The 72,089-nt window shown below is 39.1% G+C and overlaps 1 protein-coding gene across 2 annotated transcripts; it reads right to left on the reverse strand.

Moving 5' to 3' along the window:
• Window positions 1-286: 286 nt before the first annotated feature.
• On the reverse strand, window positions 287-54,357 carry LOC117435041 (synaptic vesicle membrane protein VAT-1 homolog). 2 transcript variants are annotated; one of them, XM_034057917.3, is made up of 7 exons: window positions 53,799-54,357; window positions 47,496-47,703; window positions 37,571-37,741; window positions 31,140-31,229; window positions 19,457-19,698; window positions 4,500-4,635; window positions 287-3,845 (listed from the first exon to the last, which is right to left on the reverse strand). In XM_034057917.3, exons 1-6 carry the CDS (start codon window positions 54,180-54,182, stop codon window positions 4,537-4,539), a joined length of 1,194 nt encoding a protein of 397 aa, XP_033913808.1. In that variant the 5' UTR covers window positions 54,183-54,357; the 3' UTR covers window positions 287-3,845; window positions 4,500-4,536. The 2 variants fall into 2 exon arrangements, with proteins under 2 accessions (XP_033913808.1, XP_033913807.1); XM_034057916.3 differs by having other exon boundaries at window positions 287-4,635.
• Between the last annotated feature and the right edge of the window lie 17,732 nt (window positions 54,358-72,089).

Consider the following 72,089-nt stretch of genomic DNA (forward strand, 5'->3'; position numbering starts at 1 on the left):
ATGAAAGCAGCAGGTTCGTTAATTCCATGAAGAAAGCTGTTGAAGGGGTGGGGAAATGTCCCCCTCCAGGTAAAATGAAGTGCAGCACTACCTGGCTTGCAAATTATTTCTTTAACGTAGTGTAGTACCAGGTATAGAGATTCAAAATCCAGCCTGCACATCTGTGTGGTGAATGGAAGTGCCAAAAGGGCAAGATGTACTGGAATCAATTTAACTATTAGGATTTGTGCCGACAACTTTAAAAGTCAACTTAACTTGAAGCTGAAGACAAAAATCCACAACATGCTTTTTTTTTATTATGCTCTTTATTAATATTGGAAAACATGTAAGGCATATGGTAACATCAGGCAGAAAAGCATTACAGGTTCTTGTCTATGTAAACAACCTGGATACGAAGCACAGAAGCAGAATTTTTCAAAGGGTTTTAACATAAAGACAATCTTTGAATTACATTGTAGAATTAAATTACAACATGAAAGCCAGCGTTCATCTTAATAGGTAAAAGAAACTACACAAAAAGAACACAATTTGCTTTATGTTTTGTTGAAACAAAACTGTAAATCATTTGTGTTGTCTAGAACCTCATTTAATACTGAAATCAACAGCCATCACCAGGCTTTCCAACTGCAGACCATACTCTTTGCTTTGTAATCAACTGGCGCAACAAGTTGAGTGTAAATGCAGTGTAAACATTTTGTGAGAAACTTCACTTTTTATGGCAGCTCTGAAAAAAAAAAAAAGAAAATATAAAATTGGAGCTAAAAATTGTTTAGGTGAAAGTACATCATTATCAAATGAAAAGCTGTTCTGAAAAATGAGGCTACGATAGGAGACCCTTGGGTAAAATTAGGTCTGATAAACTTTCCAGAGCTTGAAGTTCAAATGGATTGAGACTTCCTATGACTTTGTATCCTGTCGGCTTGCACAGTATGCACTACAGCGACTGACTATGTGTGTGCATGTGGGACTGATAATTCCTAATGGAAAGCACAAGATCCTTAATTTAACCTTGGATCCGTAGAACAGAATAACGCATGTCTACATGGGAACTGACCATGTATAAATGCATCATGACCTTACAGTTGAGGCGTGTTTAATATTTATTTACTGCAGTAGCAAAAAGAAGGCATTACATGATGAAAAGAGCTTGGTGATGGCTTTTAACATAAGTGTACATAATTCAGTTTTACTTGAATCACTGGTTTTACAAATGGTACCACAGATCCACATCCTTTAGGAGCCTGGAAAACCTTTGAATTAGAAATTCTCATGTGACTTATTTTCATTTCTAAGAAAAAAAAATCTGAAATCAGTTGGCACATAGGTCTTAATTTTTTTTTATAATTTTTGTTTTGTTTTGTTTCTGGAATGTTTCTTTGGTCAGTTGATGTATAAAAGTAAGGTCAGGTTGGTATGTTTCGGTATACCTAATTTCAGAAATGCAAATCAAGCGCATACTTTAATATTCCCTTTTTTAATCAATACTCGGTTCATGTGTTGAGTCCTGAGAGTGACAGAGAGATGAGTTTTGAAGCACAAATTATTCAAGGTGTCATGGGTAAAGCACCATAGCCATCTGAGCTCTTGTGTTTAATAGCACAACATACAAGCTACATTATGCAGAAGCTTATTTAACAGAGACAAAGTACAAATGAACAACCCAAACACCAAATTGTGGTAAACTTGGTATAAAATCCAGAAATAAAGTGGGTACACATATAGAAGACAGTAAGCAGATACAAAACAGAGAACCAGTAATAATGTTTTTAGTGTTAATAAGGAGATAAAGTGGATTTCAAATTGTTGTTATGAGTAAGTAGTACAAAGGTTTACAAACTGGCAGCTGTAGTAAGGCTATGTGACTAAGTACAAAAAAACCCAAAAAGGCACAGTAACCTGTTCCCAATATTTTATTAGCAGGCAGCATTTATAAAGGACTTCTTTATAGCAAAGGCTTATCAATACTCCCTTATAAAAAGATCTGCCTCAGATTATTGAGCTATTACTTAGCGGGCCTCCAACGTTTTGTGATTTTCAATTTGGGACAAAAACAGGTGCTCATTATTTTCTTAACAATACACCCGATAAACTATTTGGTGCAACTGGTTTAGTTGTTTAAAAAAATACTGTTGTCTATCTAAATCACATGGACCGTCACACATGTAGGCTTTCAATGAAAGAAAGTTTAGCATTTTTGAAACCATGTAGAATATAATGCTTAGAATTGAATACAACCAAAACCTTGGGATTATTCTGTATAAAACATGGCCAGTTGCAGTGGCAGTTTGAACTTTTTGTATAAAAAACACAATACAAATGGAAGTTACTTAATGACCTTTTTAAAAATAAACTGAAATTACTTAATTCTAAACTGATTCTATCCATTTCTTCTGGGACCATGGTTATTTTATTGGGGGATAAAATTAACAAAGTTTGACTGAGACTTGCAATCTACATTTTTCAACAATGCATCATTTTCTAAAGAACAAATATTACTTCTTTGCAAATCAGTCATAAAATGTGGGCAACATGGTGCTCATTTATGAAAATAGCAAATGGGCCTGATAATTCTTTGGGAATATACCATGAGTTTAGTTATAAGAAATACCTGCGCCATATACTGACCAAACATGACTAATTTCATAAAGAAAATGTAGCTTGTGTATCCTCAGATATACAGGAGCCACACAAATGCAGACATTTCAAGTAAAGCAAGCTCTCCACCCAAGTATTACATTATACAATTTGGCACCCTTAAACTTACTGCAAATGGTCTTGAGAACCCCCCTATCTTCCTTCATTTTAGCTTCGTCATCAAAAAGACGTTCTCTGCAAAACCATCACAGGTACAAAACATAAGGTCTGCGATTGCAAGTGAAGTGCAAATATCAATACAAACTGTCCAAACACAAGCACCAGGGCTCGGACTCTTACAGGCTAATTTGGTTACTATTAAAAAAGGCAGGCAGGCAAAGCATGTTCAATACTGTCCCAATGGCTATATGTATCAACAGGTGGATTCTTAACTTGGAGAGAAGTAGTATGTTTTAAAAAGTCTGCCAGCTTGATATTCAAAATATAACACTTCTGTAAGGCATTTGACCCATTTGTTATACAGATTACTGAATTTATTTTAAGGGGCCATTCTCATCATCATCATCAATAATGGCCACGCATGAAATCACTGAAGTTACTAGCAGAGATTGTAGCTCCAAGCTCTAACCAACAATAGGCAATTCATCAGCTGTAAATTACAGAATAACCAGGGAATAGCTTTACATGGATTTACTTGAATGCATAGTCCGAGCCCTGCACAGTAAAGCACACACACACACACACACACGCACGCACACACCAATGGATACATGGTTAAGTTTCCAAATAGCCTTAGTGGTTCACAAACTGAATTTAATCCATTGCTAAACTTTAAGGACCTGAAAGCAGAGATAACCTTTCTGGGAGCATGACAAACTACTAAGAAAAGGAGATGGGCAATATTCTCAGTGTTAAATATAGATGTACTAATTAATGCCACCTGTTTGTGGTACATTTGTGCTAAAGTATTTTAGTATTTGCGAATAAATTCCTCCTTCTCAGCAAGCCTTTGTATTTGTCAGAAGCATGGCTTTTTTCTGGCTCTTAACTAAATTGGCAACACAGCTAGTGTCTGACTGAGCGAGAGTTCCAAAAGGATCTCAATGTTATGACGGATATTTAGTGCAACACAGTTTCTGTGGTTACAATGAACTGTTGCTATGACAACCCTCTACATTCAGACTTCTAGAAGCAAAATACATTTGCGGAAAACACAGCAGCATTATGTCTGGTATTATTTTTCCAAGGACCTGAAAAGAGATTTAAAATGGTTTTCAGTGATTTATTATAGAAGAAAGGTTTAGCAAACACATACATTAAACAGGCCATTAATAAATCTCAAGAGAGTATAATGTCGATTCGAAATGAGGCTAACATGCACTCCATTACAAATAAAGTTAGTGATCTTTCACTGTGCCTGCTCGTTCTGCATTCCTTCTAGCATTTTAGTTATACTTCTAAAGGTTTTTTTTTGTTTGTTTGTTTAACATAACAGCAAGGCATGCATAAGCCTTCCGAACATTAATGTTTGCATTAGCGATATTAAATTACGTTGTAGGTTTTTGGCTGTGTTATTTATTTTAAAATTCAATGATTATACAGACAGAAAAATCAAGTCTACTATCTAAACAATATTGTGCTGTGGATTTGAGCCCTCCAAGATCTAAATGTATATATCAGAGGAAAATGTTTTTAACTTGATTCAACCTCTCCATGCACAACAATAAAACTGCAACCAAAAGGTATGCAGGGGTAGATTTAATAAATTGTACAAAGTGGATTAAAAAGGGCAACTGGGGAGACTTGCTATGTACTTATGGGGAAGGGGGGGTGTCTTCAGCGGTCAGATCTGTTACCAGGTCCTGAAAAGATCAGCAAATGAACTCGGATCACAACTGAACAACCTTTCGTAGAGGCTGGCTGCGTGGCTCCTGTGCTGCCCTAGTTCTCCTCTTTCTTCTCTTCTTTCTCAGCCTCTGGCACAAGAATGACCTTTCCAATGTTCTTCCTTTCCTGCATCTGCCTCATCGCATCACCCACCTGAAGAGAAACAGAGAGCAAGAGAGAGAGACTGTCAGACAGAAGACAATCTCCAGCGTGTTAGTAAGACAATACAGACTATATCATATCATAATGAAAGGGACAATAAAGCCTCAAACTAAACAATCGGGAATCATTTGAGAAAGTTATTAGTCTAACACAAATCAGAGGTGGTTAAATCTGGCACCAAAATCCTAATCCAGTCCAGGTTTTTATTCCAACCTAACCCTAACTGTTTATTGCACTTATTTTAAGTGTTTATTATTCTATGCACATCAGATGTAACTGTGTAAGGAAGGAATGCAACAGAAAGTGGATTGTAACGGGATTTAGCCATTCTTGATGACTTAATGTATTAAAAGGCTATTCCTCCTTTAAACTATGTCTGAAACAGATTACTCCTCAGGGTCATATTTCATCATAGTTCTGGCCTCCGCCTTTCTGGGTCTGTCAGTCTTTCATTCTCTTAAACAGCTGGAATGGGGTCTATGAAAATGCAGTGTGTAATAAAACCTGCTTTGGCTACAACTGATCTTGGTACATTCATTGCTTTACTCGGGACAGTCAGTCTGGCTACAGAGTGTAAGGCAACAACATATTAAACTGTCACTTCTTCCTCTTAACACTAGGGGTCATTATACAGTTCATTAAATGAAACCGTTAAAGAAGGGCTACAGAAACAGTTTTCAGTCAAAGCAGAAAATCCTTAATGAAATATAAAATAAAATAAAAATGAAAAATAATAAAAGGAATGCCTGAAAAGTGTTCAGTTTGTATACAATGCAACTGTACTTCGAAGGACCAGTAACTCTTTCTTGATTTTATAACAAAATATTTTAACTATCATGGAATGGTGTTAAATGCAATTGTATCCTTACCAGGGGTGTCAAACTCCAGTCCTCGAGGGCCGCAGGGTCTTCTGGTTTTCATTCCAACTTAAGCTCTCAATTAACATAACTGATCTAATTATTTGTTAAATTTGACATATTTAATATTTTTCAAGGTCTTTTACAGTTGATGATTTTAAAAATGCACTTGATTCAAGGTACACTACCTATGACACATTTTGAGGCCTGTTAAATGTGTCCAGTTAATCACATAATTAGACCAAAGTAATTGAGCGCTTGGGTGGAACGAAAGCCAGAAGACACTGCGGCCCTCCAGGAACTGAGTTTGACACCCCTGCATTAGACAGTTTCATCAGAATTAGTTAGATGGTCACACCAATTACTTCCTTACTGATATGATAAAAAAAAGAAATTAGAACACCAGTTTTCCTCTGTAAGGCTTAGATGTCTTTAGTGTTGTGATGAGAGGTACATAGGCTTGCATGTCTTTTACAGCTATGGTTATTATACATTTAGTCATAGTGCAGTGCAGAATGGGAACAAAGGAATAGAAACTGATAAACTTATCTGTTACTAACATTTGAGGTATTCATGGAGTTTATCAGCTCAGTGCAGAGATGCTAGCTTATGAAAGTAGAAAACACTAGCATAAGAGCGGAATTTTTTTTTTATTATTATTTTATTTTATTTTTATTTTTTATTTTTTAAGGCCTTTTAATTTGGAAAATTCTGTCTATTCTGGACTTAAATATTAAGAACATAAGAAAGTTTACAAATGAGAGGAGGCCATACAGCCCATCTTGCTCGTTTGGTTGTTAGTAGCTTATTGATCCCAGAATCTCATCAAGCAGCTTCTTGAAGGATCCCAGGGTGTCAGCTTCAACAACATTACTGGGGAGTTGGTTCCAGACCCTCACAATTCTCTGTGTAAAAAGTGCCTCCTATTTTCTGTTCTTAATGCCCCTTTATCTAATCTCCATTTGTGACCCATGGTCCTTGTTTCTTTTTTCAGGTCAAAAAAGTCCCCTGGGTCGACATTGTCTATAGCTTTTAGGATTTTGAATGCCTGAATCAGATCACCGCGTCGTCTTCTTTGTTCAAGACTGAATAATTCAATTATTTTAGCCTGTCTGCATACAACATACCTTTTAAACCCGGGATAATTCTGGTTGCTCTTCTTTGCACTCTTTCTAGAGCAGCAATATCCTTTTTGTAACGAGGTGACCAGAACTGAACACAATATTTTAGGTGAGGTCTTACTAATGCATTGTAAAGTTTTAACATTACTTCCCTTGATTCAAATTCAACACTTCCCACAATATATCCGAGCATCTTGTTGGCCTTTTTTATAGCTTCCCCACATTGTCTAGATGAAGACATTTCTGAGTCAACATAAACTCCTAGTTAAATTAGTTAATTGTAACACATTCACATGTAATTGAACCATTAATTATTTAGTTTGCACACTTTGCGTGTGAAATAACTTATAATGAAACTATGAAGTAACTATAAGTAATCTACCTCATTGGTGTAAGAAGAATTTCTTTAAAAGTAAACTTGTTATACCCTTAATCTATATACCATTAATAAGCTTAATGTGATATACTCTAAGATTGTATGCATCATTTCAGTTTAAGCTGTGCGTGTATGTGGGTATGTATGTGTGTGAGCAAGTTACTAGCTACATCACAGCCTGCTTAGCTGTTGAAGTTGCTGCTTGGTGTGTGAGCAGACAGGCAGCGTCATATTTCAATTGCCCTGTTAGCCACATTAATGCAGTGAAAGCTTTTGACTTGTGTTTTCTGCTTAGAGACCAAGATTTACTTTCTGACTTTTCTAATTTCTGTTTATTATTTGTGTACTTAATAAAATACTCCTATTGATTAAACATTGCTTGTTTCTCGCGTGTGTATGTGTGTGTTCATAGTAAATCCTTGATCTTTGTAACACGTCAACTAAATATTATTAATACGAGAACTAATCAACCCAGATAAACTCTGAATTCTCAATTATTGAATTGTTCCTACATTACTGTAGACATATTGCATGAATCACTAGTATAGGGAATTGGGGGACATGCTGTAGGAGTGTTGCATCCAAGGCGCATTATAAAAATTATAGGTGAGGGAGCACTTTATATGTGTGTGTATATATATATATATATATATATATATATATATATATATATATATATATATATATATATACATATATACATATATATATATATATATATATACACACACACACACACACACAGTGCCTTTCAAAAGTATTCAGACCCCTGACCAATTCTCTCATATTACTGAATTACAAATGGTACATTGAAATTTCGTTCTGTTTGATATTTTATTTTAAAACACTGAAACTCAAAATCAATTATTGTAAGGTGACATTGGTTTTATGTTGGGAAATAATTAAGAAAAATAAAAAAACTGAAATATCTTGCTTGCATAAGTATTCAACACCTGTGCTGTGGAAGCTCCCAGTTTACACCGATGAAATAAATTGCCCTAACGAGGACACAATTACCTTACCATTGGCCTCCACCTGTGAACCATTAAAAGTTGCTGTCACATTTTCTGGATAAAAACCCCACTGTTGAAGGATCATTGGTCAGGCTGTGAATCTGAAGGAAAATGAAGACCAAAGAGCATTCTACAGAAGTTAGAGATAAAGTAATACAAATGCATAGATTAGGGAAAGGGTACAAAATAATATCCAAGTGTTTGGATATCCCAGTGAGCACAGCTGGATCAATCAGGAAGTGGAAGCTGCATCACACCACCCAGGCACTGCCAAGAAAAGGCCGTCCCTCAAAACTCAGCGCTCAAACAAGGAGACTTGTGAGAGAAGCCACAGAGAGGCCAACAATCACTTTGAAGGAGCTACAGAGTTCAGTGGCTGGGAGTGGAGTAATGGTGCACCAGTCAACCATATCAAAAGCTCTGCATAACACTGGCCTGTGTGGGAGGGTGGCAAGAAAGAAGGCGTTACTCAAAAAGTACCATCTGAAAACACGTCTGGAGTTTGCCAGAAAGCATGAGAGTGACCCAGCTGCGATGTGGGAAAAGGTTTTGTGGTCAGATGAGACCAAGATAGAGCTTTCTGGCCAAAACTCAAAGCGCTATGTGTGGCGCAAACCTAACACTGCCCATGCCTCAAGACACACCATCCCTACAGTGAAGTATGGTGGTGGCAGCATCATGCTGTGGGGATGCTTCTCATCAGCAGGGACTGGGCATCTTGTTAAAATTGAAGGAAGAATGGATGGAGCAAAATACAGGGAAATACTGCAAGAGAACCTGCTTCAGTCTGCTAAAAAACTGAAGCTTGGGAGGAAATTCACCTTTCAGCAGGACAATGATCCCAAGCACAAGGCCAAAGCAACATTGGAGTGGCTCAAGAACAAAAAGGTGAATGTCCTACAGTGGCCCAGTCAAAGTCCTGATCTCAATCCCATTGAGAATCTGTGGCACTATTTGAAAATTGCGGTCCACAAGCGTCGTCCAACCAACCTGAACAACCTGGAGCAAATTGGCCAAGAAGAATGGGCCAAAATCACTCCGACACTGTGTGCAAAGCTGGTACATACTTACCCCAAAAGACTTAAAGCTGTTATTGCAGCGAAAGGTGGCTCTACCAAATATTAATGTGTGGGGGTTGAATACTTATGCAAGCAAGATATTTCAGTTTTTTATTTTTCTTAAAAATATTTCCCAACATAACCAATGTCACCTTACAATAATTGATTTTGAGTTTCAGTGTTTTAAAATAAAATATCAAACAGAACTAAATTTCAGTGTACCATTTATACCATAGAATTGGTCAGGGGTCTGAATACTTTTGCAAAGCACTGTATATATATATAATATATATATATATATATATATATATATATAAAAAATCACACACACACACACACACACACACTGAGTGTACAAAACATTAGGAACACCTGCTCTTTCCATGAAATAGACCGACGAGGTGAATCCAGGTGAAAGCTATGATCCCTTATTGATGTAACCTGTTAAATCCACTTCAATCAGTGTAGATGAAGGGGAGACAGGTCAAAGAAGGATTTTTAAGCCTTGACACAATTGAGACATGGATTGTATACTGTATGTGTGCCATTCAGAGGGTAAATGGGCAAGACAAAAGATTTACAGTAAGTGCCTTTGAACGGGATATGGTAGTAGTTGCCAGACGCGCCGGTTTGAGTGTGTGAAGAACTGCAACGCTGCTGGGTTTTTCATGCTCAAGTTTCCCGTGTGTATCAAGGATGGTCCACCACCCAAAGGACATCCAGCCAACGGCAGGCCAGTGGTCGAAAACGGCTCATTCATGGTTGAGAGGCCAAAGGAGGCTGACACGAATTGTGCAGAGCAACAGACAGACTACAGTTAGTCAACTGACAGTCCAGTACAACATTGGTGCCGAAAGACCCATAAAAGAATGCACAACTCGTCGTACCTTGACACGAATGGGGTATGGCAGCCGATAACCTAACAGAGTTCCACTTCTTTCAGCAAAACACAAGAAACTGTGGTTGCAGTGGGCTAAGGAACGAAAACACTGGAGGATTGGAAAAACATTGCCTGGTCTGATGAATCCCGGTTCCTGCTGTTTCACGCTGATGGGAGGACTAGGGTATGGAGAAAACCACATGAGTACATGCATCCATCATGCCGCGTGTCAACATTGCAGGCTGGTAGTGGTGGTGTGATGGTGTGGGGTGTGTTTTCATGGCACACATTGGGCCCCTTGATAAAAGTGGAGCAACGTTTGAATGCCACAGGATATCTAAACATTATTGCCAATCAGGTGCATCCCTTCCTGGCAGCAGTGTATCCATCTGCTAATGGATTCTCAGCAGGATAATGCCCCATGCCACAATGTTTTGTACACTCAGTGTATATACAGTATATATGTGTGTGTATATATATATATTATATATATATATATATATATATATATATATATATATATATATATATATATATATATATATATATATATATATATATATATATATTTATATATACAAATTTAGCATTTAAATATTTAGGAACATTTCTAGAGAATTATTAATTTTAAATGTGACAATGCTATTTTTTCTGTCTTAATGAATATTATTCATAGTTTTGAATATCTATTTTTAGGCTGTGAAATTAATATATATATATTTTTCCCCAGTGAAAAAAAATCCAGCCCTCATATGACCAGTATGCAGATATCCTGTGTATTTATGCAAATCTTTTGAAAATGACTCATTAGAGATGGTTAAACACATTCCAGAATCTGCAGCAGGTGCTCCTGCAGTCTACAAATCATTATTGAGAGTACAGAGCTACTCTGTTTATTAGATGGGGTCTGCTTTTCCTTCCACCTCAGTCATGGACTACAGACCAGGCACTTTCCACTCAACATTATGTCGCTTAGCAACAATATAAAACTGCTGCCTGTGCCTCTGTAATTGTTTCAGAAGAAAACAAAAAACAAACAATAAAAATCACCACAGTTGCATAATTAGAGAGATGAGAATTCACCCCAGCGACATTCACACGATTCAAGTATGAACCTGCCTAATGCTAGAAGGACATACTTTGATTCAGTCAGAAAACAGTGATATCAACACAATGTATGCACAACGATTTTGACGCATTTTAAAAACCTCCACATACAATACATGTAAGAAATCCAAAGCGATTGATAGCACATACAAAACTATGAAGAAACACTGCCAATGAATGTTAATACAAAGTGCTTATTAAAAACCATTAGTGTGTCGCTCTATGAAAGCAAGAATACACAGAAAGTATCACCATCATGGGCAGTGAAATAAGACAGAAATATGTGTCTTCTAAAACCAGAGCCTCCCATGCAAATCAGGTTGCTCGTCTGTTTATTCACTTTCCAAGACCTACTGTAACAGCATTAGGGAAAATGCAGCAAATCTTCTATGAATTGTGATTTAAAAACAAAACTACAAGATGTGCTATACGATTACATTGCTAGAAGACTTTCCTCATCACAAAAACCATAGTAGCTGATTGATCTCAAAACTTGGTCAAGTTGGGTCTTAAAGTATCCAAGTGATTCTGCGTCAACATGTCTTGGCAACCCATTCCATAGCCTCACCACTCTGTGTGAAGAAGTGTCTCTTACCCTCTTTCCTGCATTTCATTCCATACCATCACCACTCTGTTTGAAGAAGTGTCTCTTACCCTCTTTCCTGCATTTCATTCCATACCCTAAGCAGGCTCTGTGTTCAGCCCACAGCTATCCAGCCTAAAATATTCTGCATCAACAACATGGATAGGTAACTGTGACAGAGATCGAATGATTCTTGGTGATAGATCTCCCTCTCGACCTGTGAGGGCACGGTACGAGAGGAACAGAGTACCCTTAATTAAATGTCACGACAATTTATTCCGTAGGGTAGGTGGAAGTCGGTCATTTAGGAAAGGGGCAGAGCTACGGCACCCAAGCTCAGTGACCCGGACGGTAAGCGGCGTGGCATCCGAGGATTGGAGGAGCGGATGCGCTCGTTAACCTCGGGGTCATGAGCCAGGGTATAAATAGGGGGCATGGCTTGAGTGATCTGTTCCTTTGTGAATGGTTAGAGAGAACCAGAAGGAAACCGTGAACGTGAACTGTGAGTGTTGTTTGTTAGTTTGGTCTTGTAAACTGTGTGTCTTTTGTGTCGTTAAAGATTACTAGCACAATCCGGAGCTGTAGCCGTCGGCCAGCATTAACCCGGACGTCAGCACGCACTTCTTTCACGACAGGACTGTCTTTTCACCACGAGCACCTAAATCACGCACTGTAGAAACTGTGTCTGTGTTTGTGTGGGTGAGGAAAACGGGACGTTTTGGTTGCGGGTCAAACCTGTGGGATTCATATAAATGGAGTGATACACGCCGTTGTACCACTTCCAACAATATTATTATTTACAGGTTGTTGCCATAAGGCTCTGGACATTAAAACATTAATAAACACCCTTGCACCTGTACCATACGTTTTCTGTGTGATTATTCCGCTCTGCACTGCACTCACCTGCACGTAGTTACCACTTTGCCACAGTAACCCATTTAATCTCCTTCCCTGTCCTAAATCTCATCTGGTCCTGGTTCATGTACTGAGAGTACTGGGTAGGGTTAACTTTGTAAGCTCCTTTTGGAGATCCTGTAGAAGTAGAATTGTGGCAGTGCTTATCAGCACACTTGCTTTAAATGACCTTGCTATTGTGTGCTTACCTACCTGGCACACACTGTCTCCAAGTTACTTACTTTTCAGACAAATATTAAAATCAGGAGACAGGGCTGTTTTCAGGCCTATGAAAACTGTGCCAGCTATTTCACTGTCAGCTGATGTGAAAAGTAAACAGGGTGGTCTTGTTTGTGTCAGGTAAGAGGAATAGAGTCGGAGGTGCATGGAGCTACTTCAAATAGTGTGAAAAGTTTTCCAGTGTGTACCAAATGTAACAAAAACCCTGAAGCACTAAGATATCTTTCTTGTTCTATAGACAGGCTGTCAACTGGGTCCTAATGACACGCTAAACTATTACAACGGTTAATATGAAGTTATTAATACTAATTTGTATTTCATTATTGAGACCTTGAAGCAATGCTTAATAAAGTACCAAAAAAGTATTGCTCAAAATAATTTACATCTTTTCAATGACAAGCTATCTGCAAGCCATTGCCGTTAAAACTTTTTATTAGGTCAGAAAAAGTCATAAAATTAAAACAGAGATGACAAGACAGCCTTTCACTTCAACTTTAATCCAGATTCAAGCCAGAGGCAGGAAGTGTTTTGATTAAAATTGCAAAGTAGAAACTCAGGCTTGGCCTGCCATGAGCAGCCATGGATGGAGACTCACTTTCTGAATGCTGAAGATCAGGTAGACTGGATCATGCCTTTCCAACGGTCTAGTGCCTCCAAAATATTACCAGTAATATTTCTACTTAATACACATCATTGTCTGGCTGCCTAATTTTTATTTTGTTTACATTAAGCTAAAGAATTGCAAATTTACTGTCAACCTGCATTAAATATCTTTTGTTATTGCATCCCAATAATTAGATCACAACTTCTAAAGTTTAATGCAAAGGCTGTTACCATACCCTTGTAATGTTTTTGTGCATTTGTCGCTTTAACTAACAGCAGTCGGACTCTGGACTAGCAAGGTATTTGTATTGTATTCAGTTGTTTGAAATGAAATGGAAAATAATTGTGAAGCATGGGGTTTTAGATGGACGGAAGTGAAGTTGTTGTTGCAATCCACTTACATAAAATTACATTTTGAGAACAGTAATACAACAGCCAGCATGGATTCAGAAAAATGACTGGCAAACCTTAAAAACTTCTTTTAAAAAAAAGAAGAAGTCACTGCAAGGCTGGACACACAAAGAGTCTATGAAAATCACTTGGAATTCCAAAAAGCCTTTGACAAAGTGCTGCACGAAAGACTAAATCCAAAAGCTGCAGTCTGTGAAAATACAAGCAAGTACATGCAAGGGGATACAAATGTGGTTAAAACACAGGAAGCAGAGGACTTGTAGGAGGAGAAACCTCCATGTGGGGCCATGTGCTCAGTGGGGAGCTGCGAGGTTATGTGCTCGGACCTCTCTTGTTTCTTATCTAGGCCTACATCAACAATTTAGATCAGAGAGCAACCAGACTAATTCAATGGGTTAAAGGAATAATCTATGAAGATAAGTGGTAAGAACTGAATCTATTTAGCATATGTGAAGTAGCGGGTTATGAGAAACAGCAGGGAGGGGGTTAAAACCTCCCTGCTATAGAAATGCACCGTTTTGATTTGTGTTGCTTTATTGTTTCATTGGATTTTCTAATTGATTTCTTAATTGTCTTATTGTTTTGTTTAATTGTTTAATTGTTTTATTGTTAATTATCATCCGCACCTGGGCGCTATTGGAAATTAGGCCCAGGTGCGGGGTTTAAAAGGAGAGCAGGCAGTCTGCTCGGGGCTGCTAAAGAGAAGGAGGCAGAAAGGAGTGCTCTGCTTCCTGGCAGTCCCGAGGAAAAAGGTACAGTGCAAACCTGTGTGGTTAAGTTTTGTGGAACAGGGAAACGGCTTAGCCGTCCTGTGATAGTTAGGTTCCTGCGTGTGTAGTTAGTGCTCAGAAAGAGCTAGGTGTTTATTTTGTGTGCTTTGTTTTACGTTTGTGTTTATTAAAAAATAGCGCAACCGCGCTGAAAAATCCATTTGAGTGTCCTGGGTCGTATTTTTAAAGGGGCAACGAACCCGAGTGGGTGAGTTTCTTTCACACATAGTACAGAAACCAGAACCAGAGGAGACAGTTTGAATGGAGCTACACTTAGGGCTGAGGGAAGGAGACACTTCATACACAGTGTTGAGGGTATGGAACGGGCTATGTAGTCATGTTGTTGGTGCTGAATCATTGGTATGGTGTCTATTTTAGGACATCCTCAGACATCCTTCCTGTGTCAGTCATCAGTCCTCAAGTTTCTTTTTTCTTTTTTCGGGGAGAGCAAGGGGTTGGGCAGTCAATCACCCAAATCAAACAAAACAAAAAACACTTTTGATGCTTCCATTGGATGACATAGATGTCAATCAAACGGCAGACTAAATACTTCACAAGTAGATGGCATTAAGTGGTGGGTCAGTAATAAGTTCCTAACCCTCTATATACCAGAACCCCAGTATATTACTATAACGCCCGCCAGGGTCCGTGTGTTTTTTGTTCAGGTGCTGCAATAATCATTATCGCTTCAACATACTCAACTCACTCTTCTGCATACACAGAAGGGATTCTTTTATGACCTGGAAGTGGAAATGACATATGTTCACATTTGAAATTTTGAAGCTATCTATGTTTGAAGTATACCAAAAAAAATGCGCCTAAGGAGACGAAAAGTTTTTTTTTCTGTGGACTGTTGCCGAGATAGTTTCAGAAATGCATTCTGATGAAAAAAGGCACTTTACAGAGCGTTTAAAAAGGGACCAAAAACAAAGTACACAGAAAGAGTACTTGGAACTGCAAACACAAATCAAAAAGGAAGTTAGAAAGGCCAAGAGATAGATAGCAATCAATATTGCTAAGGGGGCTAAAACCAATTCCAAAATGTTTTTCCAATATTATAACAGCAAGAGAACATTCAAAGAGGAGGTTAAATGTCTAAGAGACACAAATGGCAAAATCATAGACGAAGAAAAAAAAGTAGCAAATATATTAAATGATTACTTTTCACAGGTTTTTACAAAGGAGGACACAGACAACATGCCCCACATGTCGACCTGTTCCTATCCAGTTTTAAATGACTTTACCATAACAGAGGCAGAAGTGTTAAAGCAGGGGTGTCAAACTCCGGTCCTCGAGGGCTGTCGGGTCTTCATTCCAACTTAAGCTCTCAATTAACATAATTGATTGAATTATTTGTTGAATTTGACATTTAATATTTTTCAAGGTCTTTTTCAGTTGATGGTTTTAAAAACGCACTTGATTCAAGGTACACTACCTGTGAAACCTTTTGAGGCCTGAAGAGATGTGTTAAATGTGTCCAGTTAATCTAATAATTAGACCAATTAAGTAATTGAGAGCTTGGGTGGAACGAAAGCCAGAAGACACTGCGGCCCTCCAGGAACTGAGTTTGACACCCCTGTGTTAAAGGGACTAGGAGCTCTTAAAATAAACAAACCCCCTGGGTCGGATGAGATCCTCCCAATAGTACTCAAAGAAATGAAAGAAGTTATTCACAAACCGCTAACCAAGATCGTGCAAGAGTCTCTTGACACAGGGGTTGTACCGACAGACTGGAGAATTGCAAATGTAATACCGATCCACAAAAAGGGAGACAAAACCGAACCAGGTGACTACAGACCAATAAGCCTCACTTCTATTATATGTAAACTTATGGAAAACTATAATAAGATCCAAAATGGAAAATTACCTATATGGGAACAATATCCTGGGAGACAGTCAGCATGGTTTTAGGAAAGGGAGATCGTGTCTAACTAACTGGCTTGATTTTTTTGAGGATGCAACATTGACAATTGATAATTGCAAAGCATACAACATGGTTTATTTAGATTTCCAGAAAGCTTTTGACAAAGTCCCGCATAAAAGATTAACTCTCAAACTGAACGCAGTAGGGATTCAAGGAAATGCATGCACATGGATTAGGGAGTGGTTAACTTGTAGAAAACAGAAAGTACGGATTAGAGGAGAAACCTCAAAATGGAGCGAGGTAACCAGTGGTGTACCACAGGGATCAGTATTAGGTCCTCTGCTATTCCTAATCTACATTAATGATTTAGATTCTGGTATAGTAAGTAAACTTGTTAAATTTGCAGATGACACAAAAATAGGAGGAGTGGCAAACACTGTTGCAGCAGCAAAGGTCATTCAAAATGATCTAGACAGCATTCAGAACTGGACACATGGCAAATGACATTTAATAGAGAAAAGTGCACGCAGGCAATAAAAATTTGTATTATAAATATCATATGGGATATACTGAAATTGAAGAAGGGAACTATGAAAAAGACCTAGGAGTTTATGTTGACTCAGAAATGTCGTCTTCTAGACAATGTGGGGAAGCTATAAAAAAGGCCAACAAGATGCTCGGATATATTGTGAGAAGTGTTGAATTTAAATCAAGGGAAGTAAATGTTAAAACTTTACAATGCATTAGTAAGACCTCACCTAAAATATTGTGTTCAGTTCTGGTCACCTCGTTACAAAAAGGATATTGCTGCTCTAGAAAAAGAGTGCAAAGAAGAGCAACCAGAATTATCCCGGGTTTAAAAAGGCATGTCGTATGCAGACGGGCTAAAAGAATTGAATCTTTTCAGTCTTGAACAAAGAAGACTACGCGATCTGATTCAAGCATTCAAAATTCTAAAAACGTATGTATAGACAATGTCGACCCAGGGGACTTTTTTGACCTGAAAAAAGAAACAAGGACCAGGGGTCACAAATGGAGATTAGATAAAGGGGCATTCAGAACAGAAAATAGGAGGCACTTTTTTACACAGAGAATTGTGAGGGTCTGGAACCAACTCCCCAGTAATGTTGTTGAAGCTGACACCCTGGGATCCTTCAAGAAGCTGCTTGATGAGATACTGGGATCAATAAGCTACCAACAACCAAACGAGCAAGATGGGCTGAATGGCCTCCTCTCGTTTGTAAACTTTCTTATGGTCAAGCAGCAGCAGTGCCAAGCTCCCGACATTTTACTCTCAGTCTACATTACAAGTTCCAGTAGCGCAAATTATCTTTCTCCCCTTTTATAATATCCAAAGACAACAGGCTTTAATTCAGCTCTCAACGATGCCCTTCACCTGGAATCACTCATTAAATCGGAATTATCAATTATGTTTACTTTCTCGCCATTGCAGATGCCAATACAGCCTTGTCTCTCCACGCCCATACCGGCAGTAGATCTCTCAATCATCACATTGCACTATTTCCATACAATCTCCCAGCTGCAGCGATCCATTGCTACTTTTTCAGTAACTGAGACACAAAATCATAATGGGTAAGACATTAAATTTGATTCAATTCTTTTTCAACTCGGGATCCCCAGCTTGGTTTTGGTGAAAAAAAAAAAAAAAAAAGGTTTTGTGGCGAAATTGTCTTGGTTTCGTGTTTTACAACGTATTATTGTAGTTTACCCTCTTGCTTTCATGAAGTGGACTCATGAATGTTTAACCCTTTGAGTAGTACGAACATACCGGTACGTTCACTGCTGTCTGGTCCCCAGGGAGTACGAACGTACAGGTACACTCTGCAACCTTAAACTTGAATTACTGAGCCTACAAAACTCCTGATAACTAGATATTTTAAACACTAGGTTTCTTTAACGCCTTTTATTGGTCTCTTGCACCCTCTGCCAGATACTGACTGAATTAGATACAATAAACCAGCACAAAAATGTCAGCGATGTCTGTAAACTGGCGAAAATTGCACAGTGAGAAAGAAGTCTTAGAAATACTGAATTTACATTTCGATTTAAATTCAAACACATACAATTCTTCCACTGAATTGGATGTCAGCGAGTGTGTCAGTGAAGACATAAGTGAAGAATATTTACCATCAGCATCATGTGACAGCTCTGTGCGTTGCTCTATGCTTCAAGGAGTATAATACATTGAAGCATTAGACACTCCAACTTTTGGCAGTTTTATATAATGTTTGTATTGCTTTGCAACCTGTTGACATTGTCATCACAGTTGTTTACTATTTCATCATGTGGTTAAGTTGGTTATGCTCAGTATATAAAAACTATAGATTTAATAAATAATGTTAAAAACTGTGAAAAACCTAAAAATCCCTTTACTTTACCACAGGCTACCCGAGGTAAAAATGATATCAAATACATTCTCTTGTTGAAAAACACCTCCAAAAAAAACAAACAAGCTAGAATATTTGTGTTTAAAATGAAAGCATTCGGGGCTCCCGAGTGGTGTTCCGCGTGGAGTGCAGGATGCGCCCTATAGTCTGGACGTCGCCGGTTCGAGTCCAGGCTATTCCTTTGCTGACCGAGGACGGGAGCTCCCAGGGGGCAGCGCTCAACTGGCCGAGCGCCTCCTGGGGGAAGGGAGGGCTAGGTCGGCCAGGGTGTCCTCGGCTCACCGCGCACCAGCCACCCCGGTGGTCTGGCTGGGCGCCAGCAGGCTTGCCTGTAAGATGCCCAGAGCTGCGGTGTCCTCCAACGCTGTAGCTCTGGGTGGCTTCATGGCGAGTCTGCAGTGTGTAAAGAAGCAGACCGCACACGCTTCGCAGGACAGCGTGTGTTCGTCTTCGCCCCTCCCGAGTCAGCGCAGGGGTGGTAGCGGTGGGCTATATAATAATAAAATAATCCGACATTACTAAAAATAGGGGAGAAAAACAAAGTAATTGGCGACCACTAAATTAAATAAATAAATAAATAAATAAATAAATAAATAAAATAAAAAATAAATAGAAAGCATTTGTAACCTGTTGAAATGGCCAGACAGAGTCCACTCTAGGCTTGATCTTGCCCTGCTTGTAGAGGTCCAGTATTTTGGACAGGACACCTCCCACCAGTTCCATCTCCTCGTCCAGGTAGCCCAGGTGATACCCGCACACTGCTTTGTTGGACTGCAGCAGCTGCATGGCATTGATGCTGAACTGGTTCCACCAGGTCTTAGCCAGGGCCATTAAATTCTTCTTCTGCCCAGTCAAAAGGTTTGCAGCACCTGAGAGGAGACAAAACAGAAACCTTCATGTTTACACAAATACTTGCACGCACACACCATGCATTTTAACCTTTCTGTCTAAATGCAATCAAATATAACAGCATTGCTAGGGCCCTGCGTTTTACGCGACCTGCTTTCTTAGGCTGCACTTCATTCCTCCCACCGCAAGGTGGTCATGTAGTCTGCTTAACTGAACCACTTATTGATTAATGAATCTCCCAATTCCTTTAATCATCTCAATTAGTCATTAACGCACAATGGGAGCGTTGATTAGACAGCAACAGCAGCTACAGACATTTATTTAGTCATGCATCCCTTTATTACTAATACGTCTTCTTCAATATTATTTCTTAGAATGTGTAAATAAATAATTTAAATGTTTCAGTTTACAAGTAGGAACACAAATTTGTCAACAAAATACTGAAATCATAACATCAATGCTGTAACATATATTACAAAAACATAATAATAATAATACTAATAATAATAATAATAATAAATGCCAGGTTGTTCACAAGCAGCACATTAAGTTTAGAAAGAGTGCAAAGAGGAACCAGAATTATCCCGGGTTTAAGAGGCATGTCGTATGCAGACGGGCTAAAAGAATTGAATCTATTTAGTCTTAAACAAAGAAGACTACGTGGTGATCTGATTCAAGCATTCAAAATCCTAAAAGGTATAGACAATGTCGACCCAGGGGACTTTTTTGACCTGAAAAAACAAACAAGGACCAGGGGTCACAAATGGAGATTAGATAAAGGGGCATTCAGAAAAGAAAATAGGAGGCACTTTTTTTACACAGAGAATTGTGAGGGTCTGGAACCAACTGCCCAGTAATGTTGTTGAAGCTGACACCCTGGGATCTTTCAAGAAGCTGCTTGATGAGATTCTGGGATCAATAAGCTACTAACAACCAAAACAAGCAAAATGGGCTGAATGGCCTCCTCTAAACCCGGGATAATTCTGGTCGCTTTTCTTTGCACTCTTTCTAGAGCAGCAATATCCTTTGTGTAACTAGGTGAGACAATTGATTGGACATTGGACACTGGATACAGAGTGATTTCAGCTGTTGAATTGCAAGCTTGAATAAAAGCAATAAAAGAATCACAGAACTAAAAACAATATGCCACATCTGTCGAGAGCAGTGCCTTTGTGCAAATCGGCATGTTGGAGGCTGGACTAGTGCAGCGTACTGGCTTGCCGTTTTGGGTGCTCACAGCCAGCAATTTAAAACCTGGAGAGACAGTATAACTAGACACACTCTGTCAATGACACGCCATGAACTGGGGGACCAAGAGTCGCAACACCTGCCCAAGATCAACAGATCATTTTGCAGCATCTCCGGGATGTCAATGGAACCAGCACAATGAATTCACATCATCTGCTCTAAAATAGAGCTTGTCATTTTTCGATCACATCTAGTGAATTTTATCCAAATATAAGTGATACATTTCTTTTGATGCTCAGTATAACACACACCTTTACATATAATATATATATATATATATATATATATATATATATATATATATATATATATATATATATATATATATATTATATATATACACACACACACACACACACAGAGAGACAGAGAGAGAGACAGAGAGAGAGAGAGAGAGAGAGAGAGAGAGAGAGAGAGAGAGAGAGAGAGAGGAGACACACACACACAACCGGTCAAAAGTTTTAGAACACCTAAATTTTTCCAGTTTTTATTGAAATTTACGCAGTTTAATGTCTCAATGTACTCTGAAATTAAAGCATAGAACAAATAAACAATTGGAGATAAAAAAGAAATCATGGAATCGTTTTGTTTAACAAAATTTAATCTAAATTTTTGACTCAAAGTAGCCACCTTTTGCAGATATAACAGCCGAACACACTCGTGGCATTCTTTCTACAATGGAAATCAAATATTGTTCGGAAAGTTCTTCCCAACACTGTTGCAGAAGTTCCCATAAATGTGTTGCACTTGTAGGTTGCTTTGCTTTCACCCTTCTGTCCAGTTCATCCCAAACCAGCTCGATGGGGTTTAAGTCTGGAGACTGTGCTGGCCATTCCATGATTTGAAGCCTACCGTCTTGTTCTTTTCTACTAAGGTAGTTCTGACATAGCCTGGAGGTATGTTTTGGGTCATTATCTTGCTGTAGGATGAACCCCTGACCAACTAGGTGTATACCAGAGGGTATTGCATGGCACTGCAAAATGCTGTGGTAGCAGTTTTGGTTCAGGGTGCCACTCACTCTGTGCAAGTCGCCGACTCTGGATCCAGCAAAAGAGCCCCAGACCATCACGCTTCCTCCTCCATGTTTGACAGTTGGTGTCACACACCGAGGTACCATCCTTTCGCCTACTTGACGGCATACAAAAACCCTGCATGATGAACCGAAGATTTCAAATTTTGATTCATTTTGAGTCTTCAGTAGTCCACTGGCGGTGCTTCATGGCCCAGGCAAGCCTCTTTTTCTTATTTTGCCATCTTAGTAATGGCTTTCTTACTGCCACTCTACCTGTCAAACCTGCAGCTCGAAGTCTTATCTTCACAGTTGAAACTGAGACTTGCTTACTTCGACCAGTGTTAAGCTGTGCTTGAAGCTGTTGTCCTGTGAGCCGCCTATCACGCAAGCTGGTGACTCTCAGAAACTTGTCTTTTGATTCTGTTGTGGCTTTGGGTGCCAGACCTCTTCCTGTCAGAGTTTCCTCCAGTTTCCAAGTGCCTTTTGATGGTGTAGGAAACTGTACTCACTGACACCTTGGCTTTCTTTGCAATTTCTCTAAAGGAAAGACCTACACTTTTAAGGGTTATAATAGTCTGTCTGTCTTCCTTTGTTAATTGCCTTTTTCTCGCCATTATGAGAGCAATATACTACTTCCTGCAGTACAATACTGTCCAAATAATGCTTAAGAGGGTGTAGTAACACAGTCTGTTCCAACACTGCTTTTATACAGACAGAGGGTTTGTAAGTAATCAACACAAGTTGGGACACCTGTAGGAATTGTTAGCATCAACTTTCAAGGCTTAATTTACTTCCATTGCTGCAGAACAGCTGTAAGTTGTTAACCCATTACTTGTTCCCTGAAAAAGGCCTTTTTGTATAACTCTGAAATGTACATTATTTTTCAGTTTTTGATAACCTAAACTTTTTTTTTTTTAACCTCTGGCAGTTTACCGCTTACCTTTGTACCATTTCAGGTTATTCACTGGACTTGAACTGCTTAAATTTCAATAAACACTGGAAAAATGGGGGTGTTCTAAAACTTTTGACCAGTAGTGTGTGTGTGTGTATATATATACACAGACGTGCTCAAATTTGTTGGTACCCTTACAGCTCATTGAAATAATGCTTCATTCCTCCTGAAAAGTGATGAAATTAAAAGCTATTTTATCATGTATACTTGCATGCCTTTGGTATGTCATAGAATAAAGCAAAGAAGCTGTGAAGAGATGAATTATTGCTTATTCTACAAAGATATTCTAAAATGGCCTGGACACATTTGTTGGTATAATCACATTTTCATATATATAAAACTGAAAATGTGATTATGCATTACTCGGCCTTCTACCAAACGAGAAGTACTGTTTAATGCCCTAATGCTAGATAATGGCCTCATTTATAATAACCTTTATTTTGCTTAAAAAGGCTTGCCAATTGTAAACATCGCAGTCCAGTATACTACAAGTAGTTTACATGTAGAATGTGACAGCCTAATGCGTATATGAGGTTGCATACTGTAGCTGAATGTATCCAGTTTTTCCCTGCAACCAGGAGCCAGTTTAAGAACTTTTCAAGCCCAAATATTTTAAGTAAACTATTTGCGGTACAGTAGGGACAGGAAGTGAATTGTTGTAGCTCCTCTAATGATTCTAGGAGGGATATAACAATGAACTTCCTGTTCGTACTGAAGCACAAGCTCTTTATATATACAGACGTGCTCAAATTTGTTGGTAATAACTTGAAACTGACAAAAGTACTTGGCATCCACCATTGTTTATTCCATATTTAATAGAAATCAGGCTTTGCTTTTGATTTTTTATTCAACATAATATTGTAAATAAGAAAACAAATGAAAATGGCATGGACAAAAATGATGGGACCGCTAACCTAATGGTTTTGTTGCACAACCTTTAGAGGCAATCACTGCAATCAAACGTTTTCTGTAGCTCTCAATGAGACTTCTGCACCTGTTAACAGGTAGTTTGGCCCACTCTTCCTGAGCAAACTGCTCCAGCTGTCTCAGGTTTGATGGGTGCCTTCTCCAGACTGCAAGTTTCAGCTCTTTCCATAGATGTTCGATAGGATTCAGATCAGGACTCATAGAAGGCCACTTCAGAATAGTCCAATGTTTTGTTCTTATCCATTCTTGGGTGCTTTTAGCTGTGTGTTTTGGGTCATTATCCTGTTGGAGGACCCATGACCCGCGACTGAGACTGAGCTTTCTGACACTGGGCAGTACGTTTCGCTCCAGAATGCCTTGATAGTCTTGAGATTTCATTGTGCCCTGCACAGATTCAAGGCACCCTGTGCCAGGCGCAGCAAAGCAGCCCCAAAACATAACCGAGCCTCCTCCATGTTTCACTGTAGGTATGGTGTTCTTTTCTTTGAAAGCTTCATTTTTTCGTCTGTGAACATAGAGCTGATGTGACTTGCCAAAAAGCTCCGGTTTTGACTTCTGTCCAAAGGACATTCTCCCAGAAGGATTGTGGCTTGTCAATATGCATTTTAGCAAATTCCAGTCTGGCTTTTTTATGTTTTTCTGTCAAAAGTGGAGTCCTCCTGGGTCTTCTTCCATGGAGCCCACTTTCGCTCAAAAAGCGACGGATGGTGCGATCAGAAACTGATGTACCTTCACCTTGGAGTTCAGCTTGTATCTCTTTGGCAGTTATCCTTGGTTCTTTTTCTACCATTCGCACTATCCTTCTCTTCAATCTGGGGTCGATTTTCCTCTTGCGGCCGCGCCCAGGGAGGTTGGCTGCAGTTCCATGGACCTTAAACTTCTTAATAATATTTGCAACTGTTGTCACAGGAACATCAATCTGCTTGGAGATGGTCTTGTAGCCTTTACCTTTACCATGCTTGTCTATTATTTTCTTTCTGATCTCCTCAGACAACTCTCTCCTTTGCTTTCTCTGGTCCATGTTCAGTGTGGTGCACACAATGATACCAAACAGCACAGTGACTACTTTTCTCCATTTAAATAGGCTGAATGACTGATTACAAGATTGGAGACATGTGTGATACTAATTAAAGAAACTAATTAGTTTGAAATATCACTATAATCCAATTATTTATTATCTTTTCTAAGGGGTACCAACAAATGTGTCCAGGCCATTTTAGAATATCTTTGTAGAATAAGCAATAATTAATCTCTTTTCACAGCTTCTTTGCTTTATTCTATGACATACCAAAGGCATGCAAGTATACATGATAAAATAGCTTTTAAAGTTCATCACTTTTCAGGAGGAATGAAGCATTATTTCAATGAGCTGTAAGGGTACCAACAAATTTGAGCACGTCTGTATATATATATATATATATATATATATATATATATATATATATATATATATATATATATATATATATATATATATATATATATATATATATATAGCGCTCGGGAAAAAATTAAGAGACCACTGCAAAATTATCAGTTTCTCTGGTTTTACTATTTATAGGTATGTGTTTGGGTAAAATGAACATTTTTGTTTTATTCTACAAACTACTGACAACATTTCTCCCAAATTCCAAATAAAAATGTTGTCATTTAGAGCATTTATTTGCAGAAAATGACAACTGGTCAAAATAACAAAAAAGATGCAGTGTTGTCAGACCTCGAATAATGCAAAGAAAATAAGTTCATATTCATTTTTAAACAACACAATACTAATATTTTAACTTAGGAAGAGTTCAGAAATCAATATTTGGTGGAATAACCCTGATTTTCAAGCACAGCTTTCATGCGTCTTGGCATGCTCTCCACCAGTCTTTCACATTGATGTTGGGTGACTTTATGCCACTCCTGGCGCAAACATTCAAGCAGCTCGGCTTTGTTTGATGGCTTGTGACCACCCATCTTCCTCTTGATCACATTCCAGAGGTTTTCAATGGGGTTCAGGTCTGGAGATTGGGCTGGCCATGACAGGGTCTTGATCTGGTGGTCCTCCATCCACACCTTGATTGACCTGGCTGTGTGGCATGGAGCATTGTCCTGCTGGAAAAACCAATCCTCAGAGTTGGGGAACATTGTCAGAGCAGAAGGAAGAAAGTTTTCTTCCAGGACAACCTTGTACTTGGCTTGATTCATGCCAAAGCTGCCCGATTCCAGCCTTGCTGAAGCACCCCCAGATCATCACCGATCCTCCACCACATTTCACAGTGGGTGCGAGACACTGTGGCTTGTAGGCCTCTCCAGGTCTCCGTCTAACCATTAGATGACCAGGTGTTGGGCAAAGGTGAAAATTTGACTCATCTGGGGGTGCTTCAGCAAGGCTGGAATCGGACAGATTTGTCTGTGAAGGACGCATGAATCAAGCCAAGTACAAGGTTGTCCTGGAAGAAAACTTGCTTCCTTCTGCTCTGACAATGTTCCCCAACTCTGATGATTGGTTTTTCCAGCAGGACAATGCTCCATGCCACACAGCCAGGTCAATCAAGGTGTGGATGGAGGACCACCAGATCAAGACCCTGTCATGGCCAGCCCAATCTTCAGACCTGAACCCCATTGAAAACCTCTGGAATGTGATCAAGAGGAAGATGGGTGGTCACAAGCCATCAAACAAAGCCGAGCTGCTTGAATGTTTGCGCCAGGAGTGGCATAAAGTCACCCAACATCAATGTGAAAGACTGGTGGAGAGCATGCCAAGACGCATGAAAGCTGTGCTTGAAAATCAGGGTTATTCCACCAAATATTGATTTCTGAACTCTTCCTAAGTTAAAATATTAGTATTGTGTTGTTTAAAAATGAATATGAACTTATTTTCTTTGCATTATTCGAGGTCTGACAACACTGCATCTTTTTTGTTATTTTGACCAGTTGTCATTTTCTGCAAATAAATGCTCTAAATGACAACATTTTTATTTGGAATTTGGGAGAAATGTTGTCAGTAGTCTATAGAATAAAACAAAAATGTTCATTTTACATAAACACATACCTATAAATAGTAAAACCAGAGAAACTGATAATTTTGCAGTGGTCTCTTAATTTTTTCCAGAGCTATATATATATATATATATATATTATATATATAAAATCTCTGCAGGCCCCTCTCGCCTCGGCTAAGTTCAGTGTTCATGACTCCACCATCAGAAAGACACTGGGCAAAAATGGGATTCATGGCAGAGTAGCAAGGCGGAAACCATTGCTCACTAAGAACATGAATGCTCGTCTCAAGTTTGCATAAAAGCACCTAGATGATCCTCAAGAGTTCTGGAACAATGTTCTATGGACAGAGGAGTCAAAAGTGGAACTTTTTGGCCAACATGGGCCCCGTTATGTCTAGCGAAAACCAAACACTGCATTCCACAGTAAGAACCTCATACCAACGGTCAAGCATGGTGGTTGTAGTGTCATGGTTTGGGGATGCTTTGCTGCATCAGGACCTGGACGCCTTGCCATCATTGAAGGAACCATGAATTCTGCTCTGTAATCAGAGAATTCTACAGGAGAATGTCAGGCCATCCTTCTGTGAGCTGAAGCTCAAGCGCAGCTGGGTCATGCAGCAAGACAATGATCCAAAACACACAAGCAAGTCTACATCAGAATGGTTGAAGAACAACAAATTTAACGTTTTGGAATGGCCTAGTCAAAGTCCAGACCTAAACCCCATTGAGATGTTGTGGCAGGACCTGAAAACGAGCAGTTCATGATCGAAAACCCACAAATGTCACTGAGTTGAAGCAGTTCTGCATGGAGGAGTGGGCCAAAATTCCTCCACGGCGCTGTGAGAGACTGCAATAACTACAGGAAGCGTTTGGTTGCAGTTATTGCTGCTAAAGGTGGCGACCTCAGAAACTGGTAGACGACCAACTGCATGTCACGTGACGTCAGAGTTATTCAATTTCAAAGCAGCAGAGCAGTATTTTACTGCCAGTAAAACGACATACATAACATGGTCGTCTGACTAGTAGCAAACTAACAGTGTCAGTATTTGACAGTAGTTGTATTCAGCTGTTTGTGAAGCATGTGGTTTCAGAGGGACGGAAGCGCAGTTGCGGTTTCATCATCAGGGTGCAGGAAAGGATAAGGAGCATAAAACAACGAGCACGGTAAACAGCACACTGTATGCTACATAAAATATTTTAAAAGAATTGAAGTCGTCACCAATCCACCTCCATTAACCAAGTTAACAAAAAATAAGTATGTATTGGCTTAATCTGCACATACAGGGAATAATTAGCTACATATACTGTATCCATAGTTCTAGGAATATTATATTAAGATATCAAAAGTGATAGCTCCCTGCAAACATAAACAAAGGCTATATACCAACTTCACAAAAAATAAAAAGTAGGAGTCTCTTGCTTTATTTATTTTTTAAACCAGTAGGTGATTTTTCATTATTTTGCATCCATACAACTATAAAAATTGTTTAGTCCACCCTGTGTCTTAAATGACAAAAAAACCCACAGTTTGAGACAGAACGAAAGAATGACTCATGCTTGACAGACAGAGAGACTATATCCCCAGCATTGAATAAGAAGGACTCTGACCCCTTAAAAGACCATAACCCATTGTAGTTCTCTCACCATTAGCCCTTCACTATCAAAAGCCACATTTGTCTAAATCCCCTCTCCATTTAAAGTGTGGGAGATAAAGCCTGGAGTCACAAGCAAGTTCCATCTCCCTCCTACATGCCAAACATTGCTATATTTGTAGCTACGGGACAAAGGGATCGAAGACTGCTTTCTGCCAAAGAAAGGGGAATATGCCACACTGAAATACATTTCCATTCACTGGTATGAAACAGCAATTGTTGGTTTGTACATGCTTTTGATAGCAGCTCAATGAGCATGTAGAATTATCTGGCAAGCAGTCGTTACTTTCAACAGCCTTGCAGAGCTAATATTTACCATGCATGCTTCAGCTGCCTACTAAACTGCTCAACACAAGCAAACAGCTCCCAGTCAGTTCACCCTTCCCCCCTTTTATATCACCAGGTCAGATGGAATATCTACCATTAATCCTGGTTCTAGCAAAAAAAAGAATATTTACTTCAAGTATGCCAGTAATGTACATAAAAAGCACAGAATAAGAAACACCTCTGCGCTGACTCGGGAGGGGCGAAGACGAACACATGCTGTCCTCCGAAGCATGTGCCGTCAGCCGCCCGCTTCTTTACACTCTGCAGACTCACCGTGCAGCTGCCTCAGAGCTACAGCGTCGGAGGACAACGCAGCTCTGGGCATCTTACAGGCAAGCCTGCAGGCGCCCGGCCAGACTACAGGGGTCGCTGGTGCGCGGTGAGCCGAGGACACCCTGGCCGACCTAACCCTCCCTCCCCCCCGGACGACGCTCGGCCAATTGAGCGCCGCCCCCTCGGAGCTCCCGTCCACGGTCGGCTGTGGAATAGCCTGGACTCGAACCGGCGACGTCCAGACTATAGAGCGCATCCTGCACTCTAGCGAGTGCTTTTACTGGATGCGCCACTCGGGAGCCACTAGAATTGAATAATTTAGTGTTAATTTGGAGATGGTCACATGTATAAAAACCTGCAGCTTTTCTGTGTTTGGAAGGATGAACGTGAGCGAGCAAGTGAGCGAGCTGAAAGAAAATAAAAAGTGAAATAAAGTAAAAGCAATTGCTACTCGTGCTGGGCAGACCAGCACGGTATTTGTTCAGTGATTGTGTTAGAGATTTGTTTTTGTTTAAACTTTTATTTTGGCTCTGTGAGGGTTGTTTTTGTTTAATAATTTCATTTTTAAATAAACACAGCGCACCAGTGCTTTTCACCTGCAAGTACCCGTCTGCCTCTCTGTTAAAATGAGTGATGATGTCCCAGACCAGAAAGCCGACAGACTCTCTTATCCAAAGCGACTTGGAGACTAAGGGGTGTACTATGTATCAACAACTGCTGCTGCAGAGTCACTTACAATAGGACCTTGGTTTTACATCTCATCCAAAGTACGGGCTTTAGTTCATACATAGTGAACTGAAATTCTGGCAGCTTTAGCCTTAGCCATTATAAAACAGCGGTCTCAAAAGTAATTGTACCTTTAAGCAAAACACAGATTCATGCCAAAACCATTTTGTAATGTGATACTTTGTACTATGATTTTGTAACAATTTTAAGTTGCCCTGGAGAAGGGTGTCCGCTAAGAAATAAATAAATAAATGAAATAAGCCCTCCCCCTTCCTCACTCATTGGTCCAACTCCCTATCTCTGACTGGTCGTGTGCATCAGACTTGCCCCCATCCCCCCCCCCCCCAAAAAAAAAGAATGCATTTAAGAGTTTATAGTTTAGAGTTTATTGATTGATTATACCAGTGACTGGGTTTTAATTATTTTTTCTCTTCATAAATAATTTCTCTGTAATTCTCGGAACTAGTGGAATTAAATGTAATTAATAATTGATGTTAATTAAAACAGCATTGTTAAAAATCGGCAAAATTATTTTTATTGTGTTTCAAGGGGGTGATGACCAAGTTCAGTTGATCCTTAGAGGATGTTGTTATGAAAAAGGTTGAGAAACACTGCAGTGGACCTTAAATACAATAAGTGCAGGGAACTTTTACACACAAACTACAGAACAGGGTTCAGAAACAGGTTTCATATATTTAAATTCAGAGCAATACCACTGCTAAATTGTTTTCTACTGCTAATTTCTAACTCTAGATACCAAAAAAAGAAAAGATAACATGTGAGCAGCTTTTCACTAAAACCAGTTTGTTGTTTTGAAATTGAGTAGCATTGTTTCCACAGTGTAGTACCAACAATATGCACATTAAAGATTAAAACTTTGCAAAATACACAGGTACACAATACACATACGGCTAAAGCAAACTTTTAGCGCTGGCAATTATATATTTTTTTTATTAATTTATTTTTTTACACTCAGGTCACAAAATGCTGACAAGACTCAGGCACAATGCATTAAAGATGTGTCCAGACAGTTAAAGTGTGACAGACAACCAACCCCACTACATCCCCTGTAGGATATACAGTAGTGTGCAAATGTATTAGAACACCTCAAGATTTGTCATTTATATACCTCCCTGCATTAAAATCTCGGGATGTGAGAATTTCAATTTTCGGTCTGTAAATCAGTGATATGGAAACAATAAGCACCTGTGTGCAAAAATGTTTTACCACTTTGTGCTTTAATTAGGTGGTTTGATTTCAAATGCACAAAAATCAAAACCGAAGCAATGGGGTGTTCTGCAGACTACTGGAAATAAACCAAGAAGAAGTGATGGAAGCAGAAAGATGCAGCCCTCACCGTATGCAATGAGTTTGCCCATCGGTTTGAGGAGGTTAAAGGCCTTACAGGTGTCAGATCCACCAAGGGGGTCCAGCACAATATCAACACCTACAGAAAGGGGTGAGAAGAGAAGGCACATTAAAACAAGGTCCAAAGAAAGAAAACAAACAAAACAGAATAAGCAAATAACTTCACAGTACACACCCCTTCATATGAAATGGTTATTAGATCATGTCTGGCCATGTTTAATCTCAGCTGAACAACCGCTTCTCCTCATATGTGTAACAGAGTCACTATCTGGAGCCAGTCTCTAGATTAGGGTGAAAACGCACCTCCACTAATGATAGCCAAACTCAATAACTTATGCAAGAAAGTCTCATGCTTAAGCCTTGGCAAGCTTCTTCTCAATTAGACAGACTGTTAACTAGATATGTAAAAATACATGACATCCAGAAATGTTTTCTGAAACTCCTATAGGAGTCTAGAAGTTTGGTGTAGATTTGGTGCAAAATCAATTCAGTTATTCACAATGTAGAGTGTGACAGACATGGGGGTCAGTGAAATAGTTGAATGAAATGTTAGTACTGTTTAACATACTAGATACTGTACTTTATTGAACACTAATTATATCCAGGTAACATTTTAAATGTAGATGCATTATATTGATAGGGGTGGACTATGTGGGTATTTTAATATAAATTAATTGGAGCAACCATCTATTTGACCAATAGTCAAAATGCATATGTACACCAACAGTACGCAGAACAAATACAACATAAATATCCCACTGCATTGTTACTCATCAGGGTTGGAGAATTGCTAGGACGGATGATTTGGGATGTAAAAGACTAAAAAAACAAAAGGGAAGCACATGCTTTTTATTGTCAATGTGACAAAAACATTGTAAAAAACAATTAATTCAATACAACGAATGTTTGCAAGGATGGCATTTACTTAAGGTTATCACACAAATTAAAATCATAGCATCTGACATGAAATCTGATGTCGTTGTCAACACAGAGCATTGTAGCGTTTCTAAAACGTACTGGAACCCAATACACATAGCTTACAATATTACAATACATTAGTATAGAGATGTTTTTCATCATTTATTTTCACTTTCCATGCAGCAATGTAAATCTATATGTGCAATGATATTGGGACGTAAATAACGTTGGTTTTGCCTGTTGAATAGACATAGCACCGACATACCCCACCCAACCCCTTGTATGAGATTCAAAAGCTGGCGCCTAGTTTGCTTTGTATATTGCCTGTTCACTGTACAACCTAATGTAACTCGAATGATTTCTGAGCATTCTCCAGTCTCTACATTGTTTTGTGCATGCACATTAAGCTAATATGGCATAACGTGATGATGCAATTCTTTTGGACTGCTTAAATGAAAAAAAAAAAAAAAAAATTACACACACACACACATATATATATATATATATATATGCCACCTCACCGTCTCACAGAAACACACACAAATAGAATATAACTTTGATGATTTAGCTTTTATTAAACAATGAACACAATCAATTGGTGAGAAATAATAATTTTTGCATCATTAAATTAAATAAAGAAAACATAATTCAGTCCAAACGTAACTTGCCAAAACTGAGCCCATCTCATTTTTGTGCATGCCACTACGTCCGACTTCACACACCAGGCCAATAGATACACCTTTTATTACGAGGTGCAGCATTTCAGTATCTAAGGTTTAGGTTTAGATTACCTTATATACCATTATTTTACAAGTGCATCATTACCGGAGAGCATACTAAATTGCTTTACATAACCAAGTACAAACATAAGAACATAAAGTTTACAAACGAGAGGAGGCCATTAAGTCCATCTTGCTTGTTTGGTTGTTAGTAGCTTATTGATCCCAGAATCTCATCAAGGATCCCAGGGTGTCAGCTTCAACAACATTACTGGGGAGTTGGTTCCAGACCCTCACAATTCTGTGTAAAAAAGTGCCTCCTATTTTCTATTCTGAATGCCTCTATCTAATCTCCACTTGTGACCCATGGTCCTCGTTTCTTTTTTCAGGTCGCGCGTTTTGTTATTGTTTATTTAAAATGTGTTGTGGCATAGGCGAAGTTGGGTACTCGTCCTCTGCAAGGAATAATTAAAAACCTTGTGCAGATTGTGGCCGAGGGGTAATAGAATAATTACTAGCCACTTAAACCCCTCAGCCACGATATATAAACCTGCAGCTCTCTGCACTCCAGGTGGTGGGTGTTCAGAGGAGGAAACGAGAGCGAGAGCGAGAAATTTATTTAAAAGATTCCAGGAACAGTGGCAGCAACTGCCCAGCCTGACCTGGAATTGTATTATTATTTGTGTTCGAGATTTGTTTTTGTTTAAAACCTTTATTTTTGCTCTGTGAGCAAAGTATTTCTGCAGCGTTTTTTTTTTTTTTTTTTTTTTTTTTTTTTTTCTGCTTGTTTTTTATGTTTCTGCATCTGGCCTGATGTCACCACAACCTCATCCTGTCACACGTGGTGTCCAGCGTGGGATCACCAGCGCCTCCGGGACTCAGGTCAGAGTAGGATACTGCAGTTTTTTTTTCTTCGTTTTTTCTATTTCTTGTGGAGTGAGGAAAGAGGATGGGAGGAAGGAGGATGAGCTGCAGAAAGCTGCAACAGCAGCAGAGCAAGAGATGGTGGTCACGGTACCCCACCCGACCCCCATACGGAGGCCGAGCAGGAGTAGTGGAGGGCTGAAGGGGCTCCCCTGTGCGTCATGTGCAGAGAGTTTGGGCATGACTGGGAGGACTGCCCCTATGAAGACCCCTGCTTCTGGAAGGCCTACTCGATGGGGAGGGTGTCCTGTGCGTCCTGTGCTGGAGCAGCATACCCCATCACCTCCACAGGCCAAGAGAGAGCGGAAGGTGAGGAGAAGGAGGCAGAGAGGGGACACAGACCTGGAGTGGGAGGAGCCCGAACGTCCTGCGCCTGAGTGGGAGGAGCCCAAATGTCCACAGCCCAAGAGGGGGGAGTTGGTGCATCCAAGGCCCAAGAGGGGGGAGTCCGTCCACAACCTGCTGGTTTCGCCTCCACCTCCGTGGAAGGACTGTTTGTTGCTCCCACCTCTACCAGAAGAGGGAGACTATCTGCTGGTTTCGCCTCCGCCGCAGGAGGGCTGTGTGCCGCTCACACCTCCACCAGCAGAGGGAGAGTACCTGCTGGTTCCGCCTCCGTGGGAGGACTGCTTGCCGCTCCCACCTCCACCAGCAGAGGGAGAGTACCTGCTGGTTCCAAATCCCGAGGGTCCGCTGCCGCCATCGCCTCCAGAGGGACAGCTGCTGCCCGGTCATGCATCGCCTGGGGATGCCAGCTCGCCATCGCCCGGGGTTGCTGAAGGTCCCGCTTCGCCTGGGGTGGCTGTGTCATTTGCTTCTCCTAGGGTTGCTGCCTGTCCTGCTCAGAGAGCTCAGAGTCCCTTTAACACTTCTGCCTCTGTTATGCTAAAGTTATTTAACCCTTTGCGGTCCTATGTTGGACCTGGTCCGACATCGCAATTTTCCCTTTCCGGTCCAATGTCGGACCCTGTCCGACATCATCAAAAAGACGCAAAAAACAGGTCTCTAGTCGTTTTTTTCTCCGGAAAAAGCCGAGAAAACCATTCAATGGCCGAGTGAGACCGACAGGAGCAGAGAGAAGCCGAAAAAAAGGGCGTATCTCATGAATACTGATAGCCCCGACACCACATAGATAACACAGACTAAAACAAACAAGATAACTGCTTCCGCATCCAGCGCTCAAAGAACATCAGATTTGCAGAGCTTTTTTTAGATGTTATGGTAATAAAATAATGACTTGGATCGCATTATTGAGGAGTTTGGTGATAAAACGAGTGATCAAGAGATGATTTATCGGCATGTACTATTAAGAGGTATTTGAAAAACATAGCGAACAAGGGTGGGGCGGGGCTGGAGATGCAGTACTGAGTGTCCTGTTGATATGCAGTGCCTTTTAAACTTATTTTACTGTGGAAAAAAACTTTTAAACAGTGTGTCAAATAAACTGCGCGTGTGAAAATAAATTGGACCTGACGCGCCAGAGATACGCGGAATAAATGGACCGCTAAGGGTTAAAACTGGATAGGAACAGGTCGACATGTGGGGCATGTTGTCCGTATCCTCCTTCGTAAAAACTTGTGAAAAGTAAAGTAATCATTTAATATATTTGCTATTTTTTTTCTTCATCTATGATTTTGCCATTTGTATCTTAGACATTTTACCTCCTCTTTGAATGTTCTCTTGCCGTTATAAATATGGGAAAAACATTTTGGAATTGGTTTTAGCACCCTTAGCAATGTTCATTTCTATCTCTCTCTTGGCCTTTCTAACTCTTTTTGACTTGCATTTGCAGTTCCAAGTACTCTTTCTGTGTACTTTGTTTTTAGTCCCTTTTAAGCGCTCTGTAAAGTGCCTTTTTTCACTGAATATTTTTTTAATTGATCTATTAAACCATTTTGTTTTAGATTTAGATTTGTCTACTTTTGGGATGTAATTGTTTTTTGCCTCTAGTACTACATTTTTAAAAAACAGCCATCCTTTTTCTGTGGATGTTTTCTCTATTTTACTCTAATCTACTTCTGTTAGTCTGTTTCATACCTTCATAGTTTGCTTTTCTAAAATTGTAAACCTTAGCTTTAGTCATTACTTTTGGGGTTTTAAAAATCACTTCAAAATGAGACCATGTTGTGGTCTAAGTTTGCCAATGGCTCTCTGACCTCTGTTTTTAGTTATTCTGTCCATTATTTGAAAAGATTAAATCAAGGCATGCCTACCCTCTAGTCGGTGCCTTGACAAATTGCGTTAGGAAGCAGTCATTTGTCATTTCCACCATTTCAATTTTGTCCGTCATGCTCCCCACAAAAACAATGTGTATGACCAGCTCTGGTGATGGAACTGGGTCAGACAGAGGAAGCCTTCCAATTGCTTTAACACTAATGGAGAGCATGCCAAGAGACTGTTTGACCAGTGTGCCCATCATGTAGCAAATGAAGGGCAGGGACCGATTCCGGGCGAGTCTGGAGATTAAGCGTTGTGGGGATCCAGAGGCAAGGTAAGAGAGCAAACCTCACAACTCTCTACCATACTGGACTACATGGCACTCATTTGTACCAGTACTTGCATCAGCTCGTACTTGCACTGAATTGCTCCATACCTTGCCGTATTCTACTACTGCTCTTAATTATATATTCTTCCTGTATCTTGTATTTGATTTTACTCTTATAGGTATCCGTATTCACAGTTTTTGTAATCCCTCTTATTTGAAATCATTCTCATCCATGTATCATACTTACTACCTGTTCTTACTGGACTTACTCACTCACTCATATAAGCAAATATTTTTAATATAAAAGTTAACTGCTCTTAGTCGAACTCGCTCTTAAATGTAATTTACTATATTCTTTATTTTGCTCTTATTTGAATTTGATATTTTTTGCTATCGATTTTATTGTAGTTTATAACTGCTCTTATCTGTAACGATACTCTGTAATGTGATATTTTGTAATGTGATACAATTTTAAGTCGTCCTGGATAAGGGCTTCTGCTAATAAATAAATAAATAAATACATAAATAAATAAATAAATAAAATGTAGGTATTCAAGTCCATTTTCTGAACTTTCAGGGTCGATTTACCTTCAAATTGCATTAAAATTGAAAGAAGAGAACAATTCAGACTTTTGTTCATGCATCTCTGCTTTAAAAGCACAAAAAAATACATATACAATATGGTGTTCTGTATGGCTTACTGAATAATACATGCTTACTTTCAAACAAGATCTGGATAGAACTAAAGAAAAGTCATTCCAGCATCAAGCATTCCAGCACAAGGAGGGTCTCTGGCTTGTTGGATAACTGGACCTGAAGTATTCCTCAATTAAACCAGAACTTCAAGCCTGGCCCAAGCAAGCAAAATACTTTCATGTGGGCAGTTCTAGCAATAAGGGGGCTGTAATAAATTAAAACTCATGCACTACTGTATGACATCCAAAACGCCAGAATACACTGTGGTGCTAATACATTCTAAAAGCAGCACTCTACATTAGCTCAGTGCTACAATTCGCAAGCTACTGTGCAGGCTGCATCTTGTATACCGACTTGTAAACCATGTTTTTCAAACCAAATGAAGTTGGATTACACTAGAGTATTTCGAACCCTAACTGATTTTCCATACATTTGCAAATCAGGAGACACTGAGGAAACATTATCAAATGATGTTCCTTCAGCTACAACATGCTCACAGAGATTATTAAATCAGCACTGTTTTTGCTAGGAGATATACAGATGGAAGAACCTGAAATACAACAAAGGTGTAGTAGTAGACGAGACGATCATACACATCAACATTTAAGGTATTAGATTCTTCAATGGAATTTAGACATGGCACACATGCTTAACACAGCAATTAGCGTTGGGACATACCTTTGGGAGAAAGTTTTCGGATTTCATCTACGTAATCCATTGTCCTGTAGTCAATGGTGTGGGTGACTCCATTCTCTTTGATGGCGTCGTGCTTGGAGGCAGAGGAGGTTCCGAAGATCGTCACGTCCTTCACAGTTTGGCACAGCTGGGTGGCAGCAATCCCAACACCACCTTTGAAGGCAAACATCATTTAGAAATACCATTCAGCTGTAAATAACAGTTTAAATCAATAAATAGTCATTTAAAATATCTATAAATCACCTGTTAACTAAAGCTAAAATTAGTCTTAATCTAAAAATGAGTTGACAAAGTTAGCCCTAACCAATACTTTCAGCACAGTAACACGTATCAGGAGGACAAAGTTGGAAGTGCAGATAGAATAGGCGGAGGGTAGAAGCCACTTTTTATACAGTGAGTGGTGATGCTATGCAAAGGGTTACTTGAATCCCCACAAGTTTCATAGGGCTACAGTTTTGAAAAAGCTAGACTGTACTTTGGAGTAATACATATATTAAGTATACAAACCTATTTAAAACTAGGTGGCTGTACAAAAAGGTGGTCATCTTGGCCACTTTCTGTTCCTCCACACCAGAGCCAAGAGGACTGCTAGCCACAAAAGCACACACACACACACCCTCTCCTCTGCCACATATCCTCCTCCTCGTGTGTGCAAGAGCGCCCGGGCCAGGGAGGGCGATTTTTTTAATCCGAAAAAATTAAAGAAAAAAAAAATTTGATTTAAAATCTACAGTATTATTTTATTTAAAAATAATACCGTAGTTTTAGCTCTACTTCCAAATACAGTGCGCCTTCCTTATAAGGCTCTTGATTATAACGCGCCTCAAATATAACGCTCTTACAGCATGTCCCCCAATTCCCTATACTAGTGATTCATGCAATATTTCTACAGTAAATACAATAGTGTTGTTCAAACTGTAAACACTCTCCCTTTTTCATACAGTACCAGAACTGAAGAAAAGCTGCGCTGCCACTTTAACACAGACATCTTATTCAGCATTTGTTTTATAACTAAATATATATTAGGCCTATTACGTGATTCTTTCCTAATGTATTTACTTTTTTGCTGCTAGAGGAGCTGTAGCTTTCTCCAGAAGAGAAGACGCGTCAGCTTCGCTTCAGCCCCGCTCCAGCAGCCAAACCTGTGGCAAGCCCATTCCCTCTTCCCTTCGCCCAACCCGCTCTCCTTCTTGCACTTGGTTTGCTTGTCTGTCACTTCGAACTGAATTCCTGAACGCCGTTTAGCCAGACTATTTATAGTTTAAAAACTGCCAATTAAAATGATCCACTAGTAGTAATGTTACCTTTTTTTTTTGTAAAAAATATAGCATTTATTACATTGCGCTTTATGCATGGTTAATTCACAGAAAGTTACATTTTTGCTTCACTATATATGCATTATAGAGAGGGAGTTATTTTATTTTGTGTTTTAGTCAGATGCGTGTTGTGTCCAGAGGGGTGCCCCCCCACCCCCTACCCCGTTTATAATGCTCTTCGATTAGAACGCTCATATTGTGTGTCCCCAAGACACACGTTATAGCGAGGAAGCACTGTACTGTATATTTAACAGTTCTTAGGATGTTGCAAATGGTGGTTTGTGAATAGTTACATACCAAACCAAAATTACTCAATCTTAAATTAATACATAAATAAACCAAATTATCATTGTGGCATCATCTAAATGTGAACTATAATATATTTTGCCTTCTAAAAAGGCTTTCTGGCATTTCATCACAGCCATTATTATTGCATCATGCATAGTCATGTTAACTTCATTTTAATGTGCATAAGAGTGAAAATCCCCTTTTACACTCAGAATGATACATCCTTTAATCAGTCTTTCAGTGTCAAGTTTTCAATGAGAGAGAGAAAGAAAATCGAAGACTAGGAGCATTTCCTTCTCTACTGCTCAAAATATACCAAGATGAGACCAGTTCTTTACAAAGACCTCCCAAAAGATCTCTAACTTCAGGACATTGAAGGTAGAGGATAAGATGGCAATTATTCTGTGTGAGAACAGCTACATTGCACCTCACAGCTGCTGAATATATCAGTGTCATGAACAGACATGACCAGTATAACCCTTCCATCATACATGTATGTACAAATAAATATCTTTATATGTGTCAGTTTCATTTAAATATTTTTGTATGTTTTTAATTTGTAATCATTTGGTATGATGTTTTATCTATTTTTATTATTTATTTTGTAATTGCTTTAGCAATACTTCTGCCAATAAAGCATCATTGAATTGAATTGGAGAGAGTGCGAGAGACCACGTTATAACGCAGTTGTCGTGGTCCATAATTGCAGACCGCATTATTTGTGTTTTGCCTTAATGAATATTAGCATTTCTGTTCCCAAAATGGATTTACAATGGCCAAATTAATACTGTAGCGATGGGGTTCCTAAACTTTACCTGAGGCCCACCTGTTCAGCTGCATTAGGCACTGCGGCCCACTATTAGCACTCCTTGAGAAAATGTTAAATTAAAAACATTACATGTATAAATCTGTAACATTATAAATAAACCTAATCTAAAATTACCTTTATTCATTTGAATAAATATTGTAAAATATAACTTTTTATATATATATATATATATATATATATTATATATATATATATATATATATAAACACACACACACACACACACACACACATACATACACACACATACTAATTTTAGTAAATAAAATATAGCAAAAACTAAAAACAGACATTTATCAAACCTTTAAATTACGTAGCTTTGTATAATTGAACATTTTAGAAATGCAGTTATTTTTCTTGGTCAAAACAAGAAAGTGCGTCTCTTATTATTCCCATTCATAAATACCTTAACAAGAATCACTTTTGAGCAAAAACCAGTACAACGTGCACAAAACCTTAACTCTTAAACCCTAATTTCTGAACACTGTGTAACTAAAACGTCCACCCGTTACCTCTCACGCTGAACTGTCATGCACAAAAAAGACGAATGCGCACAATACAGAGGGAAACAAGAGCCTTGCATAAGTTACTTTTTTCACCACTCTGTACAACACAAATACAACTTGCAAAATCATTTAGTTGCCCCCCCCACCACCCCCCACCCCCCACCCCCAAAAACCGATGAACACGATAGGCTTGTTGTATTTCTTTTTCGCCTTGGTGCCCTTGGGTTGGATTTTTGTTTTGCCTCTTTGCCCCCTAGAACTGCCTTGGTGCCCCTGGATTTTCATGCCCACCGAAGGCAATATTGCCTTGCCCTTCATGAACTTAAATTCATGCCCTGCCAGTATCAGTACATAGTACCTGTTCTTTTTTTGTTTGGGTTCCATAAACTTTACAGTAGAATACCAGTACACTCCAGTGTGTAATTGTATTATTTTAAATACATTTTATTGAAATTTATTCAATTCATTGCGTTTCTATTTGTAATGTTTTGCCATGCTGTGTTTCTGTTTAAGTGCTGTATTTATTTATTTATTTATTTATAACAAAAACTGTACATGTTTCATTATTGATCGTGTCGTTTATTCAAAGGCAGTGCCTATTACAAATCTGATATCTGAGTGTGGCTCTTATTCAAAGGCGACGGTAATTCAAAGTAATACAGTAAATGTGGTCCTACACATTTACTGTATTACAGTATATAATGTCACAATGGTTTTTCTCCACCCTTTTTCTGCTCCGGATTCACTACTGTATAGTAGCAATTGATAATACAATAGAGCACAATTAGGTCACCTTTGATCCGATTAACATTGCAGCAATCACAGCCTGTTTATCTTATACCACAGGAAAAGATTAGTTTGCATTCATACTAAACAAAACAAAGAAACCCTATCGCCACACATTTTGTATCGATGCAGTATACAAAGACTTAGACATTCAATTCTGGTTCCTGTTCTGTTTCTGATGCACTTAAATCAGCACGGCCCTTACAATGTTTACAAACAAATATATTTATGTGCAGTAGAAAGGCTGAAATAATATGACCTTTAAGCAAAGTAAGTGCAAGCAGTTCAGGAAAGGTTAGAGGAAGATCAGAAGAGATCCACCAAAAAACAAATGCATTCCAACTGTGACTTTTTTCTTTTATTTTTTAAACATCAACTGCTGCAGGATGGAATGTGAATTTAGGATACAGATATGCTTGTGTAAAAAAATAAATAACTAAAATAAATAAATAGGAAGGCAACCACTACAGATTAAACAATGCACTATTGTTCTACTGACACTGTAGTATATTAGTGGGGGTATTCATAAATGAATTACAATAGGAAAACAAGTCCTGACGTAAACCGCATTCACTAATTTTCTTCATCTGTCCCTCTTTGCCCATGCCTGAACTCAGTTAACCCTTTCTTTTTCAGTAGAACTGATTTGTTTTTTCGGACAGCAAGCAGCTATATTTTTATTTGTTGAACGGGAATGGTAAATTACCCAAATCAACAGCAAATAATCCATTCAGCTACACCGAGGAGGACTAACAATATATTTTCAATTGCAAATATTAGGTAGTTTGCAAGTTCTTAACAATACAGGCCCCTGCAGTTTACCACTCACGATTACATATACAAACAAACATGGTAAACCTGAGGTTATTTATCATGTACATTTTAGTAATACATATACAAAAGTTAACTAACTATGTTGAAGTTGGGAGGTCCACATTTTGGATTAAGACAATATAGAATTCTGGATGCATTTTGAATCCGAGAATTGCGAGAAGCAACAGATTTTGTATTTAGGGTTGCCAACTGCCCGGTTTCCAACCAGACATCTGGTTTCAAGGGAATTTGTAGAGCGTCTGGTCAGAACCATTGACCAGACAGCAAAAGTATGGTTCTTGCGAATATTTCTTACTCACTATTCGTTGCCATTTGGGTATTTCCTGTCTTACTCATCTACTAGCCAATCACAGCCCGCTACATCCTTGGTTGGTTGACATTCCTCTCTCAACACTCCACTGTGCAAACTTAAGAACATAAGAAAGTTGATAACGAGGGGAGGCCATTCGGCCCATTTTGCTCGCTTGGTTGTTAGAAGCTTATTGATCCCAGAATCTCATCAAGCAGCTTCTTGAAGGATCCCAGAGTGTCAGCTTCAACAACATTACTGGGGAGTTGGTTCCAGACCCTCACAATTCTCTGTGTAAAAAAGTGCCTCCTATTTTACTTATTTTATTGGTCTGTTAAGTTTAAGAATTACACAATTATATTCTGCTTTATTTTGCATTTCATTCCTTCGCAGGATTTTTTTCTTCCGCAGTATTTGTTGGTGTTGATTATTAAATAATTTAGTCTTTTTTTCCCCCCCAGACTTTACTGGTTGCAAATCCCTGTAATCATTTCTAGCAGGCTGTGTGTGGGTGTGTGGTGTTTTGAAAAAAATGTAAAGTTGGCAACCCTACTCGTATTACACCCCATTAATCGCCCGCGTATCTATCACACTGTAATGTTGGGGTTCGGATGTGGTGAAGAAATAACTCGTGTCAGTAATTCAGCTGGATGCAGACAGATTCCAATGTTACAGTGGTCTTACTGCAGCTCACCCATTGTACACATTGTTTACTGAACTCACCTCCTGGTTTGTCAATAAAGATTATTTAATACAAGACCCTTCAACAACAAACAATTAGCAGGCAAACACTAATACACAACTGCAAAACAAGCTTAAAGTTAACAGGAGAGTTTAAACTATTGACTAATTGGCCTTTTAACAGTAAGTATTTTTCATTTATTATCATTATTTTATTAATCGTAATAATTATGTTTATTAATTTTGAATATTTTGTAGTTTGTAAATTTAAATGTTAACCTAACTTTGAAATAATTACTGGTCCTAAACAATAACAAAAATAATCTTCCAACAAAACAGTTACTGTTTTTTTTTTTTATTTCAGCCCACCCCAGTCACATCTCAATCTAACAAGTGCATTCTATTACGTAGTTCCATAGAAATTGATGATTGGTCCGTAGCAATGTCTTTCCACACTGCAGTTTTCTTTATGTAAAAAGAGAGTAGTGTATATATTATTTTATTATATTGCCAAAACACAGGTTTATCTGTTCAAAAGAAAAGAATTAATAAAAAAAAAAAAAAACATTTTCTAAATAGGTCTTCTGGGGTGTTTTTGCTTTTTTTTCTTTTCGGTTAAAAACGAAAAACATCAAGCCCTAACTATATGACCCTTCAAAATACCTTTGACAAAGTGCAGCATGAAAGACTTATCCTTAATCTGAAAACTATTGAGAATCCAAGGTGTTCATGCATGTGGATACATTGCCAGTTAAAATACAGGAGCAGACAGTATTTGTAACTTCTAGTTGGGGCCATGTACTAAGTGAAGTGGGGATTGGTGCTGGGACCACTCTGTTTCTTATCTACATAAATTACTAATTTAGGGGCATAGTTCGGAATTTTGTAAAACCTGCATACAACACAAAGCTGGGGGAATCAACCTATCTGCAGGAGCCTAGGAAATCCAAAAGGATTTAGATCATGGATGAAACATGGCAAATTCAATTTATGTTGGTCATAAATGTAAAATATCCTAAACGTGTAGGCAGGCACAACAAGAAAGACTATTGTAGCAGACTCATCGCAGTCAGCACTGTGGACAGGCAATTAAAAAACTAAACAGAATGCCTGGGTAGATAGTCAGAAGTATAGAGTACAAATCAAAAGAGGGTGTGACACTTAATCACTTCAACTCCAGATGTAAAAATCATGGGGTTTCCATGCGGGTCAATTTACACCTGAAATGACGATGCGCGTGCACGTTTGGGAGAATTACTCGTGTAAATCAGGTTTGTGGCCGAAAAAAAACGGCCAATGAGAGGGATAGGGTAAATCTCATTTACTCGTGTAAATGACGAAACACACGGGAAAACCACACCCAGTTTCGCATGGAAACTCGCATTTCACGTGTAAATGTTAATGAGCGTGTTTATCCTTAACTATAAATATTGCAAGAGATCAGGTCAGTTGTTACTGTGGATTCCAAGATGGCAGAAAGTAGTGGCTGATGGGCAATTTTATGGTTAGCAGTGGAGTAGTTCACCTTAATGATAATGCGGGCAGCATTTTTTTATTATTATTTTTTGCTGTGTCTGGTCTGTCATGTTGTATATATCTTGTGGGTTTACAGTTCTGTATAAAACCACTTACCACGAACTGCGTTATGCATGTTATAGTATTAAAAGCAGCTGTTTGAGAATACCCTTGCTGTAAAAACTACTCTAAAGTTAAACACGAAGAGCAAGTGAGCTGCTTAACTGAATTAATTCCCGTCCTTTTTTTGATCCCAGCCTATGTCCAAAGACAATGCACGTCTGCCCTCCACGTTAATAACTATAGTTTGTGAACTGGATGTCATAAGCCAGCTCGATCGCCCAAAACAGCGCAACAACATCCAAGTTATTGATGCCCTCTCAGAACTGACCAAATAAAATTGCAAATGAACGTATTGATTGTGTTTTATTAGTTTGCATCATTAATATTTAACACAGCAGTAAATCCAACACAACTTAAAAGAAAGGAGAGCATCTGACAGCACGAGCCTCCTCAAATCGCTGCTGTCCAATTGAAGCTGGCGGCTGAGGTAACCTTCACAGTTGCCAAATCCACTTATAATAAATTTTTAGAGTCACGGGTTGTAATTTGCATAAACACCCATACTCTAACATGGGTTGTGCTTGTTTTGGGCTTGTTGTGAAAGGCAGTGCCATTTTTTTTTTTTTCTCATGAGACTGTAACCTTGCCCATTTGTCTCACAGGTAGCCACCGATTCCTGAAGAGTTTGTGCAGGCAGCAGGCAGTGGCAATTTTGGGAACAAATTAATGCACTTCAGTCTGCTTCATCAGTATCTGCCACCTCCCTTTCAAGTGCCCACTACCCGTATTTGCCCAAGCGTGATGTTGAACGCTTCCTCAGCAGCTGTCCGGACGGGTAGGGTTTCTAAGCCAGGGTAGTATACACAGCATCACCTGATTCCCTTTATGATGGATGGATAGATAGATAGATAGATAGATAGATAGATAGATAGATAGATAGATAGATAGATAGATAGATATATATATATATATATATATATATATATATATCTCGTCGGCTTTAATTGGAGGGTATTTTCATCCATATCGGATTAACCGTTTAGAAATTACAACACGTTTTGTACATAGTCCCCCCATTTTAGGGTACCAAAAGTATTTGGACAATTGGCTTCATAGCTGTTTCTTATTAGGCAGGTGTGTTTGTTTGCATCATTTGTGCATGCACAAAAGAGCTGTCAATGTCTAGACTTGTTCTGGGCTCCACATCATCTTCGTCATCGCTGAGTGATAAGTCAGCATTACTGTCACTGGTATCGAAATCCTCCAAACCAACTTCAAAATCTTCATCACTCCCATTGTCGCTCTCCAGGTATGTTGCCATGTTTAGCTTTCGCTAAAAACTATATAAAATTACAACTAAACAAGTAAAACTAATAAATCAAGCAAAAAAATAAAAATATAAAACACCAATATATAAATAAAAAGGTGAATGGCTTCCCGCATTATATAATCAGTCTTCTAAACGCCCACAGGTAGATTGGAATCTCTACATGACACGCAATTGGATACAAATGTCACCTGACCATCCACTGACTTTCATTGCACATTCCACAGTACTAGCACTGCCTTAGGGAATGAAACCTGAAACGCTAGACTGAGAAACCGCTCATAGAATAGAATGGGAACCTTGACGTACGCACGTACGGCATGGTACTGTAAGTGGGTTTTTATTTGACGTACGTGTGTACATCATGGTGTTGAAGTGGTTATGCGCTGCGACAAGTGAAACTGTGCTGCAAAGCGACAAAATTAATAGAATCTATACTTTTGAGAAGTATCTTTCACACCACAGACGACATGAAAAATAGAATTGAATCCTATTTTTGGGGATTTGTCGTGTGACAATTAGGGAATTGACCAGTCAGAAAACAGCTTCAATGCACATGGTCCAGCCGGGTGAAGCAGTATCCAAAATGATGGGGGAAAGAATAATACTTGCCATGGAAAAATACCCATAGCTTTATGACAAAGACCATCGCAATTACAAAAAAGATACAGATTTGAAAGGCAATATGGGCGTCCATTTCGAAGGCACTGGATAAGCCTGGTATGTATGATTTATTGCCATATATGTTGAAATACTGTCTGAGAAGGCACTCATATTCACATCATCATGTTGACAAATATGTACCAGTCTTGATCATAGTTTTATTGATATGGCAGTTTTCCAATTTGTTGCATCGCATCTGGTGTATATGGTCATGTCGCTGCTAAAGTATCTTGTCCCAATAAAAAAATTGCATCGCGTCTGGCGTGTGGTAGCCTTTACATTGATTATAAATATAGGTTGGTTTCTTTTACAAAGTCCTGTATACCAGGGTGTCTGCACATATCAGTGTGACTATAACACTGCTGCTGTCAATTTGGTAAAGGGTTTTACTCCAACAACTTTGATTTCAATTATGAGTCCCCCCACCATAAAACTAATTTGATGTTGTGTGAATGTGACAGTGTATGGAACATTGTTTGAAACCCTGGCTAGCAAAGAAACCTTTGCAAACAACTTAAATAGGGTACTACAACAGTATAAGGAAGTATACAAGGATTCACTCGGTTTCATGTAGTTTTACCTTATTTAACTTCCATTTGCGGCGTGTATCTTGACATTCACCACAATGCAATACGATAATCAATTATGTGATGTGTAAATGTCATTTGGTAGTTCTATGTGCAAAGGATTCTTCACTGCCAAGGTTATATCAAAACTTTGTCACATATGTTTTCTGAAAAAAAAAAAAAAAACAGCATCAACTTGTAATTCTGAAGTTTGGACGATTCACTTGAACAGAATATATCCTTACCTGCTGCCATGTGGATAAGTATGCTTTGGTTGGGTCTTAAGTTTCCAAAGTCGAAGAGCATCATGTAAGCTGTGATGTAGTTCACTGGAATGGCCGCTGCCTCTTCAAAGGTCATGCCTTCGGGCATCAGGAAGGTGTGGCTGGTTAGCACGGTAACCACTTCCTGCCACAAGCCTGCCCTGTTCATTACTATCACCTTATCACCAAGCTGAAAGAAAGAGGGAGTCAGGTGAAACATGCAGGCGAGGAGGAAACAGCAACAGGCAATGCAACTAGGCAATGCAAAGATATCCTGAATGCTGGCATGAAGTGGATTATTTGCCAAGCTTAATTCTGGCTACTCATTTTTGGATTTTCATTTATTCATGAATATTACTGTTTACACATTACATTATGAACATATCTATTTTGTTTGTTTTTTTTATTATTTAAATTTAAAAATATCTTAAGATTTCTATTTAAGCAGAACATATAAACTTATATAAAAGTCTTCCTTTAACCTGTCCCCTATGATATGTTTTATCAACAGCAAATCATATTTTAAGCTAATCGTTTATGTAAGCACTGTACCAGAGTTGTTGTACAATGCAGTGTCGCTGCATTTAGTAAGGGATTTAATGAAGGAACGAAGAGCACCATCATATACTTTGCATTACCTCACTAAAGAACAACGATGCATCTCGGACAAGTCACGGTCACAGAAGACTCAGACTTGACCTCCACCTTGAGTGACTGGGACATATTAAAACGACAAGTCCTTTTTTTTTCTATTACACAAGAAATTCTACCTTGCCAGTCCTGCTTCCCCTAAAACTTCCACCAACAACTACATCTCTCAGAATACAATGGCTTCAGTTACTAGGAAACTGTGCACAATAAAAACACATCCAACAAAACATTATGCAATCACTGAATATCCCTGTTGTCTTTGCAGTCAGTCATAGTAATAATAAGAAATTGGAAGGGTGTACTGTAATCACACCCCAAGTCCAGCTAGAAATCCAACTGCAACCGTCGAACAGAGCCATGTTTTATTTATTTATTTTTTCTCTTTTGCATTAAGTTTCATAAATAATAACTAATGTCAGCATGATTGAAATAATGTGTTGTCTTTCGTTGGCAATCTGGTTGCGCTTTTTTATGTTCTACAATTTCTTTTTCATTTCTGTTTTTTTACTGTGGTAAATTACTGCACTTATTTATGCACACTACCATTTGACTGGGGAAAGATAACGTAAGTTTATTGGAGTTCAGAAAAAAAGGGTAACCTTTTCACTTCCTTTTAAGCATAATTATTGAGCTTATTGCTTCATTTTAACTGTTTGTAAATCAGATTTCTCCCAATTTGAAGTCAAAGTAGACACTACAGTGCAGATCACGGCTATCAAAAGGGAAAAACATACACAAACCTGAACTCAAAGCTTATCTATAAAACTTCAGGTACATTCATACAGCATTCTAATTCCAAAAGAAAAGAAGACAGTGACCGACAAGCTGAAAAAGGCATACAAATAGAATAATCTAACTAGAAAAAATACATTGAAAATCTTGGACTCGGGACTCGAATCAAGGACTTGTGACTCAGACACTGATGACATGGAGTCGACACTCAGGACTTGGACTCAAGGTTTGAGGACTCGACTACAAGTCTGCTTGTAATACAGCCTGAATCATCATTACAATGGCAAATGAAGCTTCAGTACAGCAGACTCAGCACCGGAAAAGTATTAAACCCAAAAGGGAAGTTTCATTTTGGGACATTACTTTTGGCATCTTTATTTCTGTACTGAACTGCGTAGAATGCTAACTGGTTAATCCATGGATGTCAAGTCTCAAGGTTTACCCGTGAAGCTCGCGGTTTTTCACAAGTTAGTCTCACGGCTGTGCAATGGATTCTCATGTTTGTGCATTAGTTTGTTATTGTTTGCGAGGCTGCGAAACTGACCAAGTGTATTATTTCATTTTGGGGTGGGGGGGGTGGGGGGTTGTCACCATGAAGAGGCGTGCATTACCATTCTATATTCCTGTAGCTGCAACGCAAACTCCCCCCTTACTCCAATGATAGAATTGCCTGTTGGACAGAGTCGAAGGAGAGGCTGTCAGACTGTCACTGTCTCGTTCACGCAGAAAAAGAGGAAATGGACATCAATGAGAATTTAATTATTAAAGTCGAAAAATATAAATGTTCTTTATGATGCCAGTGTCAGTGGTTAAAGACAATACAAAGAAAGATGCCATATGGTAACAAATAACAGAACAATTGTAAATTGATGGTATGTCTATCTCTATTTCACCTTAATTTTAGTCAAAGTGACGGGGAGCACCACACACTGGTTTTGTATTTCTGTAAAATGACGCTTCTTTGTTTTAATAATGTTGACAAATAATAATCACCACATACTAATTGAAGATTTTATTTAAACTGAAAATCAATAAAAGTATATTAAACTAATTCTCAGTATTTACAAAGAAATGTGTAGATGTATTCTTTTTTACCGATTTACATGTTAAAGCAGATCACATAAACATTCACTGTTAAATGTCATTATTTTTTTTTATTTTTTTTGTGTGTGTGTGGTGTACCCAGACTAGTTCTTTGTTTTATTTATTTTATTTTGTCTCCACGAAAGAAGCAAAGCAGACAGTATTTTCTTTTCCTGACCAACTACTACTCGTGCTGTATTTGTGTCGTTTGCTTCGCTCCCAGTGTGCATAGCCCTTAAGTCTAGGTCAGTGGCGTAGCTGTCAGCCATGTGCAAAAATCTTGATCCATCACCAGCATCCCCACCCCCCCCAAAAAAAAAAAAAAAAAAAAAAAAAACCCACAAAAAATAGTGGTCTAGGTTAAGGTTTTTTTTTTTTTTTTTTTTTTTTTTTAATCAATCCCAAGGGCTCTCACTGGGTCACTGGGCTCTCAATCCAACAGGACTCTCACTGGTATGAGTACTTAGGGGCTGACAAACTCTTTTACTAATTTAATACCCCTTGCCACGTACAAAACAACTCCAGTATCCCAAAGCATCTAATTAGGATGGACTCTTATTTAACAGTTTGTCACAAACTGATGTATCAAAAAACCTTATCCTTTGTCAGGATATTGCAGATCCATTACTTTGTACAATAATGGCACTGCCATATTTTTATTAGCTTAACATAGAACAATTTCTCCACAAACCCCTTTTCAGTCTTTTACATAAAATAACGTACAATAATGGTATGATCTGCAAGCTTGTCAGTGGTGGTTTGCAGACCATTGTGTTTTGTGCATGGCAGAGCAGCAGTGGGATCTGAACCTCCATAGCCAATACTAATAACATACAGCTGCACAATCTCCACAAAAACACCTCCTTCCTCCCTCACGGCTAGAATAAAACAGACTTGAAACAGGAAACTGGTCTTCAATAATAAACTGAACAATCATGCTGGCTTTTAAAAAAAAAATCAACTTAGTAGATGCTTAAACAATTCTATGCATAAATACTAGTAAATAAAATAGATTTATCAGGTTAAACCTGTAGTACTGTTCTGCATGGCATTCCCTTGAAACACCAGTTTTTTTTCTTCTCTAAACATGCAAAATGTAAGCATTAATAAGAACCTAACCTTGGCAAGGCACTTGTTTGGTGTGTCCACCTATTTCACTGTAGTTTAATATCTACTTTAGGGGGAATTCATTCTCAACTGTATCATCTTTGTTTCCCTCTCTGTAACGTGGCTTATTTTTCCAATAAAATGACAACCAACATAAATATTTTTTGAGTAACAGGCTGATTAAAATTGTGTGTGTGGGGGGGGGGGATGTTACCCATCAACCCTCCCCCTACCATCTGACCACTCCCTAAATCTCCTTCCCTGACATTACATCAGGGGTCTCCAACCCTGGTCCTGGAGAGCTACTGTGGCTGCTGGTTTTCGTTTCAACCAATTTGTTACTTAACTGAACCAATTATTGGCTTAACTAGTCAAGATTAACAGGTGTTCCAGATCTTTAGGCACTGATGATGTAAAGACACCTATAAATCCTGCTGGATAGGGGCTCTCCAGGACCAGGGTTGAAGACCCCTGAGTTACATTATGGTCTTATAGTAACACCACCATTCAGGTGTTTTAGGGTTTAATTCAATATTTACTGAGGGGAGGGGGTATGAAATCAGGTGGTTTCACAATTAAAGTAGTGGAGAAGGGGAGGGGTTAGTTTGTACTCAGCAAAAATGTTAACCTTCCACATAGGTAGTGTATAGTATCCACAACTTAATAAATAAATAAAATAAAAATAATATTGGAATCTTCCAACTATTCCCACAGTGAAAAAGCAGTTTTGAACTACTCATCAATGCATCTCAATCATGACCTGAAGGACCAAGTAGAGCCTGCCAATTAAGCTGAATTACTAGGGGGGTTTGTGATTTTAAGACCGCAAAACTTATTTAACTAGAGAACAAACACAAATAGTGTTCTGTTACAAAGGAAATGACTGTTCTTCGGTGCAGAGTCAATCCAAGACAGTCAAAAAAAATAGGCGGGGCAGCAAATAAAAGCCCCACCTACCAAGAGAGAGGCTGCCCTGCCTCAATGGTTGATGTATTTTCCTAATGGTTTTGATGTTACACTGGTATTTAATAAACCGTACTTAAATTAAAAATATAAGGTTACACCACTGAAACATATGGTATGGTATTCATATTATGATATACTAATCCAAAATAATGGTTTCTAAAGACCAGTTTTTTGCTTTGTGTTTGTTAAGATTGTAATTATTTCTACAAATGGGTTACAAGTAGAGAGGTTAGCCCCACTGTATACCAAATACCAGGTAATGTTGCTTAATTATTCATGTGCTCTTATAAAAAGACGCTTCTACCAAAATACACGTAAGCATTCAGAACTGTGAAACGAGCATACTGTGATTCGCATCCATTGTACCAATGTGGAAACCCGCCCTGTGGTGTAGAAGCATTAATGCATGACAACAGGGCTTAAGATATGTAAAGGCGTCACCTACCACTTAACAATACCGGAGCTTGAACGACAACAGTTATGGGCATGTTTAGACAAAATAATAAAAAAAAATAATAATTCTGTAATTAACAAATTGTGTCCGGGTGTGGGGACAGTCCGGTCCGGTCCACATATTGAAACGTTCAAACTGGAAAAAAACAAACTGTTCTTTCTAGATTTCTCTCAATAATAACGCACACAAACTATATATATATACATACATACACACACACACATACACAACTTTATAATTAAAGTGTTCTCTTTTGTGAATTTTCAGTGGCCGATTATTTTGTATCGCCCCCCCCCCACCACACAATTAAAAGATTTACAGATGCTGCTGGCAACTTTTTTTATTTTTAATTATACGTGCATTGCACACTATTAATTTCAACGACAATAAAACATAACAATGCTCCATTATAAAATTACGTTTACAAATAAGATATCGGAAATACAAGGTAACCTTGTAATACGTTTATGTGAAAATCAGCTTTGGACCGTTCGGTTGCAGATTGCATTAACATCATCATTGTATGACTTATATTGTAACACTTGAATGTATTTGTATTTGCTTGCGATTGTAAGTCGCCCTGGATAAGGGCGTCTGCTAAGAAATAAATAATAATAATAATCTTTAATTGACTAAAAATAATCAAATCGAGTGCGTCTGTCAATCAGACATGCGCAGACCGATATACATTGTTTATCTCCGATACAGACGATGGGCGGTGGCTACTTATTCAATAGTTTTAACATTCAGCAGTTTACATGTTGCATGCATGGTACTGTATTTGGTTCTAAAAACTCTTGAGCTAAATGGACATTTCTGGCAATGCCAGTTTAACTTTTGCCATTAATAATGCATTTTTGCTCCAACCAAAACATTTAGTGAATTTAAATAAAAAATAGTAGTCTTCGATCCAATTAATAAAACAACATTTATTAAGGTCAGATTACATTTTAAATAAACAGCAGCAGTCTACACGGTATGCACAATAAGATCTGTCAAAACATCTACTGTAAATTTGAATTTATATTAAGCATGTATGTGTGGCATTGCAGACTTGACAACTCGCCAGACTTGCCACATTATTCACGATAAATAATTACGACAACAAACTGGTATAATGCATATAGCAATATAAATAGGCTGCTATATTGTTTTCCTGTCGCGCTAAACTAAAAGCAAATAGTCCTCGGTTTGTTCTGATTTTCTAAAACACAGAGGAATACCGGTAATGACAGCATAGTGCGTTTTCCATCTTTACGCTGCTACATTACATTAATGAAATTAAATCTTACCTTTCTGTCGGTCACTCCTTCGCCCAAAGCCTCCACAATCCCAGAGCACTCCATTCCCGGGGTGACGGGCGGGGATGGAAGCCTGTCGTAGAGACCCTGTCTGCCCATCAGGTCTGCAAAATTCAAGCCACACGCTTTCACCCGAACCAGCACTTCCCCGGTTTTCGGGACTAGCTCCCCCTTTTTCACCTGCAGCTTCACCTTATCGTAGCCCCCGTAGCCCGAGAGCACCAAGGACTTGTATGAAACTTCATTCTGGGGCTTCTCGGCTTCTTGTGCAGGCGGCGGCTGCTGCTCGTTTTGCTTGTCTTCCTCTGGTTTAGTGTCTTGCTTTTGTTCTTCAGTTTTCTGTTGCTGTGCTGCTGCTTCTTCTTCTCCGGACATTGTCGATTTCACTGTAAGGTAATTGTTTTTATTTGTTTTATTTTCTTTTTAAAGGGAAACGCTGACAAAGACTTGTAGCTCCAAGGTCTACAGAACAAACGCGCGGTGATTACAGTGTTTCCTGGATCCCCTAAAGGTGACAGCTATATAGAGTGGGCTCTGATACCACGCGTGTCGGATGCGAGAGTGAGAAGTAAATCGTGGCTAGCAGATTCCGTTTGTAGAGAACCGGAGCTAGCGACCATGCATTTTCCCGTTTAAAAAAAAAAAAAAAAAAAAAAATTCATATAAATTTATTGATATTGCCACTCTAAAAAACTCGTGTTATGTTTGTAATACATATGTTCTATAATGGAGAAGTCCACTGATCAAGTAAAACAACGTTTTTAAAGTTAAGCTTTAGTCAATTAGTGATGTTATAACATTTAATGGAGGGGTCTACACCCCACTTTGTGCAGGCACTCATAAAATACATTTGAATCATTTTCCGTGTCAGATAAGTGGACTAGTGTGAATAGCAGACATTTATACATGTGCTGTATGTATTTTAACCTCGTAAAGCACAACTCGAAAGTGAAATTGTCATGATATATTTTCATAAAACCAGTCTACACAGGCACCTCTTGTATGTAAACGGGGACTGGTATTGTTCAACACAGGCAAAATTGGGTCCCTCATGAAATATAGTCCCCCCAGATATTCATCATCTTGTAACACTATGGTCGACTTGAAACTTGTTGAAACAATTGTTATCATTTCAAGTCATTTGTGTCCGAAGCAGTAAATAGCTGTATCTATTAAAGCTAAACAAATACTTTGTAGACAGGTGTTTAATATTATTTATCAATACATTCTTTATCAATGTAAATGCTGTACATGGTCATTTTCTTTTTTGCAAAACAAACATTTAATTTTACCCAACATTCAGGTAATAAACTATTATTATTATTATTATTATTATTATTATTATTATTATTATTATTATTATTACTATTATTATTATTATTTGTAGTAGGCTAGTAGTCGTAGTAGTGGTAGTAGTAGAATTGTTATTGTTGTTCACGTTAAACTTTACATAACCAGTAGACTATAAATACCAGTATATAACCTGCTTCATATTTGACTTAGTTTTATATTGCATTAATTTCTCCGTAGAAATACTGCATTAAAATTACTTTTTTTTTTTTTAACCGAAATTGGTAGTTTTTCCACGATAGTCAATTGTATATTGGCGAAAAAAGATCTGGCAATGAGACAATGGTAATGATTTCCATTACATGAGAGTAGATGTTAGAACTTCATGCTGATTTGAACTCGACTCTCGCCAAGATAAGCACCAACTAAGACGTAGCTTTACAGTAAACTAATGTGATCCATCTGTGTCTCTATCCATTTGCGTTTCCTTCCATATGATGATGTAGATATCCTTCTGTCTGGTGTTGATGGCTGAAGTGTAATGCTGGCTCCAGGGATCAGCTTATTTGCCTCCCTGACGCATCAGCACACACAACGGCTGTGATGCTGGCTCCGGGGATCATCCACAGTGCAGTCTCCCCAGCGCATCAGCATGACAGCCGACTGGACTGAACGAAGTAGAGTACATCTCTGGGGTCTTCAAGTGTGCACCTTCCATCCTCTGTGTTTCGTCGACTAGCCCACAACATCTCAAGAGGGCTCGACGGTGATTCTGGTGTCCCAGCATCACCCCCCTCCGCCCCCCACTCAACTTAGCCCAGCTTACTTACCCGTACATCAGCGTTTCTTTCTTTCTATTGTGTTTGAGATCCCCAGCCAGAATCTTTCTGTCTCAACCACAGCTAGTTGCTGCTCCTCTCTGCTGCTTCAGATAAGTTCTTGACTGTACGACGCAACTCTTGGCCACTGAATCCGACGTCTCTGAGAAACCGGGTTGTAGAGTGTGCCACAAATCCTCGACAACCCACTTCCACTGGGTAAACCCCGACTCTCCATCCTCGCTGTTCCGCTTCAGTGGCTAGTTGAGCATAACGCAGTTTCTTCCTCTCATACGCCTCATCTACAGCATCCTCCCATGGCACTGTTAACTCTACCAGGTGAACAAGGCGTGCTGATCCAGACCACAAGACAATATCTGGTTGAAGGTTAGTGGTGGCAATCTCAGGTGGAAAAATAAGCCATTGACCAACATCTGCCAGCATTTTCCAGTCTCTAGCAGCTTCCAGTCATCCTGGGCGAGGATTGGTTTTAACACCTTTTCTTGGTGGTTGCTCTCCTGGGCAGAAGAATGTTGTCTTTTGTGTGTAATGTTTTGATGAAACTGGTGGCAACTTTTTGGTCATGTTACGCTTGTCTTCCAATGCTAAGGCCAAACATCACAGCACCTGGTCATGGCGCCAAGTAAACTGTCCTTGGCTAAGAGCCACCTTACATCCTATCAAAATGTGCCTTAATGTTGCAGGTGATGAACACAAAGGACATGAGGGATCCATTGTCCATAGGTCTTGCCAGCCAATCTTGCGTTGTTCCACACTGTCCCATCTCATCCATTCTCCCTGCTTGGCCTGGGAAACGGCCTTTACGCACCTCATCCTCTCCTCCTGCTTTTGCACCTCGTTGACTACTAGCTTCCTCCATTGAGCTGGGGCTGCCTTGTGCCATGTAGGAGGAGCTGAACTGAGACCAAGAACCCCTCTTCCATGCTGAACTTGCCCTATGATATCACCAATTCAAAGGGCAGCCTTTGCATCCTCCACAGCTTTCTTTGCAGCCCACTTTCTTCCAGTTTTCAACACAGGTGCTGCCTCCCTTACGCATTTGTTGCGTGACTCTACTAATGTCATTTCCAGTCGGACCTTGGCACACTTAAACTCCTCGGATAGAGCAGAGACAGGTAGCTGCAGTATTCCTTTACCATAAAGTCCCACTCTGTTGAGGCAGCGTGAAACTCACAACCATTTCCTGATGTATGAACTGATTAAAGCTTCCATCTTCTCTACTTTTGTCAAAGACACATCGTACACAGTCAGTGGCCACAGCAACCTCAGCAGTAGACCAAACTGAAAGCACCAGAGTTTTAGTTTGCCTGGTAAAGCGCTGCTGTCTGTGCTCTTCAACCCTTCCACTGCTTGTTGTCTAACTTCTCCCACATGAAGTGTGTCCTTTAGATCCCCGTCGTACCATCTCCCAAGACTTCACTGGCTTCTCAGATACTGTTGGTATTGCCTCACCATTAACAAAGAACATTTTATCTACTACTTTACCTTTAATTAGAACATAAGAACATAAGAAAGTTTACAAACGAGAGGAGGCCATTCAGTCCATCTTGCTCATTTGGTTGTTAGTAGCTTATTGATCCGAGAATCTCATCAAGCAGCTTCTTGAAGGATCCCAGGGTGTCAGCTTCAACAACATTACTGGGGAGTTGGTTCCAGACCCTCACAATTCTCTGTGTAAAAAAGTGCCTCCTATTTTCTGTTCTGAATGCCCCTTTATCTAATCTCCATTTGTGACCCCTGGTCCTTGTTTCTTTTTTCAGGTCAAAAAAGTCCCCTGGGTCGACATTGTCTATACCTTTTAGGATTTTGAATGTTTGAATCAGATCGCCGCTTAGTCTTCTTTGTTCAAGACTGAATAGATTCAATTCTTTTAGCCTGTCTGCATACCACATGCCTTTTAAACCCGGGATAATTCTGGTTGCTCTTCTTTGCACTCTTTCTAGAGTAGCAATATCCTTTTTGTAACGAGGTGACCAGAACTGAACACAATATTCTAGGTGAGGTCTTACTAATGCATTGTAAAGTTTTAACATTACTTCCCTTGATTTAAATTCAACACTTCTCACAATGTGTCCGAGCATCTTGTTGGCCTTTTTTATAGCACCAAAAATAATTTTGACGCAGCACTATATTGTGATTAATTTTGTACACTAATTGAGTAAAAAGTGCTTGTTAAAGTTATAAGCTCAAGAATAAAAATCTGTCCAGAAGTAGCAATGTTAAAAATAGCAATACAGGGATCTTCGTTCTAAGGTAAGGTTGAGGTGAATCAATATATAAGTGAAAAGCCATCCCTCGGTGCTTGCTTAGGATAGCCTGAGGGGGGGGGGGGTCGGGACAGGGGGGCTAAGGTAAATTTTGGGGAGGCTCCAGGCCCCCCTTGCTGTTGCTGCTTTTCATTACCTATTCCTGGGATAAGTCTGGTTTCTCTTTGTTCAAGGCCACAATGTCTTTTTGGTATTGTGGTGATCAGAATTGAACACAACATTCTAAGTGCGGTCTCACCTGTGCATTATACAAATTAGATAGAAGTCTATATTTCTCTAGAACTGAAATGCTGGATTTTATTTTTAGAACAACATGTTTTTTTCTTGTCAACTAAGGATGATAAAATTAATTTACGATGGGAATTTTAACAGATCAAACAAATCTTTCTCTAAGAATTACCGGGGCATAAGGGAATTATAATATCTGTAATCTCAAAGTTTTCCAAATAAAAAGGATATTCTGGTCTTGGAGCGACTTCAACAAAGAGCAAGCAGACTAATACATGGGTTTGATGGATTGAGTTACTGTATGAAGATAGGGACTAGATTCTGGGAACAGAATGTAATTAGCTTTGAACTGTAAATTGAGCTATCAGTATGATGACAAAGCTAAACACCATGACATGTATCAACAGTATGTATAAAATAGTATAGAATAAGAAATGGAAATGACAAGCTTTAATGAAAAATGAATAAGTGGTATGTAAGGACTGGTTGTCATTATGTTTGCAAATGAGGTAATAGTATCATGATAAACTATATAAAAATAACGGATTTGCTGTATGTGGAATAGCTTCTTTTGCTCTCAAAAAGTTAATTGTTTTTGTACATGTAACAATGTAACAATATGAGATCCTCCCAATAGTACTCAAAGAAATAAAATAAGTTATTTACAAACCGCTAACCAAGATCATGCAACAAAAAGGAAGACAAAACTGAACCAGGTAACTACAGACCAATAAGCCTGACTTCTATTATATGTAAACTTATGGAAACTATAATAAGATCTAAAATGGAAAATTACCTATATGGTAACAATATCCTGGGAGACAGTCAGCATGGTTTTAGGAAAGGAAGATTGTGTCTAACTAACCTGCTTGACTTTTTTGAGTATGCAACATCGACAATGGATAATTGCAAAGCATACGACATGGTTTACTTAGATTTCCAGAAAGCTTTTGACAAAGTCCCGCATAAAAGATTAATTCTCAAACTGAACGCAGTAGGGATTCAAGGAAATGCATGCACATGGATTAGGGAGTGGTTAACTTGTAGAAAACAGAAAGTACTGATTAGAGGAGAAACCTCAAAATGGAGCGAGGTAACCAGTGGTGTACCACAGGGATCAGTATTAGGTCCTCTGCTATTCCTAATCTACATTAATGATTTAGATTCTGGTATAGTAAGCAAACCTGTTAAATTTGCAGATGACACAAAAATAGGAGGAGTGGCAAACACTGTTGCAGCAAAGGTCATTCAAAATGATCTAGACAGCATTCAGAACTGGGCAGACACATGGCAAATGACATTTAATAGAGAAAAGTGCACGCAGGCAATACAAATTTGCATTATAAATATCATATGAGATATACTGAAATTGAAGAAGGGATCTATGAAAAAATCCTAGGAGTTTATGTTGACTCAGAAATGTCTTCATCTAGACAATGTGGTGAAGCTATAAAAAAGGCCAACAAGATGCTCTGATATATTGTGAGAAGTGCTGAATATAAATCAAGGGAAGTAATGTTAAAACTTTACAATGCATTAGTAAGACCTCACCTAGAATATTGCATTCAGTTCTGGTCACCTCGTTACAAAAAGGATATTGCTGAATATGTATGCAGACAGGCTAAAGGAATTGAATCTATTCAGTCTTGAAGAAAGAAGACTACGCAGTGATCTGATTCAAACATTCAAAATCTTAAAAGGTATAGACAATGTCGACTCAGGGGACTTTTTTGAGCTGAACAAAGAAACAAGGACCAGGGGTCACAAATGGAGATTAGATAAAGGGGCATTCAGAACAGAAAATAGGAGGCACTTCTTTTACACAGAGAATTGTGAGGGTCTGGAACCAACTCCCCAGTAATGTTGTTGAACCTGACACCCTGTGATCTTTCAAGAAGCTGCTTGATGAGATTCTCGGATCAATAAGCTACTAACAACCAAACTAGCAAGATGGGCTGAATGGTCTCCTCTCGTTTGTAAACTTTCTTATGTTCTTATGTTCTTATATATTAACGGACTGAGATAAGAAATGCAAAAGACAACAAAACAGTTTGTTTTGGGGTTTTTACTGTTGTCCAAAACACCAGCTACTTTTCTGACACCAGCAGAGGGCGCTGGTAGACTTACTTATTTTAGAAATACAGCACAAAACTGGTACCACAGCACTCCCGCAACCTGGAACTTACCTGAAAGTGGCGCTATACTTACCTGCCTCACCTGTGAAAGAAAGAAAACATTACTAGACCAGTTATTGGAATACAGTACCTGAACAACTTAAATAGACAGTTCCCTTACCTGTGGTTCTCCTGGTGGACATCACGGGAACTACAGCAGAGCTTGCAACTCCAAGCAGAGGAACTGTATATTGTTTTAGTTTGGGCTGGGACTAGCCCTGTCCAAACTTTTAGCCAGGGCCGGAAGAAGTGAGCGTAGGGCCCGGGAGTGGGTTAGGTTTTATTTTCTTTATTTACCTACTGTGTTTATTTTCTTTAGTGCACTTGTAAATAAACCCTCACTTCAATTTCATTACTGCCTCCTGTCTGGTCTGTCACCCTGTTACCACCCCAAAACAGAGCCCCAAGCTCACAATATATACATATATATATATATATATATATATATATATATATATATATATATATATATATATATATATATATATATTGTAATATAGCGGGTTGTGAGAGACGGCAGGGAGGGGGTTAAAACCTCCCTGCAAAGAAAGAAAAACATGTGAGAATGCACTGTATTGATTGCTTTATTGTTTCATTTAATTTGTTTATTGTTCAGTTTAATTGTTTTATTGTTAATTATCATCCGCACCTGGGCGTTATTAAAAATTAGGTCCAGGTGCAGGAGTTTAAAAGGAGAGCAAGCAGTCTGCTCTGGGCTGCTGAGTAGAAGGAGGCAGAAGAGGTGCTCTGTCTCCGAGTAGCCAGAGAAGAAAAGTAAGTGCGGTGTCAAATCTGGGTGTTTAAGTTTGTGGTTTTTGAAAAGTCGGGAAAACAGCTTAGCTGTCCCGTGTTAGGAAGGGTGTTCCTGTGTGTTAGTTAGTGCTCGTACAGAGCTAGGTGTTTATTTTGTGTATTTGTTTTATTTTTGTGTTTATTAAAAAATTAGCGCAACCGCGCAAGAAAATCCATTTCTGTGTGCTGGGTCAAGTTCTTAAAGGGGCAACGAACCCGAGTGAGGGTCGATCCTTCACTATATATTATATATTTTATATATATATATATATATATATATATATATATATATATATATATGTATGTGTTTAAAACATTTATAAATATCAAGAAACGAGTGGATATAAGCAGATACTATTTCATGAACTAAAGTTATCAGGTACATTTTTTCCTTATTAATGATAATAATGGAATGAATAACTATTTTATTTATAAATATAGTCCATTATTGCTTATAAAGACCCTGAGAATAAAGTGTATTATATCATTGTAATCACGGAGGTGAAACAATATCTTGTAATCTGCCCAAACATCAATATTTCTCAACAAAACATTCAGAAAGTATTGTAAGGTCCCTCAGGTCATAGAATAACACTTTTTTATACATGTATCTCAAAGCAGAATACATAATAATAAATACTTTACATTAAAAGAAAAAACAATTGTATTGGGAAAAAAAAAGCGAAAAGTTTTTATGGTTTCTGAAATACTTTATAATGTTTCCCAGTATTCTGAAAAAAAGGACTCCATTTCCAAACAATTCCAATCATTTTTAGTGAATTTTTATAGGAAGAGAGTCAAATACAGCCAAAAAACAACATGGCAAATAACTGAGTCAATCTGAGCCTGATGCTGCCGCTCCCACTCAGCCTGGAGGCGATTATTCTCCCAACGTTGTTGCTCCACTTCAACCAAAAGCTGGAAAACAGACTTACTCCATCTTCATTAAGGGGCACTTTAGATCCTGACACCAAGTGTGGGAGGCCTCAGAAGGACACATGGAGAGTCAGGTTTCAAAAGAAAAGGTGCAACCACGTTTATTTACACAAACAAAAAAAACGTATCGTCACTATAAAACACACTATTTACAAATTGACAGGTCCTGAGAGGGGCGTATATTTACAGACGTGCTCAAATTTGTTGGTACCCTTACAGCTTATTGAAATAATGCTTCATTCCTCCTGAAAAGTGATGAAATTAAAAGCTATTTTATCATGTATACTTGTATGCCTTTGGTATGTCATAGAATAAAGCAAAGAAGCTATGAAAAGAGATGAATTATTGCTTATTCTACAAAGATATTCTAAAATGGCTTGGACACATTTGTTAAAAGATAAGATAGAAAAGATAATAAATAATTGGATTATAGTGATATTTCAAACTAATTAGTTTCTCTAATTAGTATCACACATGTCTCCAATCTTGTAATCAGTCATTCAGCCTATTTAAATGGAGAAAAGTAGTCACTGTGCTGTTTGGTATCATTGTGTGCACCACACTGAACATGGACCAGAGAAAGCAAAGGAGAGAGTTGTCTGAGGAGATCAGAAAGAAAATAATAGACAAGCATGGTAAAGGTAAAGTCTACAAGACCATCTCCAAGCAGCTTGAGGTTCCTGTGACAACAGTTGCAAATATTATTAAGAAGTTTAAGGTCCATGGAACTGTAGCCAACCTCCCTGGGCGCGGCCGCAAGAGGAAAATCGACCCCAGATTGAAGAGAAGGATAGTGCGAATGGTAGAAAAAGAACCAAGGATAACTGCCAAAGAGATACAAGCTGAACTCCAAGGTGAAGGTACGTCAGTTTCTGATCGCACCATCCGTCGCTTTTTGAGCGAAAGTGGGCTCCATGGAAGAAGACCCAGGAGGACTCCACTTTTGAAAGAAAAACATAAAAAAGCCAGACTGGAATTTGCTAAAATGCATATTGACAAGCCACAATCCTTCTGGGAGAATGTCCTTTGGACAGATGAGTCAAAACTGGAGCTTTTTGGCAAGTCACATCAGCTCTATGTTCACAGACGAAAAAATGAAGCTTTCAAAGAAAAGAACACAATACCTACAGTGAAACATGGAGGAGGCTCGGTTATGTTTTGGGGCTGCTTTGCTGCGCCTGGCACAGGGTGCCTTGAATCTGTGCAGGGTACAATGAAATCTCAAGACTATCAAGGCATTCTGGAGCGAAACGTACTGCCCAGTGTCAGAAAGCTCTGTCTCAGTCGCAGGTCATGGATCCTCCAACAGGATAATGACCCAAAACACACAGCTAAAAGCACACAAGAATGGATAAGAACAAAACATTGGACTATTCTGAAGTGGCCTTCTATGAGTCCTGATCTGAATCCTATCGAACATCTATGGAAAGAGCTGAAACTTGCAGTCTGGAGAAGGCACCCATCAAACCTGAGACAGCTGGAGCAGTTTGCTCAGGAAGAGTGGGCCAAACTACCTGTTAACAGGTGCAGAAGTCTCATTGAGAGCTACAGAAAACGTTTGATTGCAGTGATTGCCTCTAAAGGTTGTGCAACAAAATATTAGGTTAGCGGTCCCATCATTTTTGTCCATGCCATTTTCATTTGTTTTCTTATTTACAATATTATGTTGAATAAAAAATCAAATGCAAAGTCTGATTTCTATTAAATGTGGAATAAACAATGGTGGATGCCAATTACTTTTGTCAGTTTCAAGTTATTTCAGAGAAAATTGTGCATTCTTCGTTTTTTGTGGAGGGGTACCAACAAATTTGAGCACGTCTGTATATGTCCTGGTCTACATAAATCCTTGGCAACAGAAAGGCAGGAAACTGCTCTGCTTAGTCTGATGAAGAAATACGCAGAAAACCTAAGACTTTTATCCAGCACCTGCATGCTCTCTCTCCTTTGTCCCAGGAACACTGTCCCGACCGGTGGAGAGGCTGCCCCTTTTGTACACCTTGGCTCCGCCTCGTACCCGATTACCTGGGCATGGAACCTGGTGTACCTCATTCCCCTCCTCCAGCCTCCTAGCAGGCCAACTCCTACACAATGTTAACCCCGTAGTCGCCAACGCCTACTGGATGGACAGGTCCCCCATGTTCCCCCTGTTGGTGGGAAGTGACCTTTTCAGTGCAGATAATTCATCTACCCTGTCACAATAATGCTATAATGAAATTATACCAAATCATGTTTTTATTTACAATGAAGGGAAAACATATATTGTGTCGCCCAAATGATTATAATGTCAGCAAAAACATGTATTACATTTTCTCTTCATTGTTAATAAAATATTGATTTGATATAATTTAATTATAATTCTATTAATAAATGAATCATACAGTATGGATATAGCAGCAGTTTTTAAGTATTCTGTAAATATTTTGTCTAAGTTAAAAAGTACAATGCTTATTGGGCTGGTCTTGTTTTCAAAAGATGATGTTACATCCATACATATATACAAACTGTGGCAGGGTGAATTGTAAATAGTGGGTAAATGGGGGTTAAAATCCTCCCTGCCAGAATGCATCTGTGAATGTGGCTGGAACCTTAGCTGTTTATCCCACATTTCAAATCTCCAAATTGGTCACTCCTGTGAGAATTGCATGCAGGGTGTTATATGTGCATCTGCAAAGTTTATCACGTCTTTTAGACGTGTTTCACTAAATCAATTTAAAGAATATAGGCTACAATAGTCTGCAATTTTGTTTTTCGCTGGCAGATGGCAGGAGTCCTTAAGAAATGTGCTTGACAGACTGGCTCATCCATATATAAGCACAGCTGGTCGACTGCATTCGCAGAGTAAAAAATGGATGCCTGCTCAAAGAATGAGATGAGGGTATATATTTCCTTGTCAGGACTGATCCTGGTCAAATTGACCTATTTATTCTGCTGATGAAGTACACTTCACAGATAATAATGCATATAACAGCAACAGAGTAAGTAAGTTGACCACCTCAATGATATGGTGCGTTGATGTGGTAAACCTACTTTCTAATCCCCCTGTATATGACGTGATTGAACATTTGCGACGCAAGTTTAGCATTTTTGAGAATTTGAAGGGTGTCTGCTTTGAAATCTATCACACAAAAAATGATTATTAAAAAGTGATATGACTACAGAATTATTTTTTGTGCACTGTTATTATAATGCTGCAATTTAAAAAATATATAGATGTTATGTATACTTATATAATACTGGCATTGGAAAAAAATATTTATGTGATTCATATTGTTGTAATGCTACATGAGGGAGAGAGGTGGCTGGATCAGAGAGGTAGAGAAGTAAGTCATCTGCGTACAGGGAGACCTTTTGCTCCTGTCCACCCCGAATTATGCCACAAATATCTTGGAGCGGGGAGAGGGGGTACCCCTGCCTTGTTCCGCGCTGCAGGGGAAAATATTTGGTATGTGTGTTATTGGTGCAAACTGAGGTGGTGGGAGACCATTGAATTCAGGCAATGCATTTAGGTCCAAATCCAAATTTCTGCAAAGCCAGGAAGAGGTAGTCTCACTGTGACAGAGAAAAAATGAATCCTGGTTATAAATCTCCCTCCCGATCAGTGAGGGCGCAGTGTAAAGGGAACAGAGTGCCCCGGACTGGATGGTTGGACAATTCATTCCAAGGGTTAGGTGGAAGTCAGCCATTAGAAAGGGGGCAGAGCTACGGTACACCAAGTCATCGCCCTAGAAGGGAAGCAATATGGCAGCCACGGATTGGAGAAGAAACAGTTGCACTCGCTAACCAAGGGGGCGTGACTGACGGTACAAAAGGGGACATGGCTAGGTGATCTATTCCTTTCATTATGGATAAGAGTGAACCGCGAAAGGAAAAACTGTAAACTAACCGTGAGTGTTTTGCTTGTTTGTCGGGTCTAATTATACTTGTTTGTTCTTGTTAGACGGTGTAACAGGGCGAGGAGCCCTGTACGTTTATTTGTTTATTTATTTTTAGAATGGGGTTTCCCCCTCCGCCCCTGTGTTATTTTGTATTTGTGTTTTATGATTTATTATGTATTTATATGACGACGTAGCAGAGCGTTTGTTTTGGTTATTTTAAAATGTGTTCTGGCAGAGGTGAGATTGGTGCTCGTCCTCTGCCAGGAATAAGCTGGGGCTGCTTTGTGCCATGTAGGAGGAGCTAAACTGAGACCAAGGCCTCCTCTTTCATGCTGTACTTGCCCCATGATATCACTGATCCCAAGAGCAGCCTTTGCATCTTCCATAGCTTCCTTTGCCACCTACTTTCTTCCAGTTTTCAACACAGGTGCTGCCTCCATCACACATTCGGTGTGTGACTCTACCAATGTCATTTCCAGTCGAACCTTGGCACACTTAAACTCCTCAGTTAGAGCTGAGACTGGCAGCTGCAGTATCCCTTTACCATACAGTCCCACTCTGCTGAAATAGCATGGAACTCCTAACCATTTCCTGATTTATGAACTGATTACTGCTTCCAGCTTCTCTACTGTTGTCAAGGAAACCTCATACACAGTGAGTGGCCACAGAAGTATTGGCAGTAGACCAAACTGAAAGCACCAGAGTGTTTGCCTGATAAAGCGCTGCTGTCTATGCTCTTCAACCCTTGCACTGCTTGTTGTCTCACTTCTCCCACACAAACTGTGTCTTTTAGGTCCCCATCATACCATCTCCCAAGACATTTCACAGGCTTCTAAGACACTGTTGGTATTACCTCGCCATTAATATAGAACCTTGTGTCCACTACTTTACCTTTAATTACAGTGGGCTTGAATTGCATTCATGCTCATTCAATGTTATTGATTAGTTTGCCCAATAACCGATTATTGCAGGCTACTGTTGTAGTCATGATTGTCATGTCATCCATGTATGCTCTAATTGGTGGCAATCGCATTCTAGAAGCCAAGTGTTCTCCTTTTGATGCCCTAATAATTATTTCCATTGCCATGGTAAAAGCCAGTGGAGAAATGGTGCATCCTGCCATTATTCCAATTTCTGGACATTGCCATGTAGTGGTAACTACTGAAGTTGAAAAACAAAACTGAAAATCTCTGAAGTAGGCTTTCACTAAGTTTGTTATTGTCCTTGGTACACTGAAAAAATCAAATGCTGCTTAAAGAAGTTAATGTGGTACTGAACCATAGGCATTAGCTAAATCCAGGAATGTCACATGGAGCTCCTTTGCTGCCAGATCACACTGATGTGCTCTAAACATCCTGGGAAGCCGGCTTTCTGTACTGAAGTGTCAATGAAGCAGTTCTTCAACAGTTAAGCTGACAATCTCTGAGCAACAATGCTGAAGAAAATCTTGCCTTCCACGTTTAACAGGGAAATAGGGCGAAACTGACCGATACTCATAGAATCTTTATCTTTGGTTATAAAGACCCCACCTGCTCGGCTCCATGCTCTTGGTACAACCTGTTGTTCCCATGCTACTTTCATCAATTTCCACAGGATTCGTAGAATACCAGGGGTACTCTTGTACACTCTGTATGGAACTCCATTAGACCCAGCATTTTTCACAACTTGCTCTACTTCTTTCCACTTAAGTGCGCAGTCCTCCATTTGATATTCTGGTGGATTGATAGGATGTCTGAAGTAATCAACATAGACTCCTGCGCTATTGTATATGGATTGTTTTTGTTTAAACAGTGGCCGATTGTGAATGGACTGTCTTTTATTTAATCAACGGCCTATAGTGAATGGACCCAAGTCTGTGTTGCACAAGCTGTGCTTAAGAGGACGGCCAGTTATTTAATGGACTGTGTAAATACGAACTGGCCTTTGTAGTCTTGTGTCAAGGAAGGACCCAGACCCTGTGTTATTTTCTTTAATGAACTGTGTGCAACAAAAAATCACAGAACCAGCAACCACGACACAGACTGTGTTAAAGTTTTATTGCTTTTGTCATGGAACTTTAATTGGCCAGGAGGCTGCAACACTGCTGGGTGCCAGACCTGATGCTCACCAACAGAGGGCGCCAGCTTACCTGCAAGAGGATTATAATTATAATTACCAGACAGCCTGGTGAATTGTACCATTGTTGGAAGCCATACCAGTTGTTACTTACCACGAGGTTAGCTCGGGCAAGGTATTAGAGAGGGGCGAAGAAGTGAGTTTAACAGACATGTTTTCTTTTGTTTTCTTTTATCCTGTTATTTTCATAATAAGGGTGATAACTGAAAATCTTATTACTCAATATTATTGCTTCAATAATAAAAGTGCCTCTATTTTCACCCCGAACTTCTGTCTACTTGTGACAATCGCCTTCAAAATCACACACCAAGTTAAATGGCCTCCACCTGTGTTAAATTGTAGTGATTCACAATATTTCAGGATAAATTCAGCATTTCCGGTAGGTTCCCTCTGCTGGGTAGTGCATTTCAAAGCAAAGACTCAACCATGAGCACCAAGGCACTTTCAAAAGAACTCCGAGACAAAGTTGTTGAATGGCACAGATCAGGGGATGGGTATAAAAAAATATCAAAGGCCTTGAATATCCCTTGGAGGACGGTCAAGTCAATTATTAAGAAGTGGAAGGTGTGTGGCACCACCAAGACCCTGCCTAGATCAGGCCGTCCCTCCAAACTGGATAACCGAGCAAGAAGGAGACTTATCAGAGAGGCTACCAAGAGGCCAATGGCAACTTTGCAAGAGCTACAGGCTTTTATCGCCAAGACTGGTCAAAGTGTGCATGTGACAACAATAGTCCAAGCACTCCACAAATCTGGCCTGTATGGTAGGGTGGCAAGAAGGAAGCTATTACTCAAGAAAGCCCACCTTGAATCCCATCTGAAGTATGCAAAACAACACTCAGGAGATTCTGTAGCCATGTGGCAAAAGGTTTTGTGGTCTGACAAAACTAAAATGGAACTTTTTGGCCTAAATCAAAGCGTTATGTTTGGCGCAAACCCAACACAGCGCATCACCCAAAGAACACCATCCCTACTGTGAAGCATGGTGCTGGCAGCATCATGTTATGGGGATGTTTCTCATTAGCTGGGACTGGGGCACTTGTCAGTATAGAAGGGAAAATGAATGGAGCACAGAGAAGTCCTTGAGGAAAACCTGCTGCCCTTTGCAAGAAAGCTGAAACTGGGACGGAAGTTCACCTTTCAGCATGACAACGACCCAAAGCACACAGCCAAAGCTACACTGGAGTGGCTAAGGAACAAAAAGGTAAATGTCCTTGAGTGGCCCAGTCAGAGCTCTGACCTAAATCCAATCGAAAATTTGTAGCATGACTTGAAGATTGCTGTCCATCAACGCTCCCCAAGGAACTTGACAGAGCTTGAACAGTTTTGTAAAGAATGGTCAAATATTGCCAAATCTAGGTATGCAAAGTTGGTAGAGACCTATCCCAACAATCACAGCTGTAACTGCTGCCAAAGGTGCTTCCACCAAGTATTAACTTGGGAGTGGAGATTTATCCAGTTATGATCTTTCAGTTTTGTATTTTTAATATATAATTTTTTTCTCCATAAAAACTTTTTTCCCCTTAACAGTGTGGAGTATGGTGTGTAGATAAGTGGAAACAAATCCTCATTTAAATGCATGAAACTCTGAGGCACTGACACAACAAAATCTGAAAAAGGTTCAAAGAGGGTGTAGACTTTCTAGGCACTGTATGTGTGTGTGTGTATATATATATATATATATATATATATTAGTGACTGATGGAAAGTACAGTATGTTAGCCTTCGAATGGATAAGGCCTTATTCCCTCAGACAGGCTTATGAAAAGCTTTATAAAGCTTTGTGTGTGTGTTTTTTTTGCAGCAACAGTGGATTAGCCACTAGGGGGCACTGCTCCACAGAGTTTTAGGTTTCCCATCAAACACGGGTTTCAGGTTTTTAACTCAATTATATGCCTGTGCAGAAGGCAATCAGGGCTAGCATGACTGAAGAGGCTATTCAGCTAGACTGAATAAAAACCCAGCTCATTTCACAGTCCGGCTTTTTTGACATGGGGGAGAACTGCATGTTTTGTGAGTAAATCTGTAATACAGAAAGGGGTGAAAAAACCAAAGTGTGCTTGCTTGTAAGAAAATGATTTACAATTATAGCTTATCTGCCTTGTAATAAGTTAGGGAAATTGAGTCAGTGTCCTAAAGCCGGCATCAGTTCAGTTAGTTCTGCAAAAAAGGAGATTTATTTTGGTTTTGTTTCTTAAAGGACCAGATGGCCTGATGATGATAAAGGTCACCATCCATCAGTTTTGACAGATTGCATCTAATATAACTACTGGTACTCGGTAATTATTAATATAGAATATTGGTAAATCAGGAAATAAAAAAAAATGAAAAAAATAATAAAATCACAATCGATGTATTTGATGTACTTCAGCTACAAAAGTATTGTTAACCCTGCTGCAAATTTCATTTAATTTCATTTAACCTTTATTTTACCAGATAAGAAGATTGAGAACACATTTGCATTTACAACGACAATCTGGTCAAAAGGCAAACATCACAGCAGCACAAAAAATAACACGTTAACAAGTACATACACATTGTAGGCACAATTGCCTGGAACTAATAACTATTTTTGATATAAGGACATATATGAACTAATCTTTTGGATTCATTCTTGAACAAGGATGCAGCACAGCGTGTGGATTTTTGGCTGGAGAAATTCCTGAAACATCCTTGTGGCAAAGTGGTTGCTGATTATGTACAGGTGCAGAGGTGATGCAGTGCAGGAATAAACAGACAGAGATTTGTAATCCGGTATAGGAAAAATATACGTTTTATTTTAGTTATAATCCAGGTCTGGTGACCAAATAATAAACTCCGGTTATACACAGCGATGCGTAAAACACGGAGAACAGTAACAGGGATTGCAGCCCTAAACAATAAACACAGTATCTCTCTCACAATATACAACCACGGTCACCAGTCCTGGGTGCGTACTGTAGTGCTCGTGGTGGGTGATACAGTTTAAAGAGTGACAAATAGTGCAGTGCTGTTCCGGGTTCAGTGATGACTCTTAGCGACAGCTCCAGAACGTGTTAACTGTCTATAAACACACAAGTAACAATGATGGTCTTTACCTGCACGGTGTACCATATGGTACATGAAGGGCTGCAACGCCAGATACCACCGAGTTATCCGGGTATTGCTGTCCTTCATTGTGCTTAACCACTTGAGTGGGGCGTGGTCAGTGACAAGATCAAATGAGTATCCAAGCAGGTAGTATTGTAAAGAATGAGTAGCGAATTTAATGGCCAAACACTCATTTTCGACTACGGAAGTAGTTGTGTTCCCGAGGTAGCATTTTTTTTAGTGTTGTACAATATCGGGTGTTCTACTCCATCTACCTTTTGAGACAAGACAGCACCCAAACCCACATCCGAGGCGTCGTGTGGAGGATGAATCTCTTGGTGAAATCAGGTGTAATAAGGGTGGGGGCCTGGCAAAGTCTACGCTTAATAGTATCAAAAGCCCCCTGACACTCAGCTGACCACTTAATTAAATTTGGAGCACTCTTTTTGGTGAGGTCAACTAAAGGGTTAACCACTGTGGCATACTCTGGGATAAAGCGGCGGTAATTACCGGCTAATCCCAGTAGTGACCTCACCTGAGTCTTGGTTTTGGGGATCGCTGCATCAACCAAAGCCTGGATTCTAGTTACTACAGGTCTCACCCTTTCATTCCCCATTAAAAATCCCAAGTATTGAGTCTCTGTCTTGGCAAACGCACATTTTCTCAAGTTAGCTGTCAGCCAGGCTACCCTTAGAGAC

The sequence above is a fragment of the Acipenser ruthenus genome, chromosome 28 (genome assembly GCF_902713425.1).
Source record: "Acipenser ruthenus chromosome 28, fAciRut3.2 maternal haplotype, whole genome shotgun sequence".
NCBI classification, from domain to species: domain Eukaryota; kingdom Metazoa; phylum Chordata; class Actinopteri; order Acipenseriformes; family Acipenseridae; genus Acipenser; species Acipenser ruthenus.

What these genes read in the sequence shown, in the direction of transcription:
- LOC117435041 (XM_034057917.3), bottom strand. Translation starts at nt 54,182, where the DNA reads ATGTCCGGAGAAGAAGAAGCAGCAGCACAGCAACAGAAAACTGAAGAA. An exon ending in GGGCAAACTCATTGCATACG is followed by an intron (nt 19,699 to 31,139) that starts GTGAGGGCTGCA and finishes GTCTCCTCTCAG; the next exon opens with GTGCTGCAAACCTTTTGACT. An exon ending in CTGTCTGGCCATTTCAACAG is followed by an intron (nt 4,636 to 19,456) that starts GTTACAAATGCT and finishes GTTTCTCTTCAG; the next exon opens with GTGGGTGATGCGATGAGGCA.